The sequence below is a fragment of the Mixophyes fleayi genome, chromosome 2 (assembly GCF_038048845.1).
Source record: "Mixophyes fleayi isolate aMixFle1 chromosome 2, aMixFle1.hap1, whole genome shotgun sequence".
NCBI lineage: Eukaryota > Metazoa > Chordata > Amphibia > Anura > Limnodynastidae > Mixophyes > Mixophyes fleayi.
This window is the reverse complement of record NC_134403.1, coordinates 160371072-160443160: the sequence shown is the minus strand read 5'-3', so window position 1 is coordinate 160443160 and position 72089 is coordinate 160371072. Positions and strand designations below refer to the sequence as shown.

The following is a 72089-nucleotide window of genomic DNA, read 5'->3' as shown; positions in this document are numbered from 1 at the left end:
AGAAAAGACCTAGCTGTTCTCTTTCCCTTTGGTTTTTTTGAAATTTTCGCAACCTCTCCCAAAACTGAAAGGTCCCTGGACTTATTTGTCTTCCTCCCTGGTTTCGTTTTCTGCACTAAGTCTCCCTCCTCCGTCATCATAACCTCACCCTCCTCCATACTCTCCTCCTCACTTGTTGAAAACTGGAACTTGTTGGACAGAACAATCCCTTCCCTTTCTGTTCTACTCTTTTTTTTCTTGGTTTTTTGTTTGACCCACTGATTTGAATCGTCATCTGCGGGTACCAACAACGACACCCCAGGTGGTTCAGAAACAGGGGGTGGGGGAAGTGGGGGGACAGAAATCACACTAACAGGGACAACCAAACTCCTTGCTGTCTCACCCTTCTCAACCCCCTCAGCTATCCTCACCAACTCTTCATCTGTGATAGCAGAATTGTGGGCCGCATGCGGGCATTTACTAAAAGGGTGCCCTATCACCCCACATAGATTGCACCGGATTCGACTGCAAGTTCTAGATTCATGGCCCATATCCCCGCAATGACCACACTTCTGCAAGGGGCAGTTGGCACTGAGGTGGCGGAAATCCCCACACCGGTGACACATCCTCGGCTGACCTGGGTAAAAGCACTGAATTCTGTCCCTCCCCAGGAATGCTGCAGATGGTAAATGCACCAGACCAGCCTCCGTGCACCTGAGATCCACCATGGCAGACCACCCGCCACCCCAGACACCGTGGCTCGGATCAGGGACCTTTGTCAATGGGGATATCAAGTTAGCAAACCTCCTGACCCAAAAGGTCAAATCTGCGGCCGGGATGGACTCATTCCTAACAAGTATATTTATCCTCACCCTCTCTTGACGTGTTATAGGGATTGCTCTGAAATCCCTCCATGGCTCTCCTACCTTGCACCCACCCCACCTGCCCCAAAAAGCCTGTAGCCCTTGGTAAGAGATGAAACTTACATCGTATTCTGCAGTACTAACAGGGTGGATGCAAGCAAAGAGATCCGCTGGAACAAACCCGAAAGAGTCCAAGAATATCTTAAGGAAATCCGCCCTGTTTGGGGGGTCCCTTCCTACATATTTAAACTGAACAACATTACGTCGTTTAAAGGGCTGAGCCCCCATTGGAGCTGATATAACGTTCTGAGCATTCACCCCAGGCCCCGGGCTTGTCCCAGATACTATACCCGCATATGACATTATACCAGGGAGAGGGCCAGATCTTACAACCGGGCTCTGGACAGAAGCATTCCCCTTCACCCTACTATTACCCTCCCCACTGGGATCATTATCACACTGTGATATAGAACGAGTCTTTAGGGGAGCTTTGGCTTGGGGGGCTGATTTATCCAACCTAACATCTCCTTGGGCCAACATGTTGGGCATTCTTTTTGAGACGTCCTCTATCAAAACAGCAGCCCTTTTTGCCCTGTCTGTAATGTGCAGGGGCCCATAGATGGTATCTATAACATGAGCCTGGACTGGGCTGAGCTCTTCCCTTATAGACTTATTCATACTATTATTAGCAGAACCAACAACATTAACATTGACATTAACAGTATTACATACTTGATTAGGTCCATCATTATTATTAACACCACAAACTTTGTCAGCATTATCATTTTTGACTAATGTGCCTCCCAGAGAGGTCTCAAGCACCAGGTCTCCTGTGGGGGCTGGGTCAGTAGCTGCAAATTTATCCACAGACCTCTCAGATCCCTTGCCCACTAGCACTCCAGGGACAGTGACCGAGACTCTCCTGCTCATCGGCTCAAGCTTTGCAGGAATATCTACCCCATATACAACACCAGCAACTATATCACCAGCTACTATATCACCAGCTACTTTATCAGGATTAATGGCATGACCCGTGGACAGACTGCTAGAAACAGCCGGGTCCGCCTGACAGGGAGACACTGCCACCGGGGACGGCGCTGCTCCCATACAACTAGCTGAACCAGACACTATATTTACAGTATCAACATTATCATTTTTACTCACGGAGGGGTCGCTTACAACATCCAGTCTCCGGGCAGGTACATCACTTCCGGTGTCCGCCGGAAGTACCGCTAGCGGCTAGGCACACGAGTCAGCCACCAAGACGGCGGCCTGGACTGAATACCCACCGGGAACACCCTCCGCGTCCACCAGGCCCTTCACAGACCTCTCCCCCTCCATGTCCCGGATCTTATCATATAGGCACAACTCTTCGGTTACCACATCTGATCCGCCCGCCACATTGGGAGGCAGAGGCTCCGAGTTCTCCAGGAGCACAGCGCGCTGGAGCGCTTTAACTTTTGCTAATGATTTTTTCTTTTCTTTCAGGGAGACGATCAGTTCTTCAATTTCCACTGAGATAATCGCCCGGTCCCGGCTGAAAGCACGATTTCTTTTTTTCTTCCTTGCAGCTATCCGCTTCTCAAGGCATGCGACGGCGAGTTCCAGCTCTTTCACCCGCTGCCCGGTCTCTGACTCCTCCGTTTCACTCTCTGTATCCGGGAGACCGACTGACGCCGGATCCACCTCATCTCTGGGCACATTACACCTCCGGATCTCGGCTCCCACGCCCGACTTCTGTTGTATCATCACAGAAGCCGGCTGGATCTCTTCAGGCCCCATATTAGTATTCATATGGGACCCCTCTACCCCGGCCTGCTGCGATGACACAGGCTCCGGGATGACCTTATTAACTGCATGAGGCTGCATATTAGATATCACAGGCAGTCCTTCCACAGCCCCTAGTTGCCTCACTAGAGCTGGGACACAGGCCTCTTTCATATGACCCCCTGTATTATTCTCCATACAGGGAAATGCCGGGCTGACAGTAACAGAAGGCCCTGGGACTCCATCCTCCATATCTGGGGGGGTCACCTCCATAGCTTCAGGGCATCTTTCCACACATGCAGGGTCCAGAACCGTGGCCACGCTGATATAAGGCCGGCAGGAGATGCTAGCTTTCATACTAGACTCAGTAGGCCCAGGAGCCTGGGGGCTCTCCTCCACTCCCCCCCCAGGATCCTCCATCAAGGCTGGGCTAGGCACAGAACTTTACCCTGCAGGCTTCTGGAAGTCAGAGCTAAAACAAAACACCTCCTCTCTCTGTCCTGCTGTTTCCAGTGATGCCCCGCCCCGTGCTCTCTCCTGCTGAGTCCAGTAGTGCTGTGTCCTGTGCTCTGTCCTTCTGAGGTCAGTGGTGCTGCTGGGTCCTGTGCTGTGTCCTGTTCAGTCCAGTGGTGCTGTGTCCTGTGCTCTGTCCTGCTGAGTCCAGTGGTGTTGTGTGTGTCCTTTGCTCTGTTCTGCTAAGGCCATTGTTATTTAAAAATTATTAAAAAGTTATAAAAAAATAAAAAATAAATTATACTAAAATAATTTAAAAAAATTATAAAAAAAAAGTATACAGAAATAATTAAAAAATATATAAAAAAATTATAAAAAAAGTATATAAAATTTTCCACTGCAATATATAAATACGTTCACTGTTACTGCAGTCAAGAAATATTAGTACTGCAATATATAAATACGTTCACTGTTCCTGCAGTCCAGAAATATTAGTACCAGAGATTAAACTACGTTCACTGTTCCTGCAGTCCAGAAATATTAGTACCAGAGATTAAACTACGTTCACTGTTCCTGATTTATTTGTTAAAGTGCGAATATCCTATTTCAACAACATCAGGGTGGGTGGGAGGGCCCAAGGACAATTACATCTTGCACCTCTAGCAAACTCTTGCAAACTGCCATCCTGTCTGCCACTGCAGTGCCACTTCTAGATGGGCCACGTGTTTGTGCCGCCCACTTGTGTCGCTTAGCTTAGACATCCAGCTACCTCGGTGCAGCCTTTTGGACTAAAAAAAATATTGTGAGGTGTGAGGTGTTCAGAATAGACTGGAAATTAGTGGAAATTAATGTTATTCAGGTTAATAATAGTGTAGGAGTGAAAAAAAGAAAAAAAAAATAGATTTTAGGACTTTTTATGCTTTTTTAAAAAAAAAATCAGAACCCAAAACCCAAAATCAGAACCAAAACCTTTCGTGGGGTGTTTTGGCAAAACAAATCAGAACCCAAAACCTCAAGCTATTTAGAACCCAAAACCCAAAACCCAAAACACCAAAAGTGGCCGGTGCACACCCCTAGCCACAAACCAGTGTGAACATAAAGTAACGGTACTAGTTAGAACGAATTGAATAGAATGAGGGTTGGAACTTGATTGAAGTGGCTGATAGCTTTAGCCACTAGTCCTCCCCACTATCAAGACCACTCCTGAGCTGCCTCCTAACATGTTGACTTTTAAAATGTTTTTTACTTCTCTTGTGATGAGTTTGTACCTGAGAGACTAGTAAAGACCTTGAGAGGAAGGGTAAACAATGAGACAGCAACCGAGAAAGTACAAAACACTGTCTCTTGAAAAGTTACACTAACTGTCAGGACGTTAGACCGGGAGAGTAAGTTGTGGAACAGTAATTTCCTAGGCTTAGGTTATTTGACAGACAGGAACCAAGTGTGGCCTACCATCATCACGATCTCAAGGATAGCAGAGACACACTGGTATCCATTCTACCCACTGCAGAGGAGCCAGAGAAGGGTCTGTTCTGGGAGGCCTCGAATGCAGTTAGTAGCAACTGAGCCAAAGACTAAGACAGTTGTTCAGCATGAAGTTGTGTTTTTTCCTGTTCTGTGTTTCTCTCATTTCATTCTCTTCTCAGAACAGTCAATTATTTTAATTGTGGACAGGTGACAGAGACTGGTTCAGGTAATGACATTGAGGAGTTGGGGATGAAGGAGAATTTAGTAGCACAATCGGTCCAGCCAATTACTCTATTCAATTCAGGGGTAAAGGAAAATTTGGAAACCTTGGAGCTTGGAGAAAGTGCGAGGAGCTAATGTCTGAGCAGCATTACGTCCGTAAGTACGTTGACCCCATAGTTGAAGAGAGATACATCCAGCAATGACAGTCCAGTAATATTCGGACTTGAGCAGGCATCCTTCAGAATGATTATCATTCTTGGGTGGGTAAGGTTGTAGACCAAAAAGTGCAGGGTGTGCTCTCACGTGCCTTAGTAATTATATTGAGTAGGACTAGTTCTCTTTCCACTAAATATTCCTGAGGTACCCAAATTATGGGTGGGAGGTCACTAGGGGAAAAGTACGACACCTAGGTCCCTTAGTCTGGAGTCTCCCAATATTTGGCAAGCCGACCACTGTTTCACGTACAAAGAAACTTGAGTATTGGGAGACTGGGAAGAACGAAAAGACAATAGCCCAGCCCACAAGTGTTAATGAAAAGAACTGATGACATTATAAGAGTGTATATACTAACGTGAGCTGAAGGAGATTGTATATGACATTATTGATAGACATAGGATAATGTTATTGATGAACATGTACTATTTAAATGTTGTCTGAGCTAAAAGATATGCTTTGGTCGGATAAACCTGTTAGACATGAAGAACTGTAGTAGAGTATTCTGTATAACTGATACACGTTCTATTTAACCCTGTACCATTCCAAATAATGCATTACATGTTTAATTGCACCCTTGAAAGGCATACAAAAGGTGATCTCCAAGCTCCAGAGGTATACGGTCTATAGTAAAAGAAAAAAAATTGTTTCAAGGATTAAGACTCTCTATTGTGATAACTTGTTTAGATCTACAGACAGCGTGGTCATACATCAAGGGGAACTTACACTACAGAGCAATGAAACGTAGTACTGAGATCCTGCATACAAAATCTTTAAGGTATTAGTTTATTATACTATCAAAGGGTGGAACTGTCAAAGTCGTATAATTGGATGAACGAAAGTATATTGGTTAATATTGTTTTGCCGTGCGATTGCGATCAGTATGCCACGTAACACATCGCGTAGCGCGATCGCACTGTAAAATGCGCACGCAGACACACCCACTCTAACATTTCATTATTTATATATTTCATATTTATATTGATTCCATTCCACAGTGATTTATGAGCAGATAGTATTTAGTTTAATATTAGTTTATATATTATGATTATATGTACACTTTAGTGTTATTTAAGGTCCAGGTTATAGGAAATATGTCATGTCTGGTATCAGGTATTTTAATCCCCTATTCATCAGCAGTTGTCCGGTTCTTTCGCCGAAGAGATCGCACATTGCATACTCTAGTTAGTGATGTTAGAGAATAAATGTTTAAAGAAATACTGACTATAAAATGCTAATAGACTAGTTGTAACTGGATTCTTGGCGGGAAAGTCAGAATACAACCCCTGGAGAGATGACCCCCACCTTTGGATATTTTGTTTTGAACTGGCCTATGACCTGCAGCACTCTGGACCTTCCTCATACCTGGACCAATAGAAGCAAGCCACACCATCTGCATTGTTCTCACTGTAACACTGTGTATATAATAACAGCTCTCACTGGCACTGGCCTCAGTCATTCTCTGACCACAGTATTCTGGAGTGAAGTGCTGTTCGCAAAGAACCAGTGGGAGCACAGCTAGCGCAAGCGAAAGCAGCGGTATGTATTTATCTTTTGGTATTGGCTGTACTGTATTATAATTATGTATTGAACTGCTAAATTTTACATCTGCTAAAATAAATTACTTTGTGCTTTGGAAACACAATACAATCGCTTGGGCAATGCTTATTTGAAAATGATAGAATTACTTTAATAATATGAACACAATCAAATTAATGAACGATCCAGAATAACGCCTACTAATAGAAATCAAGACTTACCTAATTACGATTCCTACATAAATATAGAAATATTAATGAAAACTACATACATAAATATCGACACAAATACATTAAACATCAATCCAAACATTAAATACATTAAAAAAATATCCACCTATGCAAATGGTTGAACACTCTGCTGATACTTATAAAACAAAAAACGCAACCATTACTTACATATATCAATATGTTTTATTTGATGCTCATTTATATTTATTAGTATCAAAACACAATTATCAATGAAACTGTTACGAGCCGCGGCGGCTCTGGGCACCGCCGCGACTCGCTCCCGTCTGCTGCCAGACGTCCCGGCCGTCGTCATGACGACCGGGACGTCATTTCCGCTTTACCCCGACCGTTGCCAAGGCAACGGTCGGAACGCTCCCCTTGTGTAGCGCCGCGTCCCGGCATCCAGGGCAGCCGGGCGCGTGCGCAAACTAAGAAGGAACAGCTGCCCACTTAACTCCTGTGCCTCTGGCACTTCCTATTGGCCAGTACTTGTATTTAAAGCAGGGAGGGGCAATCCTTCCCTGACGGTTATAGTTCCTGCTTCTGCTGACTAGCCTGCTTGTGTTCCTGGTTGCTGTACCTTTTTGGATTGATTCTTTGTTGCTGACCTTTTGCCTGATTCCTGACTCCGTTTGATTGCCTGTGCCCTTTTGACCTCTTTGCCTGGACTTCTACACTGCTGATTTGCCTGTGACCTCTGACTCCGTTCGTGTCCTGGATATTCTGTTTGCTGCCGGCCTCGACCCTTTCCTGACCTCACTCTGCTATTACTCCCATCTGCTATCGCTGGGTTCTCCCCAGTCTGCGCACAATTCACGACCCTCAGCTGTCTGCGGCCAAGTCTGTCCCCACCACTAGGGGCTCCAGCGAAAACCAGACTTCTGAGCAGACTCCGGGTTTTGTGTTGCTGGCTGTGGGGGTTCCTAACAGAAACAGTACATTAAACCCAACAACCCAATAAAATTGACTTGTTAATAAAGTCATAGTTGTTCAAATAAAAGAACAGGTACCGAAACAGGCTTATGCAATTGTCTTATCAATAAATTCATGGTTGTAAAATAAAATAAAAAGTACTTAAACTCCTAATACACTGATGATGTCACAGAAATATGAATATATTAATACTATCCTATCAAATGAAAAAGATTAGAAAAAATTGATACAATTTGCGCCTTGAAACCCTTACTATAAAAATGTTTGGCGCAAATATGCACGCTGCCATTTCTACGATTCTGATGACCTTGCTGCTTGTTATGGTGGATTTGGCTTTGCTGTCCCGGTTACTGCTTCCAGAATTCCTTTACAAGTGGTGCACAGTTTGTATAGCCGTTAATTCACCTCCGAATAGGAGACAGCAAAACTGCTTTTTTAAAAGCACAAATTATATTTTATTCTGTACTTCTCTAATCTCACAGTATGTCTAGGGATCGTAGGAGGTATGTTTCTTAACAGGACAAGGCCGAGGAAGAGCGACGACTTCAAGACTCAAGTGAAGAGGAAGCAGTGGTTCAGAGTACTAAACTCGTTCCAGCTCCATCAACATCTGCCATTCCAGAGGCAGAAGACCAACAGGACATGGGTGACCAGGAATTAAGCGAGGATGATGAAGGTGACGAGAGGCCCAGCACTTAAAATCGTGCCCCACGCTTTAGCGAGGCTGAAAGTAAAGTCTTGGTTTCTCAGGCAACAAAGTGATATTTTCCTTTATTCCCCTAAACCGCCACCCCCAATGTAAATGTTCATATAAACAATCACCTTTAATAGTAATAATTTTTTTGCAAAATTAACACTTGATTTCACCTCAGTATTAATGCTTACAAATGTTTACTTTAATTATAGTTTTCCATCCATGTACACTGTAAAAGCAAATTATATTTCTATATGCCTTGAACCACATTAAAATAATGTTACAATCAGATGCACTCACCTCCAATGTATAGGGTCTATGAGCCACACCTAAATAAGCCTTAAATACTAATGTTTCCCCCCCAATGTATGTTATTACTAATTTAACTGCTACTAAATATTGGCCTTACACATTTTAAATACACAAACCACAAAAAAACCTCCCTTTCAATATTTTTTTCTACATCATGCTGTTAAATTTCACCATGATAAATGATACCAATAGCAAAATTTATTTTGGGGGGGGGGAGTTGACATTTATTAGGATTTTGTATTAAAAATAGCCATTTCAAACAAAAGCTCTTGAGATGACCTACATCATTTGTATCTTTTCTTTTTTAATTAGGGCTGTGCACACTAATTTTATGGCTTTTACACTGTGTCAGGCCATAGCCTTTAGAGGATAACAATAGCAGGACACTAACCGGTATTAGCGCTACTAAACTAATAGGTGCGGAGTCTAACGTACCCCTGGTATTCGCCAGGGACCCCCGCAAGGAGGTTTGGACTTCGCTGCACAGGGTACGCAGGTCGCGGTCCTACTAGCCAGTTGCCGGTGTAGTGTAGAAGGGTCAGACGGTCCGAGTCGAGCCAATCAGGAACAAACAGTACCAGGGAGAATCCGAGAGAGTAGTCGCCAAGCCGAGGTCACAGTACAAATGGGTCACACAGAAGAAGGAATAGTCGCCAAGCCGGGTCACAACAATATAGCAGGAACGCTGGGAGCACAATCAGGAGCAGGAGAACCAGGAACACTAGGATTGAACCTGTTACTCTGGCACCCGAATGGCGTGCCAGAGCCAGGTTTACATAGGGCAGGTTATGGACTGATTGGGAGAGCCAGGAGGCGGGGATCCCGCTGGACAGGTAGCATCCCGTTGCTAGGCAATGGGACGAGGCAGGGCGCATGCGCCCGACAAGCCTCTGAGGCAGAAGCCGCATCGCGTCTGTTGCCTAGCAACAGAGCGCTTGTGGCCAAAAGGAAGGAGGGCGTCCATTCCCCGGCTGAAGGAGGATCAGCGGGGAAGGCGCCTTACACACTGCTTAAAATAGGGCTATTTCTATTTTCTATCTGTAATCTGTTCATTCAGGTGTCAATTCACCCCATGTCTATCTATTATCTATATTATTAAATCTTGACTGTTTGTATACATGTACATTTGTAAAGACAACAACTATCTTTTTAAATGTACTTAAATCCGCGCCCGCTGCCATAAAATATCTTAAGTGTCATCCACAATGTAACACTGAAGGTAAGTGTTGTGTAATAATGTATAATGCTACATTTGAAAAAAGAAAGTTTTAAAAAATAATACTATTTCATATTGGGATTTTTTTATAGGTTTTGCGATTCAAGAACAAGAGGGTATGAAGACCAGCTACCCTGTCAGAAGGAAGATCTGGAGTTCCATCGCCAAAGCTGTGTCAGCGGTCCGTGGCATCCCTCGCAATGAGGAGACTTGTAAGAAGCGGTTATGTGATTGCCGGAAAAGTATCAAGGTTAAGATTGGGAAGACCACCCGACGGCCTGATGGTAAGAAGAGACACAAGGTCGTCTGGAAGAAACGGCAGGAGAAGTTGCGCGATGACCTGAACACATCGGATGAATATGTTTCTCCTGTGAAGACTCCGAAAGGGAGATTGAAGTCACATGGTAAGGTTATAACAATATCATTTAGACTGGTTAATTTAGGCATACTGTTCACCGCACCACGTTCAGCAACCTTTAGCTAACAGTAGTTTTCCAAAAATGTATACATTTATTCTTCTTTAATTTATCACAGTTAAAAAAGGCAAGGCAATCAATTTCAGCAGGAACACGAGGAAAAAAACCACTCATCTCTCAACAGGTAATTGTAGCTTACTTGTAAAGAAACTTTAAGGTGTAAATTAAATACTCCTCAACCTAAAATAAGTTTTAATTTCAGATAAGCAAACTTCAGGGTTAATTGAGTAATCTGTCCATGACTCAGAAAAAAAATGTGAAGTCTTTGGACACGAGGGGCATATTCAATTCCGATCCCGATTCGCGGGATCGCGCCGGAACGGCCGCGAACGTAATCCGCGGTACCGCAATAACGTGGATTTTCGTTCGCATTATTGCGATACCGTATTACCGGCAGTAGTGTGCATTTTCCGCGGTAACGCGCGTTACCGCGGATCGGATCGGAATTGAATATGCCCCGAAGAATCGTCAGCTTCTTCAGTTTCCTCTGTGTCAGGTATTTACATTTAGTACATACTACCATTAAACCTGTAATGTTCTCACATGTCCTGCCACAGAAATATAAATTAATAGTTAACCATTTTTACTCTCTGTTATCAGCTAAGAGAAAAAAAACTGTTTGTAGAGGAACTACCTGAGCATGGAAGTCATGAAGACACTGTGATCGATATGGAGAATGTCCACTGTAGTCCATCCAACAGAAGATTTACGTACAGTGGAAATGGAAGTCCACCAAGCAACAATAGAGGTAGAGGACGCCACTCCACCTGAATCTGAGCAAGCCACAGTTCATTATCAGGACACCATGCAATCTGAAGAGGTGGACCACGCTACAATTGAGGTCACGGACACAACAGAAAAAGCCGCAGAATAGGTGAATACACCTCCATCACATGCTGAAGTCCTAACCTCTCACCTGACCCAACAGACGCAAGGAAGAAGGGCATGACTATGCAAGTTGACAGGACCAAGCCACTCGTTCCTTGGTGAATCGCATGAATTTGGACAATCCGAGACAAATTTTTGCCAATCAGAATCTCTTTGCCCAAACACTTTTGAACCAGGGAATGCGTCAAATGGAACATTCCACAGCACTCAGGAACATCCAAATGTCACAGCATCAAATGTGGGCAACTGTGAATGAAATGTGGATAACACAACAGGCGGCTGCAGCGAGCATTGAAGTTTCCACCAGTTTGCAACTCCTGGTAAATGAAATGCTGAGAAGAAATCTCCAAGAAAGTGCTGCATCGCATTCCCAACCTGCTCGGGTACCAACCTTGTAAACATCTACGCAAATAGATGAAACAGAAAGTGAACAGCAACCAACTTCCACCGAAGAACCGGCTCATCATTGAAGACAGAAGAATCGCTTGCCCTGCGCCACAGCAGCACATGAGGTAATTACAATTGTAATCACCTGATTGTCTTTTCCTAACTCCATCTTGTATTTTCCTTGACGATGGCTTTCTCTTTTTGTTTCTGGCTTATCCCTCCTCTTTTCCTGTTGCAAAAATGCATTCGCTCACAGGCCTTTTATGCCACTCTTTGTAGGTTTCATGTTGTAACAGTGCCAGTCGCCAACCATGTCTCATCGTTGAAGACAGAAGAATCGCCTGCCCTGCGCCACTGCAGCACATCGGGTAATTACAATTGTCAACCAACAAATATCTCTCCTTTGCTCCTTTTTATTAGTTAATTTTTTTCTCTATATATTTCTGTGACTGTTTCCCCCCTATCTGAACTCTCACAGCCTTCTTATCTTTTCTCACTCTTTAATTAACTTTTCGGATGTGTATATATATATTTTTTTTTTATTAGGGTGGGTTGTATAATCTATTGACAGACATTGTAAATTCAACTACATAATGTGTACTCAAGTATTTTGTAAGATAACCTCTTCCACTCAAGATACACAATGAATAAATGTAAATGAAACAGCATTTCTAAATCTAAGTATATAAAAAAAAAATACTTCTAATCATTAGGTCTAGTCCTGTTTTTTATAAAAAACAAATTTGCAGTGGTAATCTTTATAAATGGTCATAGTTAAAATATTATTTATTTTTAAGGGTTGGAAAAAAAGATGTGATGTACAACTTTTTTTTTTTCATTCAACAGATGTTACAAAGTCAGCTTCACTGTGAAAGCAAAACCTTCATTGAATATCTTCATGAAGAAAACACGCAGTAACTGAAATTAAAAGAGAGTGACCTAAATTTGAGAGCATCCTACTAAGCTTTATCAACAATTTGAACACATTCACCCCAAATTTTGGCAAAAAACATTGTACATTATTATTGTCATAAAATAATTTATGTTCATATACTGTATATTCCAAACAGTGGTTTTTCACTATATAGTGTTAATGATTATATTGCTAATAAAAATTTGCTGTTTTTCAAATTACACCGTCTGAATTTATTCTAATTTAATTTTTATATGTAATTAATTAAAATACAAGTGTTGCAAGGGGTCTATGGATACTGTGGTTGCAGTGAATATTAACATCCCTATTACAATATAATGTAAATTTTGGGTTAATTTACTGGTTAACTTGATAAATAGTATAATATACTTTGTACATTTTTAAATAAAAACTTAGAACAACACACAAATATATATTTTAAAGTCAAGAAAAGGACATTATGACATAAGTTGACCAACAATCACTTTATAAATTTAGTCTGAATCACAAAGTTTATAACCTACATAGTAATAAAATGTAAACAGTATAACTCCTATAGTGTGCCCTGCAAGAACAGGCATTACTTGCAAGAATTATATATTTACTAAGAACCTGTATAAAAAAATCATCTAATACCCGCTACATAACATTCATAATAAGATTCATTAACATAACATGGTCAGTAACCAACCAGTGTTATGAATGTGTCTTTTATTTTTGTAAGTTGTAATTAATAATAAATAAAAATACAATGTTAAATTTGCTGTAGAAAGTACATTTATTACATATGGAATAAAGTTGAATTACAAACATGTATGGCATCTCATTCAACAGTATAATTTATTATACTAATTTCCCACATTGTTTGTTAAGAAATTCCTATTGTCTGTGGCTTACAATCTACACGTATTAACAAACTGCAAACCTGTCACCAAATTTAAAAGCTAATAAAGTTCACGCGACCTTGTCAATTGACGGTGTATCTGTTACAAGTGTTAACTAACTTAATAACAAACAGTAAATTACTGCAGAGACACACAGTCTGACATCTACAACTTTGGGCTATAATTCAGACATTCATTCATAGTGTAAATAATTACGTAATGTAGGTAAATAGTCCAACCTCACATCTGCCCCTATAAAAACTTTCCTGACCAGAGTCACACCGCCACTTAATACTACTGAATAAGCTTGCTAATTCGTGTTGTATACCTGGTTTTGCCTGACTCTTTTACAGAGAACGGATTTTGCTATATACCCCTTTGGGATACCTGCTTTCCATTCTGCTGTTATCCACCTTTGTGACAAATCTCTGCAATTTCGAGGAATTTGTTTAGACACGGATTATACTACTATCGAAATTATGGCGATTGCGTCTGTTTCCCTAGTGACATCTCAGAAAAATGAAAATCTACTCAGCGTTGATGGATTTCTTTTCACCAAGAACAAACAGCGTGGAGAAAGGTGTTATTGGCATTGTAACGAGTTTAAGAATGGCAGTTGTCATGCATGGGCCATCACCGTGGAATTTGCAAATAGCTACGAGCTCATCTCACACACTGAACAAAACCACGCAGCGAGGGCAGAAAGAACTGATGTTGACAGAGAGAGACAACACCAGTGAACGGGCACGGAGTACGGTGGAGACCCCAGCACAGATCATTCAAGGTGTGACAGCAGAAATGCCATCAACAAGCACAGTGTACATGCCAAATCGATCTGCTCTCAGGCAGTCAGTGAAGAGGGTGAGACAATCTGACATGCCGGCATAGCCAATGTCTCTAAGCGATATAAATGTCCCCGACAATTTAAAAGAAATCGATGAAAAGCAATTTCTCGGGAAGGACACTACATTTGGCAGTGAACAAATTTTACTGTTTGCAACTCGTGAAAATTTGGAAAAACTACAGGAGGCCGCATATTGGGTGATGGATGGCACCTTCAAAACATGCCCAACATTATTTAGGCAGATATACACCATTCATGCTATGGTAGGTACTAATGAACACACCAGACATTTTGTGCCACTGGTTTATGGATTACTTTCCAGTAAAAGCCAGGAGTGCTATCAAAAGTTTCTAGAAGAACTACAGGATTATGCCATGGAATTTGACATCGAACTGACACCACAATATATCCTCACCAATTTCGAGATAGCTGCAATAAATGCCACTCAGCTAGTATTTGGAACCTGCCAGCATAATTGTTGCTTGTTTCACCTGGGTCAGAGCCTTTACCATAGCATACAGACAGCAGGATTAGCTCAGCTGTATGGCACTGATCTAGCTTTTGCACTCCGCATGAGGCTTTTGCAAGCCCTTGCCTTTTTGCCCCCGAATGAGATCCCAGATGCCTTTGAAGAATTGAAAAGACATTTACCGGAAAATGCAGAACCGTTCGTTAAATATTTTGAAGAAAATTATGTTCTTGGTAGACGACGCAAAAGAACTCGCAGCCAATCTACAACAACAGCACTGCTGTCCCGTCCCCCCGTCCCCCCAGAATGTGGTCAGTGCATGAAAATAACAGGTTGGGCATCCCACAAACAAATAATAAATGGGTAGGTTGGCACCGGCGATGGAACAGCATATTGGGTGCAAAGAAGTTAGGTGTGATCAACCTAATCACCTACTTCATTATAGAACAAAACACCACAAAATGAACAACCAAAATGAACAGGTGATTGATGTTTTTTGCTGAAAATGTTGTTTATCCTGTAGGAAATTGTGTGCCTGAGGTGGTCTTCAAACAAGTCTGGATGTCAAGTTGGCCTCCCAAAAATTGCCCGTAAGTATGCTCTTAGAGCAATGTCTGACCATGAGCAATGTTTTAAATTAACTGTGACCTTTTTCTACCTAGGACATGTTGTATGCTAAGAAGAGGAGGGTGCTGAATAACAATTACCTCAGGCCTTTGAGCATTTCAACAATAGAAAGGATCTATAAAATACTGTGTTTTCAACTAAATTGTGTGTTTTCATTTTTTTGCTTATAGATAAGAAAATACGCAGCAAATAAGCAAGTGTCTTTAAGAGTACATTAAAGGATTAATCAATATGCATGGAGAAGAATATGAACTTAAAATTATTATGGACGACAACCAGGGTGAGTATATGTATTAGATTTGACTGTGAAAATATTATATTTTTTTTCATTAAGTAGGACTGTATTTAATTTTAAACACATTACCATTATTAGGACAAATATTAAATTGGATGAAGATTAGGATTTTGTCTTATAGGATTCAATGTACAATAAAGAAGAATTACATGGTTATTATATTCTCTATTCCATACAGAAAACTATTACAAAGACAAAACGGGGTCCATCACTGCTATCCATGAATATAACTGGCATATTTGCGGAGTGATGGCTTAGGGCCTTCCATTTCCTAATCAAATGTAAGTACTTATCTTGTAAGGGCTATGATATAACATATATATTTTTGTAGTTATGCTTAAAAAGTTTAAATGTTACAGTGATTGAAGTGTTTTAAACAGGAAATTTACATATATTGTTATTTTGTTATACAGTGTCTTATGCTAACAATACCCTTTTTGTTTTTCTAAAAATACAGTGAAAATGAAGAATTGAGAAGAACAGATTTATCTGGCCAATCTGTGGATGTGAATTGTACATTAACAACAATAAACCTACTGTTTTTAATAAAGACAATATTAATAAATAAACAATAAATTACCACATATACAAAAGAATGTGTCTGTGCAATGCTTATGTGAGAAAATGAACTATGTTTTAAATAATAATAATTGACTGTATGTAAAACAGTTAAAAAAAAATAAATGTAAACATAAGAAAAAAATATAATAACATGTACCGTATTTCCCCATGTATAAGACGCACCTTTTCCCCCCAAATTATGGGTCTAAAAAAAGGTGCATCTTGTACACTGCAAGCGCTACTTACCTCAATGAAGAAGTTGGCACCTGGTGTGAGGATGAGAGAGATGAGTCCCCGCTAATCAGCTCCAGCGTGTCCCCGCTAATCAGCTCCAGTCAGCTCCAGTGTGTCCCCGCTAATCAGCTCCAGTCAGCTCCAGCGTGTCCCCGCTAATCAGCTCCAGTCAGCTCCAGCGTGTCCCTGCTAATCAGCTCCAGTCAGCTCCAGCGTGTCCCCGCTAATCAGCTCCAGTCAGTTCCAGTGTGTCCCCGCTAATCAGCTCCAGTGTGTCCCCGCTAATCAGCTCCAGCGTGTCCCCGCTAATCGGCTCCAGCGTGTCCCTGCTAATCAGCTCCAGCGTGTCCCCGCTAATCAGCTCCAGCGTGTCCCCGCTAATCAGCTCCAGCGTGTCCCCGCTAATCAGCTCCAGTCAGCTCCAGCGTGTTCCCGCTAATCAGCTCCAGTCAGTTCCAGCGTGTCCCCGCTAATCAGCTCCAGTCAGTTCCAGCGTGTCCCCGCTAATCAGCTCCAGTCAGTTCCAGCGTGTCCCCGCTAATCAGCTCCAGTCAGTTCCAGCGTGTCCCCGCTATTCAGCTCCAGTCAGTTCCAGCGTGTCCCCGCTAATCAGCTCCAGTCAGCTCCAGCGTGTCCTCGCTAATCAGCTCTAGTCAGTTCCAGCGTGTCCCCGCTACTTGGCAAAAGGACCTTCAGGTCCTTCAGGCGCCTCCCACAGTCTCGGAGCGACAGTTTCGATGACTGTCGATTCCAGCGTGTTTGTCTGACAGTAAGCTGCACAGTGTTGATGCCAATAGAAGTCACGTATGTAAAACATCTTTTTTTCATTTTGGCCCCCAAAATTAAGGTGCGACTTATACATGGGGAAACACGGTATATAACAGTATTGCACAATATGATTAAAAATGGTTGAGAATATAATAATAAAAAATAAATATATTTATTCTTTAAAATATATTCATTACAAGGTATACATCAATGGCATAATGCTTTGTGAGTATAACAGAAAAACCTAGTAGCAAAACGGCTACAGAATACATGACAACATATAGTAATAACAAGCATGGGTCGGGAAAAGTATATCTGTTCATCTAAGTTCAAAGTTATGTTAAACTCTTATGGCCCTAACACCTTTGTCAATAATAAACTGAATATGTTAAAAAGATTCAGAGACTGTAATGTTTGATAAAGATAATATATAATGTAGTAATTGGGTACATATGGAATTACATAACTATTAATGATATCGATTGCACTCTGACCTTTTTCATACATCGTTTTTTGCGTGTGTAAATGGACTTTTTATTTTTAGTAATAGATTATCAATTTGGGTTTGTTTACCAAAATAATGTGTAGGGTTTATATCTCAGTAGTGATTTTTGATGTAGACATTAATGTTCTATCATTAATATAGGATGTAGGAACATATTTAGTAGTAATTTCGGTTTTGTAGTTATTTCATTATTATTTCATTAATTCAGAGTAATTTTTATTTTGGTAGGCATTTATGTAGTGTAGGTAATATTTATTGGTTGTCATTATTTTCAGTGTCATTAATTAGTACCCAACCCGGTGAGGCAGGTGCGAGCAAAGATCATCGCAACTTATTTTGCAGGTGAGTATATTTTTCAGGAACTGTAATTGTTAGTAAATTTTTATTTAATTTTCTATCTTAAACTTTGACTTATAGATTCAATTTACACATCACAACAGAATATGTAGACAAATCAGCTAGCATGATTTCAAAGGTATGTGTATGTGTTTGAGAAGACCCATTTCTGTTTAATTGTAATATGAGTACAATAATCACATTTGTAAAGGTTTTAACATGTAATCATATTAAGAACGAACAACATTGCAATTACCAGTGTCAACAGAAATTGTGTTTTATTTGTTAAGAAAAATAAACTAAACACATATGGCACAGTCTGTGAGTTGTATGCGTTTCATAGCCTCAAATATGTAATTTTATAACAATTTTTAACCAAAAATACTAATTTAATTTATTTTTCCCTGGAGGCTTAGGAGACTTTGGTCGGCTACTGGATGCACGTCTCCCACCCCTGATCTGCCCATTGGACCGCACAGGAGTAGTGGGTAAAGAGGGGCTTGGGGTAGTGTTTACACTACTACCAGCTGAGGCTTTAGCCACTGGTAGTCAAGTCATTAATTGCCCCAAAGTAGCTACTAAATTTGCAGACATTTGTAAAGATGGTGCCCGCGGAGATGCCCGGGCTCGCTGTGCCCCTGGAGGGGCTGAAAAGTCCCCAGATTGCTGAACACTACGAGTGGGTGAAGAGGAAAGAAGAAAGAACTTACTTACCCGTCCAGCGATCCAGCGGTGGTAAGTATTCATTCTTTCTTGCAGGTTCTGGCAGCGGAGGAAGGATGAGCCAATCAGGGCTCATCTTTCCCCGCTGGCCAATCAGCGGCCGGATATGCGAGCCAACAAAAGTTACAAGTTAAACAGATGTATACATTAACACATCCCAAGGTAGCTCATGGTCATGTTATGATATTCCCTTTAAGTTTTTAAAAGGTAATGGTCACACTCTGTAAATGATGTACCCGTGTTAAGTAGTGTGGGGTAATCTAGATCCCAAAAATCTGGATAGTAACTTTTTAGCCAGGGGTATAAATTTGAATATCATGATTTATGCTTTGTAGGTTTTTTACAATGTCTTGAGCCTTTTATCGTCCTATCTTATATATTCTTGAAAATTACACCGCCAGTTCCTGCAGCAGCTCATCGCTCCTCGGCCATCTTCTCCTTGACCCGGCGTTTGATATCACTTATCCTTTTCCAGCAGTTTTCGACCGAAAGCTTTATGTGCCCCACTGCATTAACGGCATCTGTTAAATTTTCCCACATTTGTTTCTTGCGGACAAACGGGATTTTTGCAGAGAGGCTGCCTAAAATTCTCTCATCAAATTTTGCACAAGGGCACAATTTTCTTCTAAACTGAAGCATACCAGGGGCGCACACAGGGGGGGTTTCTGGGTCTCCAGAAACCCCTCCCCTCCGCTAAAGAAGTGCCCCTACATGGCGGCACTGTACTATATAGCAGCCGCGGCGCTGTCAAAGAAGCGTCCGCGGACACTTCTTTGACAGCGCCGCGGCTGCTATATAATACAGTGCTGCCGAAACGGAGCTGCTGCGCATGCGCGGGTGCTTAAAAATCCTGCGTGCGCCCCTGCATACATTACGCCCAGACTCAGTTTTACCAGTAGAAGGGCCTGGCTGTTCCTCCTGACCTCCTAGCTCCTCTCTCTCCTCCTTCCCACTCTCCCTACCCTCCTCACCTCTCCTTTCGCTCACCATGCTCACACACAGGGGGAACCAAAAACAATAACAAAAGTTACAAGTTAAACAGAAGGGAAAGACAACACAACAAAGAAATACCCACACTAAGAAAACACAGAGAAAATTGCAAAAGCACTGAAAAAATAAACTCAGCAAACAACAAAAAAAAAAGACAATAAGACAAACAAGGGCAGACAATGAATCAGAAAAAAAATAAAATAAATTTAACCAACATATCTCTCTCTCTCTCTCTCTCTCTCTCTCATTGCAGGTTATCACCCGAAATTGAAAAAATCAGACCTTGATACATTTACCCACTAGAGGTCTAAAGGACTAGTTTGTTTCTGCCTGCTGCGTATTAGCCTAGCGTGGAAGGCGAGATTAATCAGATACCAAGTCTCAGCACAATTGATGGATCAGTAACAGTACAAACAATCAAGCAATTGCTTACGTTGAAAAGTGTTTTGCTTGTGGATGTGACAATGATCCACTGGTGTAAGGATGATCTGGGCCAGTGCTCTGGCCTTGTGCACAAATTATTACAGTTCTATTTTTTAAAGGACAAAAACACCCTGTACATTGAGGGGTCACTACCGGCAATAGCAATGCTATAGTGCCATGCAATAACACTGATATAACAGGAAGGTCACAAAGCATTAGCAAACTTCAATACATAACAGCCCACTTCTGCTGTTACCTGAATTTTTATTCCTCTTTTATGGTCAAATGAGAAACAGTATATTCATACTTTGTTCTGTGCAAGTCTTTACTACTTTCATGTTTATTTTAAGAATATATTACAAGTCATACTTGCAATTTTAAATTGTTTTGATTAGTATTAACCACATAGAAACAGAATGTACTTGTTTATCTGTTATGCTAATATACTACAATGAATAATGCAAATGTAGTCAACTCATATTTTCAAGTGTATGAATCCTGTTTACTCCTGTTATTAAATCCAGTAACATAAATCTGTATTCAAGAATGGGTAAAATGTGTCGCTGAAAAATAAAACCTGACTATTCCAGAGGGCCAAAGTTGCGGTGACATTTCACACTGAAGAGGCTGTTTGTAGAGGTGCAAAGCTCCAGCAATACAACCTTTAAGTTCCAATTTGGAGCTTCTTAATATAGAGCTGGGATGAGGGCAGTGTCAATTCACTCTGCTGTGTGGGATGGTTTGGTGTATATTAAGGGAAAAGTCCATGAGGAACAAAAATGATAGGGGGAATTCTGGGCAGAACAAAAATGATAGGGGGATTTCCGGGCAGCACAAAAATGATAGGGGGATTTCTGGGCAGAACAAAAATGATAGGGGAAATTCCAGGCAGAACACTTAACGGCAAATTCTGACAGAGTAACACAACCAAATGCATACTGTACACAGAACAATTTTTAAAATGGCACTCATCTCTGCTGATTATTATTTTGATGTTGTCAACTGTGACTTTCCCTATGTAGATGTAAATTGTCCTTCATTGCACTTTATATTCCAGGGGCAAACGCAGGATTTCTAGAGGGGAGTCTCCACACCACGCCACCAGTGGGCGTGACCAGCATGCATGGGGCGTAGCTATAATTTTAGACAGTGCTTGGCTGTTCTCCAACTCTTCCAATCCCCATAATATACATGGGCGATGCTGCATGCACTACTGTTAGGTGCACACAGCTCTCCCTTTTCAAACAGAGCTGTGTGAAGCAGGAGCAGGGTCCAGTCACCTCAATTATACAGTGCCCCAGGCTTGGAGGGGGGTTTCCAGGTACTAGGAAGCCCCTCCCCTTGGTTTGCCTATGTATTCCCGTTTCAGCTCTGTCATGTCACATAGCTATGTCAGTAGCGGATTAATTAGATTTGGGGCCCATGCTTGTATGTACCCAAATGTAAGTCTCAAATGCATAGGTGTTTTTTTAATTCACCAACGCTTCATAAGTTCAAGGCTCATTGTTTTTATATATATATATATATATATATATATATATATATATATATATATATATATATATTGCAAAAAGAGACCTTTGCACTCCTGAAACATTAAAGAACACATCTGCAGAATTCAAGTGTACAGCATTTTCTTTCCTACATGTATGTAGTATGTTGTACTATTTGCTCTGCTATTGCACTACTGTACAGTGAAGATGGCCTCATGGTTAGCATGGCAAATTGTGTTTCTGAAGTAGTACTTATTTTTATTATAAAAATAAAATAAATACTAATTATTTTACATTTAGTATCGTACCTTGTCTGTGAGGTTCAAGGCTTTAATGTTGGCTTAGCTGATAAAAACAGTGGACTAAAATTGAAAAGGAAAAAGAAATAAAGAAAATGTAAATCAAATAAAAAAATATATGTGTTATGCTGGGCTGGCTGCTGTCTGTACCCTGGCCTTGCTGGTCTGTTTTGCAGCAGGCAAAATAAATTTAAATGGAGTGTTGTTTTTTCAATTTACTTTGAATGTAAATGCGTTAGTATGTCTAATGTTTCTTCCTTGTGTTCTTGTATAACAGGCCTAAGGCTGACTTTCTATTGAACTCCAGCCAAGGAAATGCAACATTAGGCTTTAACCTATGACAGCTCTTCATTAATTAGCAGCATTACCTAAAGTGAGAGCACAGACAGGAGGCAGCACTATGGTCATAGGAGTAACTGGCTATATTGCAGCATTATGGGGAGTATTATGAGGCTATATAAAGACACTATATTATTCTGGGTATATATGGTTGGGTTTGGACGTGGGTATGTGCTGTATGAGCTGAACATTATATGGATAATCATATTTGATGTGCAAAGTACTTTTACAATACTGTGAACCTTTAACTTTGATATTTTGCCATACTATGCTATGTTGTGCTCTAAGCACAGAGTCCCTTTAATGGCAAAGCAAGAATATCTATTTTTCCATACCATTCCTAAAAAGGGTATGTTTTCACTGTACCGTGCATCATGATACTCACAGCCAGAGCTGGATTAAGGCTTTGGGGGCCCTCTGGCAGGCCTTAAGACAGGTGGCCCCTAATGTCTAAAATTAAGGGCATAGTATAATCATTCACAAGAAAGATAGAGGAAAACTATTACTGTTACCCTTATAGCTCTCTCATTGCCCCCTCCATGTCTCTATAATTGCTCCTCCATGTCTCTCTTATTGCCCCCTCCATGTCTATCTCATTACTACCCCCTCCATATAACTCTCATTGCAACCACCTATTATGTCTCTCTCATTTCAGCCCCTTCCCTATAGCTCTAAATGCAGCCCCCTCTCTACAGCTCTTATTCATACTTACCCACTCCCCTGGAATTTCCATTAGACTCCTGAATTCTGGGTAGGTCTCCCAGACTCCTGAGAGAGCAGGCCATTCTCCCACATCCTGTATACATCCCAGCGAAGTGGGTGGGATGGAGGCCTCCATGATGTAATACATCACTGATCTAATCATTTTGTCCCTGCCTCCATATGCAAAATTATGCAATCACAGCACTTCATTAATGGACGGGACCAAAATGAAGCGATATATGCGAGCCCCCTCCCACCCACCTCAGTACTTGCAATTCACCTCCCCTCTAGGACATCTGTGAGAAAAGAGAAGTTGGCAAGAATGCTCTTACTGTTGCACCATCCTTATAGCTCAGGGGTCAGGGAACTTTTTTAGCTTTTACCCCCAAATATATTTAGATACGCCAAGGTTACCCCCTTGATTTGAAAGGAAGGAAATCATATATTAATAATTACTGGAATTCAACATTTTTTTGAATCTATTCAAAATTTCTTTGAAAGCTTCAACTTCAAAACTTTAGATTTTGGAGAAATGATGTTGCTTCATTTTTGATACGAGAGCATCAATATTGGGGCATTTTGATGTCATAGCAATTTGGATACAGTCTTCAGTGTCCAATCGATTTCTCTGCTTTGTTTTTATGTTCGTTAGAGTGGAAAATCCTTGTTCGCAAAGGTAGGTTGTTGCAAAAGGCAGCAACTTTTTGACTGCCTCCTCATGTGCAATTTTGAATGCCTTTGCAGCTGTTGACATCCGAAAATATGACAGATCTGCTTTGTTTTCAAATGCAATACATGCTTCATTATTGCATCAAAGCTCAAGAAGTGCCTCTGCCAACCCTTGATGCTCTTATGGTACAACAGCAATTTCACATTTAATGGGGTCTACAATCCAACTGACAGCATGTGAATCGGCAGCATTACCCAAAATAATTTCATTTTTACCTCATTTGGGGTAATTTACCCCTGTTCCCTGACCACTGTTATAGCTCTTATTGCAATACCATCCCTATAGCTCTTTCTGCAGCCCCCTCCCTATAGCTCTTATTGCAGTAACATCCCTATAGCTCTTACTGCAGCCCCCTCCCTATAGCTCTTACTGCAGTCCCCGCCCTTTAGCTCTTACTGCAGCCCTCTTCTTATACCTCTTACTGCAGTCCCCTCACTAATGCTCTTACTGCAGTCCCCTCACTAAAGCTCTTACTGCAGCCCCCTCCCTATAGCTCTTACTGCAGCCCCCTCCCTATAGCTCTTACTGCAGCCCCCTCCCTATAGCTCTTACTGCAGTCCCCTCACTAATGCTCTTACTGCAGTCCTCTCACTAAAGCTCTTACTGCAGCCCCTCCCTATAGCTTTTACTGCAGCCCCCAACCTATAGCTCTTACTGCAGCCCCCTCCCTATAGCTCTTACTGCAGCCCCCTCCCTATAGCTCTTATTGCAGCCCCCTCCCTATAGCTCTTATTGCAGTAACATCCCTATAGCTCTTACTGCAGCCCCACTCTGTATAGCTCTTACTGCAGCCCCCTCCCTATAGCTGTTACTGCAGTCCCCTCCCTATAGCTCCTACTGCAGCTCCCTCCCTATAGCTCTTACTACAGACCCCTCCCTATATCTCGTAGCACAGCCCCTCCCTATAGCTCTTATTGCAGTAACATCTCTATAGCTCTTATTGCAGTAACATCCCTATAGCTCTTACTGCAGCCCCCTCCCTATAGCTCTTACTGTAGCCACTCCCTATAGCTTACTGCAGCCTCCTCCATATAGCTCTTATTGCAGCCCCCTCCCTATAGCTCTTATTGCAGCCTCCTCCCTATAGCTCTTACTGCAGCCCCCTCTTTACAGCTCTTACTGCAGTCCCTCACTAATGCTCTTACTGCAGCCCCCTCACTATAGCTCTTACTGCAGCCCTCTCACTATAGCTCTTACTGCATTACCTTCCGTATAGTATGTTACTTACCTTTACTTGTGACCACCAATGATGTTCTGTCCAACCCGAGCACCATAATGTGGGGCTGCCTCCTCAGAACACTCAGACAGTGCTACAAGGAGTCTGTACAGTTAGTTTAGCTTCATGAATTTAAAAATACATCATACTAATAACCTTCTCCGGCAGCCGGGGGACCCATGAGAGAGGGGGGCTCGGAGCACATGCCCCCTGTTCCCCCTCCCCTTAATCTGGCTCTACTCACAGCTCACTAAGGACATCATTTTATAATCATAGTGTACTCATGAAGTGTCCACTTTTACATTATAATAACTATTACCTTATTTTACCAGATCATGCATGACAAACATATATATATTTTCTTCACTTTTCATCCTGTGCTAGCACTACATCAACATCATCAACATTTACTTATATAGTGCCAGCAAATTCCGTAGCGCTTTACAATTGGGATACGGTATATTACTTTCCTTTAGCATGATGAGCTAGTTTAACCCATTATTATTCACGCTTTAAAACATTTTTATGTTAGTAGATCTGAATTCAACAAATAATAATATCATCTGTTAGAATAGTTATGGGACCTCCATAGCAAAATGTCAATTTATAGAGTACATTACATATTAATTTCTATGAAGCAGGAGTGTTATGTGATTTATAGATCAAAATACTCAGTATTTATAGGGAGCATAGGTTGGGAATTCAGCCAGAGGTTTTGGCAGTGAATTAAGCTTGCTGAATAAATATATGTCACGATAATATCTATGCCCTATCTTGGGCTGTTAATCACTGATAAATCCCTGTGTTCATCCGGCAAGTTTAATATAGCGCTTAAAGCTCTGGGCGAGAAGTTTTCAACCATCTATGTAACATATATTGGTAAAAGTTGTTAAAGTAAATCTCATAAATCCCTGCAGTAAATTATCAGATAGAAAGAACAGCAGTGCCTAACAAAAACTTTGCGGGAACCATAGCAACATTTTAAAAAGGACCCCGCTCTGCACATGTACACTATAAGCCAGAGCATACTTTAAACACAAAAAACATTTTGGGCTTGATTCATTAAGGAACGCAAATGCCGATACGAGCCGTATTTTGTGTAAAATTGCTCTGCGCATGCCCTGAAACAGACTATACATCAGTGAACGCAACAAAATCCAATTAATCTTCGAAGCATAAGGGACACTTACAACAGCCTACAGCACAGCCGAAGTACAGTAAAGGTGTTCCCAAGCAGATACAGGAAATTCAAGCTCAGGCGAATGCAGAAGTACGCTCCTTTTCAGATGTAAAGTTTGCACCTGCTACAGGTGTAAGTGACGGACATTAAGCATGACTAAGCATGGCATACATACACACACACACCTGGCACCACTCATCTCATCACATAACATTATAACATCATGGCAGGTGGACCCCATTGTGTCACTTAGATTCTGAATAGAAAGTACAAGAAAAGAAATTTCTGACTGCTTACTGAACAGAGGTAGGTGAAGCATGAGCGTCTTAGTAGAGACAAAACTATTCTTTGCAAACCATGGCATATGTTAGTATGTGAAAATGCTTTCAATTGCCAGAAATTTTTTTTCAATGTGAGACATATACAAAATACACCCATTGAATTCTCATCTTGTATTATTTCAAATGTTTAGACATAGTTGCATACATTATGAAATGTGGTTTTGTGTTTTAAAATGTTAGCACTATTGGCTATGTAATACAGTTTGCATATAGTTGCATACATTTTTTTGGGGGGGGAAACACAAAAAATGATAAGTTTGTTCTATTTGTATGACCCAAACTATGTTAGCTGGAATCATGTTTTGTCTATAATGCTTAGACCCCAAAATCTACAATGCATAAGGAAAGTTTTTCACAATATTGCCATCCATGGGTGCAAGAAGCCATGGTTACTGGCCAGGAGAAAGAGGACGTTGATCCTGGGCATTCAGATACACACAAGGTTATTTGGTGTTCAAGGCATACAAGTTACTTTTTATGTAAGTACCTTTTGGGTTAACTTAAAATGGAATGTTTACAATAAATGTACAAAGAAACAAGGAGAGTACTTTTTTGTTCAAAACATTTTAGTTCTCAAAAAATGCAAATTTGCGACACAAAAAAACCCACAAGTGAAACACACAAAAATCATTTCGTTTTCCCCCTCACTTGCCCCCTAGCCCAATATTTCCTGTGAAGTATAGCTCCTCCAGTTTTATATAGTGACTGTAAAGGAGCCCTCTCCTGTCAATGGTTGTATTTGAACGCCCAGGTGTTGGAATGCCCCTAATTGCCTGGTTACAGGCCACCATTGTGATTGAATGACATATGGTCATTCAATTCTCCAGTGACAGGTAATAGGAAATCATCAATTTTAGATATAATATAGAAGGGATCTGTTAAACTCAGTATACACTCAGTCTAGATTTGGCAGATCTAGCAAGGCGCGGAGTCTAACAGCCCCCTGGTTTTCACCAAGAACCACCGCAAGGTGGGATGGACTTAGCTGCTAGGGAACTGCAGGCCGCAGCCCTTGGTTTGGCCCCTAGACATGAGCGAATAGGTGAAGCTGACAATACAAAGGAGTGGAAGTAGATACCTTGATGGTGCTGTGGTATTCACTGGAGGATAGTTGCGGACAATGTGGACTGAGCAGGCTGAGAGCTGGAATATGACCCGTGTAGGTGTACTGGATAGATGACAGCGGCACTCTGGAGTGGACAGTGAGTAGTCTGGTATACAGGCTGGTTTGATACACAGGTCAGATGACAGCGATACTTGGGAGTAGTTAGGAGCGTGGTCTGGTATGCAAGCCGGTTCGGTACACAGGTCAGATGAAAGCGGTACTCGGGAGTAGTTAGGAGCTTGGTCTGGTATACAAGCCGGTTTGGTACACAGGTCAGATGGCAGCGGTACTCAGGATTAGACAGGAGAGTGGTCTGGTATACAAGCCAGTTCTGTACACCGGTCAGATGGCAGCGGTAATCAGGATTAGACAGGAGAGTGGTCTGTATACAAGCCGAGTCGGTACACAATGCAGATGGCCGCGGTACACTGGATTAAGCAGGAGAGTGGTCTGGTATACAAGCCGGTTTGGTACACAGGTCAGATGAAAGCGGTACTCGGGAGTAGTTAGGAGCGTGGTCTGGTATACAAGCCGGTTTGGTACACAGGTTAGATGGCAGCGGTACTCAGGATTAGACAGGAGAGTGGTCTGTATACAAGCCGAGTCGGTACACAATGCAGATGGCCGCGGTACACTGGATTAAGCAGGGGAGTGGTCTGGTATACAAGCCAGTTTGGTACACAGGTCAGGTGGCAGAGATACTCCGGATAGACAGCAGAGACCACACAGGTGCAGTAATTCAGGAAACCGAAGCAATGACACCAGAACAGAGATCCACAGAGGGCTCAGGAACACAAGGACTTAGTTAGGAGGATTAACCTGTTGATCTGACACAGGAATGATGTCAGATCCTCCCTTTATTTCAGATTATCCGCCACAAGATCACATGATGTTTTCCAACAGAGAGTCACATGAGCTCCTCACCGCGAACCCGAAATAGCAGCTGACAGGCGCTGGAATGAGGACAGGTAAGTGCTTTTACAGGATCTCACTCATGGCCTGAGAGCCAATCAGTGAGGAGAATGTTGAAAAGTCTCATTCCCTTGCAAACATGATTATTTTATTATACTAAAGTTTTCCTAAACCTCTTGTTAGGAACTCCCAAGTCAGTACAGTGAAACTCGGGAACTACTCAGAAGGCCAGGTGTTCGCTGGAGCCCCTAGTGGTGGGGACAGACTGGGCTGCAGGCCGACCGAGGGTCGAGTAACGTATACTGACTTAAAGGAGTTCCCAGGAGTGGAGTGATTGGTGGACTGTAGTATAAGAAGAATCCTAGGTCAAAAGGTCACAGGCACAGATGCAATATCCAAGGGCAAGCGAAGGGTCAAACTCACAGGCAGAGAAGCAAAATCCAAATTCCAGGCAAAAGGTCAAGATCAGAAGAGAAGGGTCACAGGTCCAAAAACAAGCAGGGGTCAAAACACGGGTAGTCAAATCCAAGGTAGCAGGAACCAAAATGGATAGCACAAGCAGGCAGCAGAACTGAGGACAGAACGCTATAACCGGCAATGAGGCTCAGTCCTCATTGCCTTAAATAGTTCAAGCAGCCAATCCGAGAGGAGCCCACACAGGAGAAGCCTAATAGATAGAAGTGCTGGTGGCCAATCGTAATGCAGTGCTCAGCTGCATACTAATAACTGACTCCTCTACAAGCTGCCTCCTAGGCACCTGGACAGCCATGATTGGCTCTCACCTAACTAGCCCTGTGCGCACGCGCCCGCCTATTAACCAGCTGCCCGGGCGCGGCGTCAGGGAATCTGTAGCGTCCCGGTTGTTGCCCAGGCAACCGGGACGTGGAAACCGGAAGTGACGTCCCGGTTACCGTAGCAACGGCCAGGACGTCACTGGAGGATTCTGGAGAGTCGCGGCGGTGCCTGCGGCCGCCGCGATCTCTAACACCTCTTAGGTCAAGTCCATATTCAAGTGATGTAGAGGTGTATATATTTGGCCAATGATGGAGTAATGCTCCATGTGTGGTCATTGAATTAACATTGAAACCTAAGATTATAGTTACATATCCATGTATGTAGGAAAGAGAGAGAAAACTTCATAAAACAGTAATGTGTCATATTTCAGAGAACGCCTATGGCACCTTAATCAGGGGCCCAAAGAGGAGAAGGCCACTTCCACACCCCACTAACTAATCCCTTTCCCCACTCCCCAATCAATACCTACCCCACACCCTGACCAATCCCTTTCCACATCCCTGGAGGAAGGGGACCGCTATTTAATGTGGAGAATGTAAGAATATTGATTTTATAATCTCCTCACTGTCTGTCAGGTGCTTGTGAGGGCATTTAGGAGCACACTGTCCATCCTCTCTCATCTCCCCTCTTACTGACTGACAGGTGTGGCCTCATCATCATGTTCCAACAGTGACAGTGAGGGGGAGCAGTGTGATGGAAAGACACGTTAAGGCTGTCTATTCAGATTACTTGTCATTTCCATTTGGACCAATAAAGGAAAGAATATTCCCATTGCTTTTAACAAATGTATAATACATAGACAAGGACTCAAATCATCACAAAAAATAGTCTGTCAGCTTGTGTCAAGTTTTTTTTCCCGAAATGTAACACCTGTATACCTCCCTTCTAGAAATCCTGTGTTTGCCCCTGGGCAGAAGGATTCTGGACAGTGTTCTGCATCAAACATCACTGCATCTGTACTGCTGGAGGAGGTAAGGCATATCTTTTTTTTTCCTTTTACAAAAGTCAAGTGTGTGAGGGTCTGGGATGTGGATTTTTGGGGTATGAGGGGTGAGTGTGTGTTTGCGGGGGGCGGTAGTTTGTAAATTTGCCTAGGGCGGCAAGAAATCTTGCACCAGCCCTGTGCATGTGCCTACAAAATGTATTCCTCTGGCTAGTACTGTGCCCAGAAAAAGATGAACCATACAGAGAATTTCTCCTAATGTAGCACTTCTGAACTCTGCAGAGCTAGAAAAACATGGGAACAAACTCCACTCATAAAGCGAATAGAATTACACGCCTGTGCGTTCCTCTGTCAATTGGTAATACAGATGCATTTAGTGCAAAAAGGTACATCTGCATGTGGTCCCATGGAGGACAAAATAAAAACTATGTGTGTTTGATTATACGTCACGTGAGTTAGTCTCGTATACATCAAGGAACGTATTGCCTGCGTATGCTCAACCATCAATACAGACATGCGTATGACCGATGTACAAGCATTTTTATTTTTTTTTTAAAAACGCACATTGCATTCATTTTGCATTAATTAATAAATCAGGCCCTGAGTCTTTCGCATGAAGATGAGGAGACGACCCCCTCAGCTGGAGGGTCTCAGTAGCAATCACACCCTGCTAATACAGTAATTCAACCCGTGACTGACAACCAGAAAACATAGTTTTGCAGAGCAGTGCGAAAATGAGATTTCATTTACACCCAGCAAAAATAACTTTGTTTCTGCACTTGCTCTGAGCCAGCGGAGATCAGGGGGTAAATGTGTCAAGCTGAGAGTTTTCCAGCAGGTTTGAAAAACCAATCAGATTCTAGCTATTATTTATTTAGTACTTTCTACAAAATGATAGCTAGAATCTGATTGGTTGCTATAGGCAACATCTCTACTTTTCAAACCCGTCGGAAAACTCTCAGCTTGATACATTAACCCCCAGGTCTTGTCTTGCACTTTCAATGGGATACAATTTGTACATTCCAGTTGCACTTCTGCAGAGAGTGCATTTCTAGGTGCACTTTGCCCCAAAGTTAAACAAAGCTTAGCAAAGTGCCTTATGTAATAAAGATGCTTACCGTTCCAATGTCCCTTCACTATCCTGATTGTAGAAGCCACATATGATGCTAAACTGAGCAGTATTTTAACAGAAAAAAAAATAATTTAAACAAATGTAACAAATAGGAAGTTGGTCTTTTAATGACATTAAATGTTCCATCTGGAAATGCAATGGTAGGGACAGATGAAACTGTGTTGGCGCTTATTGGCAGATGCCTATTAGCTTATAACATGTGCCGGCAGAATGTAAGTAAGTAGGTTAATCCACACGTTGCAATCTTAACCAGAATATTGGCTTTATTAAACATGGGATACAGGTATCTATATATTGCAGGCAGTCTTGCAGAAAACAGGATATGTATATAGATAAAGAGCTATGTACTGGACGCCTGTACTTCTATTATCCATATGCAGCAAGCAAAGAAGGGTGTACTTGTACAGTAGCTTTTTTTGTGCAGATCGCATTGTGGAAGCACAATACAAAACTAGATGGGCCAGACAGCACTGCACATTCAGTCCCAGTAATGGAGACAACACATAACGCCCACATCAGTTCTAAAAGAGCTATTGTGAAGAGTTGAAGCACCACTAAAGGGGTATGGTCAAATGCTAGCCACTAGAAGGAGCATGGTCAGGCCATGCAGTACATGGCTAAAGCTGTACTATAGTATAAAGAGAAAAAGTATACCATGCAAATAAGGCCAATTTCACTTGTAAGATATAAAAGAAGTACAGTAATGAAATGTGTATTGTTGCTGTCACGAGCCGGGCGGGACTCACAGCCCCCGCGGCTCGCTTCTGGCCCCCTCTGGCGTCCCGGCCGTCACCTTGACGACCGGGGCGTCACTTCCGGATCCTGGTCGACCATTGCCAAGGCAACGATCGGAAGCTCTGTGCCCTGCGCTGCGTCCCGGCAACGGAGGAAGCCGGGCGCGCATGCGCAGAAGGTAAAACTTCCTGTGGCTTGATTTAACAAGCCTGTCGGCTGATTAATGCCTGATACATTAATCAGGCAGGGGGCTGTGTGTGATTCAGAGCTAGGCTCTGATTGGTGGCCACTAGTATTTAAGGCAGTGAGGTCTGCAGCCTCACTGCCGGTTATAGCTTCTGTGCTCCAGTCTGCTGACCTGCTAGTTTCTGTTCCTGTATTCTGATACCACTACTGACTCCCCGTGTATGACCCTTGGCTTTGAATTGGACTTCGCTCGTGTTTCCTGTGACCCTGATCTCTGGCCTGCTTACCGGTTCTGCTATTTGCCTGTGACCCCTGACCTCGGCTTGTTTACCGATACTGTTGTCTGCTGCCGGCCCTTGACCTCTGCGTGGACCTGACTCTTCTTGCCTGGGTTCTTCCCAGCCGGTACACACTTCACGACCCTCTGTCAGTCTGCGGCCCAGTCTGTCCCCACCATCAGGGGCTCCAGTGAACACCTGATTGGCAGAGTAGATTCCGGGTTGTGTTGTGCCGGCTGGAGGGGTTCCTAACAGTTGCCCTGTTATCCCATGGTCCAGTTCAACACTGTTTGTCACCACCACACTATTGCATGACATCCTTTAATTCCTTACTAGCACCTGGCATCCCTATATGTTTAAATTTATGTATGAACCAACATGTGTGTATGGTAAAGTTATAGACCCATAATAATTTCTGGCACTCAACATATTAAAACACTCTGCCCGCAAATAACTCACTGGCCCCTTATATGCTTTCATCCTAACAACAACAGAAAATGAACCCATGTACATCCATATTAATGTCTGGCTCCTCATAGCAATGCCTTGTAGATCCTGTAACCGCATATTAATCCCTTATAGTTTTTGCACCCATATTAATACTTGACCCCACTGTCCCTCACCCATTGGTGCTCATTTTTCCTGTATCACTGTTAGGAACCCCTCCAGCCGGCACAACACAACCCGGAGTCTACTCTGCCAGTCAGGTGTTCACTGGAGCCCCTGATGGTGGGGACAAACTGGGCTGCAGACTGACAGAGGGTCGTGAAGTGTGTACCGGCTGGGGAGAACCCAGGCAAGCGGAATTAAGTCCAATCAGAGGTCAAGGGCCGGCAGCAGGTAGCAATTCCAATAAACAAGCCGAGGTCAAGGGTCACGAGCAGACAGGGAGGTCGGTAAACAAGCCAGAGGTCAGGGTCACGAGAAACACATGCAGGGTCCAAATCCAGGCAAGGGGTCATACACAGGGAATCAGTCAAACAGGTTTTCACCAATACAATGCAGGAGCAGGAGCAGGTTAGGCTAACAGGTAACTGGACGCTATAACCGGCAGGGAGGCTAAGCCCTCCCTGCTTTATATACAGACTTTGGCCAATCAGGGCTTAGCCCTGAAATGCATCCCAGGTGTGCTACCAAACTTAATTAGCCCACAGGCTATCCTAGCGCATGCGCCCGTCTGCCTCACTTGCCGGGACGCATCGCTTGCTACACTCGGCGTCCGGCCGTTGCCATGGCTCTGTCTCCTCTGAGTGTTGGGCCCAGTCTTTTGCACCATTCCACCCATATTATAATCTATCAATGTGGGTCCCACAGTGAATGAGGCCCATTGAGGGTCTTCCCAAGTGTCTTGGTGGGTCAGTCCGACACTGCATGTCCCTAACATTATTGCAGCTTATTCCTCCTTATTATGACACATACTGTATATACTCTGTATATGTCTAGGCCTCCATATAACTAGTACTGAGAAGATTCATGTACCCCAACATAAGCATAAACTTAGAATTTTGTCCCTCATCGTCCTCATACAATCCCCACAGTGTCACTCACAGATATAGTAGAAATTTACTCTCTACTGCCCTCTTGCCTCATTGTACGTCCCTTCTTCCCCATAATAAATAGGTAGATAATCTGTCAAGCAAAAAGGAAGAGGATGATAATATTATTATTAATAATAATAATAATAATAATAATAATAATAATAATAATAGATTGCCTTTACATTTTTTTCTTTAATTGTACAGAAGACGGCAGTCAAGTCATAGAGATAAATCAATTTCCTGCTGACCCCTGGTCCCCACAATCAGACATCATATTAGCAAAGAGAACTCCACGCTCACAGCGTGCCCCAGCAGTTGTGGAACTACAAGACCCAGCATATCAGGCAATCTGGGTCTTATAGTTCCACAACAACTAGAAGGCTACAGGTTATATAATACTGATTTGCTTAATCTGACTACACTAAATTGCTCCCCCATTAAGTGTTATTAATAATACTCTACCTACCTATACTCACAGGCAACTCTCTCTGTTCATCATGCAGTGATGGGGTTGGTTGCATTCAGAAACCAATGTCAATGCCTGCTCAGTGAGCACCCTGTGAGTCATTCAGCCGCATACTGCATAGACCATGAATGTGCTACATTGTATAGCCACCAACACTGGGTGCACTCAATTCACCCTTTATGAGCTGAGCATTTTGCAGCTGGACATACCTCCAGGGGCGGATTGGGAAATTAAAGTGGCCCTGGAAAAAATTCTGGAAGTTGCCTCGTGTGGGCGGGACCAAATCAACTGTAGGCGGAGGCAACTAAAAAGTAGGCGGGATTAGCAGACTTATCCGTAGCCACATAGGTGGTAGGCGAGACTACTGCAACACAAGATGGTAGGCAAACTCATATTGATGCAAGGCTGACTAACACACACGCAAAAAAACGGCTATAAAGTATTGTGCTCTACCGAAAGTATTTAATGACTGTAGAGAACTGAAAACTGGGCTGTGACCACATTTTGTAAACAAAAAGACATTTGATCCACTGCACCCACTAAACACATTATTAATGCTATTCTAGTTACTTCAAGCTGTATAGGGAATGTTAGTTCCACATATAGCAATACATGTTAAACTGACGCCAAAGTCTTTCTCTTTAAAGCCAGTCCTACACTAAATATAAAAATGAATTCAGAGTGCATCCTTGTGACCGCCATCCAATACAGAGGGCATCCTTATAACCGCCACCCAATACAGAGAGCATACTTGTGACCGCCATCCAATACAAAGGGCTAGATTTACTAACAGACGTGCATCGCGGCGGTTTTCCAGCGGGTTTGCATTGCAAACAGCTGGATTTACGAATGGGCGCATTTCATCTTCAATTTGAAGCCGGCGGCTTTGAATAGAACATGGCGCTTTTGCTTTAAATGACGGCGCTTTTGTGTAATATGGTTTTTTTGAAAACTACACCTGTCTCCTGGCCTGTTACTATTGGCTATTTTCAAAGTCAGGAGATTTGACATCACAAGCCCTATATAAACCACTGGCCTGACACTTTTTTCTCTGATAGGGTTTTGAGGAGGTTTGTGAGGATAGTGCTTTGTGAGAGTTGGAGTTTGGTGGATTGGTGGAGCGATATCTGATTGAAGTGTGAGTAGTCCTGTGGTTATTTCTGTTTTGTACATTTATTTTCTCATTTATTTTCTGTCTTGTATTTTTTGTATTTGACTTGTCCTTTGTCTGTGTTACTTGTGTGTGACTGTGTTGAGAGTGTGTCTGTAGTTAGTCTAGTTTGTCCTTTGTGTTTGTCAGTCCTTCAGTGTTTTGTGTTTTTCTGTGTGAAAATGTCCAGAGATAGGAGGGGAGAACAGGCTGAGGAGAGGGAGATGGAGGTTGAGGGGTCAGAGGAGGGAGAGGGAGAGTTTGAGGAGACAGGACAGGGCAGGAAGACAAAGACAGGGAGGAATGTGCGTTTCTCACATGATGAGAATTGTGTGCTGGCGCACAATATCATTCCCTGCTATGAGGTCATCCTAGGCAACCTGGCAGCCCGGACTCCTCTAAGGCAGTGTCACCAATTGTGGGGGCATGTCTGTGATGCCGTGAACGCGGTGGGCCCACTGAAGCAGACAGTGGCACACTGCCGCAAGCGCTTCTCGGACATTAAGAGGAGGCTGGAGGAAAAAATGGCCCAGGAAAGGAGGTCTACAAGGCGCACGGGTGGTGGCCCCCCACTTCGTGTAGAGTACACCAGTTACGAGTAGGAGCTGCGCCAGATAATGCCGGCTGAGATTGTAGAGGGCATAAATGTGCAGGACACCGATTTGCCCTCTTTTGGCCAAGTAGTTGGTGAGTTATTTGGTTTATTTACCCTAACAGTATTTTAAATGCTTTTTTTTTTTTTTAAAATGCTTTTTTCTTTTTAACATTTTTTTTTTTTTCTGTTTAAAAATTTTTTTAGATTATAAAAGTATATTTTTTACTCTATTAGTTTGTAAAGGACTTTTTTTTGAAAAAAAAAACTGGTTTTTTTTTCGCAAACACATATTTTAAAAAAACTGTATATTTTTAAAATGTTTTTTGCTGCAAATACATTGTATGCTTTTTCTATTACATCCAGAATCGCCAGGACCGCGGTTCAGTCCCAGTCCGAGACCTACACCTCCACCTTCAGCGAGAGATTCGGGCACAGACGAGCAAGCAGGTGCGTGATTTATGTTTAGGAGAGAAATAATGGAGTTAATTGATTTTCTGTGCAAATGTTGCTGTCAATGGAATTTTTTTTATTTTTTTTTATGGTTTTCAATGTGAACTTAGGGCTACATTTACTAAACTGAGATGTTGCCTATAGCAACCAATCAGATTATACCTTTACTTTATTTATTGCATTCCACAAAATGACAGCTAAAATCTGATTGGTTGCTATAGGCAACATGTCCACTTTTTAAAGCACGCAGTTTAGTCAAAATACCCCAGCATGTACTACACAGAGGGAGTACTAAAATAGTATTAGTTTACCCCAAAGCACGGTCTAGCAGCATTTGGATGACTAAATTTTCATATTTGTAGGTTAAAAATACTTTGCTTATTTAGCCCCCTCAATCATACATAGTCCAAATGATAATGGGTATTAAAAGGATAATAAGTGCATCCTTAAGCAGGTAGCATAGGACAAGAAATCAGGAATGCAAACATTGTGAAAGAATCTGTAGTTGCTAAAGATTATTCTTTCCTATCCAGTGTTCAGAATGCAATATACAAACATATTATATCCTATAGACTTACCGTCATTTTTCATACACAGGGCCCTCTTCATACCAGGCACCTCAGGCGGAGTCCCTGTAAATGTCCACTGAGCCAGATGAGCAAACCATAATCACCCTGGAAACAGTGGATGCCCCTGTGTCTGGCCTCCAGGATGTTGCACCTGGCCCTGCTGAAGCCCCAGCACACCACCAACCTGCACCTCAAAGTATGGACCCAGACAGAGAAATGGCGCTGTCTATTGGGGCATTCCAGCAGCAGCAAACAATGTTCATGGAGAGCCAAACTCGCCACATGTCCCAAATTGCGGGGCATTTGAGGCGGTTACACCGCACAAATAGCCAGATACCTGCTGCAATCAACCGTCTGGCTAATGCATGGGAACAAACCAATGTGTAGATGGCCCAAATGACTGGGGCTGTGGAGGCATTACATTCCTCCGTTCGCGAGGGGAATGCGAACGTGACCCGGCTGGCAGGCCAACTACAGCAGGAACTCATTGCCCACTTGCCGGCACCTTTTTCAACCGCCACCACCAGTACCGCTAGTACGCCAAGCAGATCGGTACAGAGTACTCCTCCAAGGAGAGGTGCTCGCACCAGGGGTGGGCGAGGGAGAGGAGAGAGTGGCCCAAAACATAGCGATATGCCAGCAAAAAGGCATCGCTAGCGCTAAAACATTATTATCACCTAATGTTTTGTTCAGTTTGTGTAAGTATTATACTTTATTATTTATTGTGTTGTAATGCAATAAATGCAGTTAAATTTCTATGGTGTCAGTGTTTCTTTTCTACTAATTAAACAAGAGTATACTGATGTTTAAAAAAACTATACACTCAAATCACTTACACATTGACCTCTGACTGTCACTTTCCAGGGATGTTCATATTTACCACATGAGGAGCACACAATATCCTCTTTTTAAAGGTTCCAATGTAGAAAACAATTGAAATAAAAAAAAACATTGCACTTACATCAAACACATTTTAGAGCAATAAATGTTTTTCCTACTATGCACTTACATGTGAAGTAGTTTGTAATGAGACAGACTCTAATCTGCCTTCCGCCCTCTGTGCTCTGCACATCACCAGATGTGACACGGACCCCTTCTTCTTCACTGTCTACTGCAATAATCGGTGGGGTAAGTTGATGTAATGCTAGATTATGTATCAAACAGCCAGCCAGGATAATATCAGACCCCTTTTCAGGTGCATACATAGCCACCCAACCAGATTATTCTAGTAACCTGAACCTAGTTTACCAAAGTACAAAGGTACGCTATAACACACCTCTACTAGTGGGTATGTGCCTCATTGAATTTGTGCTGTGCAGATGTGTGAGGATGCAGCAGAGGAGTCATCAGCCAGAAACCCATTCTTTTTTTAGTAAATTTAGAATTGATTTTACACTCTGTTAAGGGATTTGTTGCAATATTAAAATAAAAACCAACAAATGTGGAAATCAGTAAATAAATTGGTGGGAAAACACAAGTGAAAAAGAAACCAAAAAAACACTGCAATTACAAGACACTGGCCTTTTAACATATTCAATCCCAAAGGAACAAACTTTGTACATGAAATAGGCCTTTCCCTTCTGTTCTGATTGACCAAATACCTGAAACAGCACACTGTTTGAACAATCTCGCCGATCACAAGCAGCGCTTTCATTTTGGTCTTTTGAATTGCGGTTTTCCGGCGGCTTTATAAACCCCCTAATAGTAAATCCGACTGTTTGTATGTTGAACATTGCTGAAACCGTCATGGCGCTTTATACATAGGCGGGTTGGAAAACATCATTTCTGGCCGTTTAGACGGCGGGTTTAGCCTTAGTAAATCCGGCGATGGCTAAACCACCGCCAAACCCGCCGGAAGTCGGCGGGTTTACAAACACGCCTGTTAGTAAATCTAGCCCAAAGAGTAAAATGTGAATTTTATTGATGCAAGCAAACTGTATAGTTAATGTGTGACAATGTGATTTATCAGATGATATTCAGAGTATAACTTTGATCACAGCAGGATTATATTATATGGAATTTATTTTGCTTTTACATGCATAATTTATTTCTACAGTTTGGAGTTTGTTCGCACTGGTGTATTTTGGTCATTTTCATACCTCTTAACACTTCAAATGGCCAAAGAGAAATGTATAAGATTTGTTATGTAGCTATTCTTTCTTCAAATGTTCAAACATCAGAGCAGACTTCAAAATACAAACACAGTTAACTGTCAGTGGCACCCACGTTTAACGTCAAGGAAAAAGTGGGGAAATTTGTTTTAAGTTAAAGAACTACTGATCCTTATGCTAATACATACAGGCCATTCACACATGCATACTAGCAAAACAGATAAACTGGCATGTATCCATGCTGCTTCTTTTCTGTGTGCTGTCCGTTTTGCTCCAATGTATGTGTTAACATCATACATGTATATTCAGTGCCATCAGGGGCGTACAGCCGGTACAGTTGTGGGGGGCCTGGACAGACCCCTCTGTTTGGGCCCCTACTCTGTCCACCCAACGCCTATCCTTCCTCGATGATGCGGCTCCCAGTCACCGATAAGCTAAGTGCATGTGGCGCGGCGACGTTATCACTGTGCGTCGCGCTCCCATTTACTGTGATATGGGAGGGGGTGAGTGGAGCATTTACTGTGATATCGGAGAGAAGGGGGAGCGGAGCATGTAATGTGATGGGGGGGTAGAGCATGTAAGGTGATAAAGGAGATATTTACTGTGATAAGGGAGGGGGCAGTGGAGGGCTGGCAAATTTTATCCTGGGGAGCAAGACTCGACTCAACTGCCTATTAGGAACATTTTAAAGGGTACAAATTCAGGTGGCCCAGCCCATGATAGCCCACAATGGGACCTACCCGGGGGGCAGATGCCCCAGCCCTGCCTGCCCTTGGACGGATGAGCATGTACTGTGCAGAGGGAGGGGGGCAGGGATGAGGGGACTCTGTTAGATTCATTAGTTCTGGGCCCCAGTTTCTGATTGCAGCCCTGCAAATACTAGTATAAGGACAGTGATCCTAGGCTCTGTGTGTGTTCTGTGGGGAACCTGGAAAAAGGGTGATTCCCCAGCCTCACTGAGTGTCAAACATCACTGGAAACTTATTTTACATTTAATCTGTCCGCATAGTATATTTTTTATTTAATTTTCTAGGAGGTGCACCTATATATATTTAGTAATTCATACACAAAAAAGGAAGAAACAGCAGTATATTTTGTGCAGCACTCTGGGATGTGTAATACTATAAAATAAAATAATTCTTTATTATGAGCTAATTTAAAATTAAGTATCCTCCATGCTTTTGTGAAACAATGTGAAAATCGTGTAGAATAAAATTGCAGTATTAACTGCAATGCCTGTATTAACCTTACATGCTTAATAAAGAGTCCAATGTTCATATATTAGCTTTAAAGCTCCATAAGTTAATATAACTACTCGTGGAGCCTTGAAGCTAAAATATAAGTATTGGAGACCTTATTAAGAATATTTAAAGTCAATACCGGCATTGTAGTTAATACTGCAATTTTATTTTAATTAACCCATTAATGTCAGACCCATTTCTCCTACCAGTCTTCCACATTGCACTGAACCACAGCTGAGATCTGTGGATCTGGATTCCCTGTAGCACAGGAGACATCCGTGTGGGTGTCACTGTCCCAGCCACAGCCTCCGCAGCCCCCGCTCAGCAATAGGCAGCCTCAGAATTGACTGCAAGGACCTCTTCACTGCCAGGACCTCCCCCTTCATGTTGGGCTGGTCTGGCATAGATAAAAATTCTAACACCCGTCGCCCCCTGCTGGTTGTAAAAAAAACAAAAAAAAAACGGAATGAAGAAAGCTGGACTGCCTCCAGGTGGCCTCTAGACCACCGGCCTACCGGGAAAGTTCCCAGTAGACTCTATGACCAATTCGCCCCTGCATACCTCCCACCTGCCCCTGCAATCTAGATAAAGTTCTGTCAGTGGAATCTTAAACTCAGTTGGTTCTTGTGTGTATCCTTGAAGGTTGGGACCCTATTTGGAAAAGAGATAGATACTATTCACTGCCTGGAAAGCTGAGCAATAAATAAACATACTGTAGTTCTCCCTCCCCCAGTCAGTCCCAGCATTAAATCAAAGGCAAGCACATTTAATAGCTATGTCTCCTGCCCTCCAAAAAGCTCAGAAATTATATCAATAGCATTCACATTTAATAAATAGGCTTATTAACTACCAACCAGCTCAGACATCAAATGAATACAACATTAAATTTAGAAAATATATATATATAGAATGTAAACAGTGGTCGAAATGGGAATGTATACAGTGGTATGCCATACCCACACTTCTCCTACTGTCTTCATTGTAAAACTATAAAATTCCATTAACTTACATTCCCATTACATTTTCCATAACGCCACTTCTAAATTTCTATACCACCAATTTCCACTTGGGACCACTGATTAAAAGTACACTAAACCTTGCAACTAGATCAAGGGAAAGTTTTGCAATACCTCTACTATAGTAATAAGAAAAACAGTGCTTGGGTCTAGAGCATTATTTATAAATATTAGAGATGCTCACTGACTCTGTGAAATGGTTTTGGTTTTGGATCTGGATTAGCTTTGTGTTTTGGTTTTGGCAAAACCACCCTCGTGTGTTTTGGTTTTGGATCTGTATTTTTTTTTTAAACAAAAAATTTGCTAAAATCACATAATTTTGCTTTTTTTTTGATCCCACATTATTAATAACCTCAATAACACTAATTTGAAGTCATTTGCAGTCAATTTTGACCACCTCACAGGTCACAATATTATTTTCATACACTTTTGGTAGAGATGGTCACTGACCCCCGTGTTTTGGTTTTGGATTCGGTTTTGGATCTGGATTACCGTCGTGTTTTGGTTTTGGTTTTGGTTTTGCAAAACCGCCATTGCGTGTTTTGGTTTTGGTTTTGGTTTTGTTTGGTTTTGTTTTGCTATTTTTTGGGAAAATCCATGTTTTTGGGCCTAAATTAACCCAATTTAGTGCTCCAACTGTTTTAGAGACAAGTAATCTAATTGTTGAGGTAATAAATCATCCAAAAAAACAGTTTAATTCTTCGTTGGTAGGCCTATTCTACACACAAAACAGATTGTCTTCCTCTCCATCTATGCATATTGGCAATGCAGCCATCGTCTTTGAATGTATATTACACCCTACACTTATAGTTAAATATGTAAAGAAATGGAAAAAGCCAGTTTGGTTTCTGTCTCTCAAGGCCCCCCTCCACTTGTATAAAATACCAAAAAATTCAGCCATTATAGACTGTACAATATTAATTGACATGGAGAAAGCCAGTTTGGTTTCTGTCTCTCTAGGCCCCCTCCACTTGTATAAAATACTAAAAAATTCAGCCATTATAGACTGTACAATATTAAATGACATGGAGAAAGACAGTTTGGGGTCACTCTGTCTCTCTAGGCCCCCCTCCACTTGTATAAAATACCAAAAAATTCAGCCATTATAGACTGTACAATATTAATTGACATGGAAAAAGCCAGTTTGGTTTCTGTCTCTCTAGGCCCCCCTCCACTTGTATAAAATACCCAAAAATTCAGCCATTATAGACTGTACAATATTATGAAAAATGGACAAAGCCAGTTTAGGGTCACTCTGTCTATGACACCCTACCCTTAAGGATAAATTGCCCTAACAGCAGCCTTTCAAGATGGTATGTGATATGGAAATGCCACAAGTCCCTTTCCTCTTTGGGGGTAGATTGCACCCTACACTTACATAGAAAGTTTTAAAAAGATGTTATCGGCATCATCTTCAGCTTAATCCTCACCCTCATCAGTGTGTACGTCATCATCACAGACTATCAATTCATCGCCGCTTGAATCCGCCATTAGAGAACAGTCAGTGCTTGGATGTCTTGGATGGTGAAGGCCTTCCTCGTGGAAGATGTAGTTCATTTTTATAAACATCATTTTCTCCACATTTTTGGGAAGTAACCTTCTACGGCGATCACTGACTAAGTTCCCTGCGGTGCTGAACACTCGTTCAGAGTACACACTGGAGGGTGGGCAGCTTAGATATTGCAAAGCAAGTTTGTACATGGGTTTCCAAATGGCCTGCTTTTCTTCCCAGTAAGGAAAGGGACTGTCTGACATTTCCATATCAACTACCTCTTGAAAGTAATCCTCCACCATCCTTTGCATGTTTATACTCATATTGGATGGAGTTATGGGCAAAGTGACACATTTTTTTGAAAAATCCTTCAAACCAGCCCAGATGTTAAATTGTTCTCGTCTGCCCCCTGTGTCTTCCCTGCTTCTTTTTTGGAAATTTAATTTTTTACGAGCAACAGCTTGAGAAAGTGAAGGAGGACACGTCCTCAAGCCGAGGCCCAGTTCAGCGGCCAACTTGCTGAGCAATAGCTCCTTGCAAAAGTTCACATCTTGCTCATTTACAAGTAAAGACTCAATGTAGGTTTTAAACCTTGGATCAAGCACAGTGGCCAAAACGTACTGATCCGAGTTCAAGATCTTAATAACTCGAGGATCATTGTGAAGCGAATTAAGTACTTGATCGACAAGGCCAACATACTTTGCTGAATTGCTTGCTTTCAGCTCCTCCTTCATTTTCTCAAGCTGCTTTTCCAATAGTCTAATTAAAGGAATGACTTGGCTCAAACTAGCAGAGTCTGCACTGACCTCACATGTCACAACTTCAAATGGTTTCAGCACCTTGCACAGCACTGAAAGGATTCCCCACTGTGCAAGAGTGAAATACATCCCCCCTCCTTTCCCAATGTCATGACTTGTGCAATATGCTTGGATGGCTTTGCGCTGTTCCTCCATCCTCTGAAGCATGTACAGGGTGGAATTCCACCGAGTTACCACCTCTTGCTTAAGTTGGTGGCAGGGCAAGTTAAACTGCTCTTGGAGCTGCTGTAATCTCCTACATGCTGTGGCTGAATGCCTGAAATGGCCTGAAATTTTACGGGCCACCGAAAGCATCTCCTGCACCTCACGGTTATTTCGTAGGAAGCTCTGCACCACCAAGTTGATGGTGTGAGCAAAACAGGGAATATGTTGGAAATCACCCAGCTGTAATGCTCGCACTATATTGTTGGCGTTATCTGAAATGACATACCCTGGGGAGAGTCCGAGTGGTATAAGCCATGCATCAATCACATCTCTCAGTTTGCGTAACAAATTGTCAGCCGTATGCCTGTTAGTGAAGCCGGTGATACAAAGAGTGGCCTGCCTGTGACAAATGTTACGTAGTGGTGTACATGCTGCTGCTGTTCCTGCTGGTGAAGGTGAATGACCAACCCAGTGGGCTGTCACAGTCATATAGTCTTTGGTTTGGCCACTTCCACTTGTCCACATATCTGTGGTTAAGTGAACAGTGGGCAGAATGGCATTTTTCAGCGCAATCTCTACATTTTTACACACTTTTTGGTATAGTTGTGGAATAGCTTTACGGGAGAAATGGTGTCGCGATGGAATTCTGTAACGCGGACACAAAACCTCAATTAACTGTGAAAAACCAGCTGCGTTTATTGTGGAGATTGGACGCAGATCTAACACTAACATTGCAGCCATGGCGTCTGTGATTCGCTTGGCGACTGGGTGACTGCTGTCATATTTGCTTCCCCTCGCAAATGATTGTTTCACAGTTAATTGCTGAAATGTAGGACTGCTCATTTTATTAACCTGCCTCTGGGATGACGATTCACCCCCAGCAGCAGCAACAGCAGCAGCAGGACTAACGCTTTCTTCAGAGGAATCAATAATAGTGCCGGAGTCATCCAGCCTTAAGTGGGATGCCGGGCTAACTCCGAGCGCTACTGAGGATATTGATGAGGATGGTGTGGTGGGTGTATTTTGTAGCCGTCGGTATGTCGGTGAGCGGAGGGTCTTAGCTGATGAGGGAGTGCTTGTATTCTTTTGGGAAGAACTTTCAGCTTTTCCCAACACTTTGCCATGAACTCTCGTTAAATGGCGTAACATAGACGAGGTTCCAAGATGGTTAAGGTCCCTCCCTCGACTGACTGTGGCTTCACATACACTACAAATGGCTATACAATTGTTGTCTGGATTTGGGTAGAAATAATTCCACACATAAGAAGTGGATTTTTTTGTTTTATGCCCAGGCATGACAATGGCCTTTTTCTTGTCACGTGCCAGAACTGCTGCCACTGGTGCAGGACTTACACAAACAACCTCATCCTCATCAACATCCTCATTAGCGCCCTCGTCGCCTACACAAATCTCCCCCTCATCCTCTTCTAATTCCAAAGTGGCATCCTCAATTTGGGTATCACCGGCTACACTCGGGCTATTAAGGCACACATCAGCAGAATGCTCACGATTAGACATCCCACTGTTGGATGGACTCTCCACAGGGATTGTTGTCATTTGTGAATCAGAGCAAATATTCTCCTGTAATGCCTCACTGTTATCTTGCAGCTCGGCTTTGACACGTAACAGTAGTTGTGCACCAATTGTAGGCTGGGTAACTTTTTGGGATCTGCCACTAATAGCCAAAGGTGAAGGCCTCATTCTCTCTTTGCCACTGCGTGTGTAGAATGGCATGCTTGCAATTTTTTTTTTATCGTCACTTAACTTTTGCTCAGTTACACTTCTTTTTCGCTTCAATACAGTAAAAAAATTTTTGGTTTTTGTTTTTTGCACTAATTTGAAAACACTCTGTTGTTTGACATCGCCTTGGCCAGATGACGTACTGGGAACACTAACATCAGGACTGGTGACAGAACCTGGTTGCTCATTCAGATCATATGTGGACTGCTTTGAATCCATTCTGAGCGCAAACCACTGGGGAGTGCTAAAAATTATTTAGTAGATTCTGCTGACAGTTTTGACTTTTGACAGCCAGAAATATTAATGCACAATTAGGGAGGACACCCCAAAAGCACTGAGGAGTGCTAAAAATTATTTAGTAGATTCTGCTGACAGTTATGACTTTTGACAGCCAGAAATATTAATGCACAATTAGGGAGGACACCCCAAAAGCACTGAGGAGTGCTAAAAATTATTTAGTAGATACTGCTGACAGAAATGACTTTTGACAGCCAGAAATATTAATGCACAATTAGGGAGGACACCCCAAAAGCACTGAGGAGTGCTACAAATTATTTAGTAGATACTGCTGACAGAAATGACTTTTGACAGCCAGAAATATTAATGCACAATTAGGGAGGACACCCCAAAAGCACTGAGGAGTGCTACAAATTATTTAGTAGATACTGCTGACAGATATGACTTTTGACAGCCAGAAATATTAATGCACAATTAGGGAGGACACCCCAAAAGCACTGAGGAGTGCTACAAATTATTTAGTAGATACTGCTGACAGATATGACTTTTGACAGCCAGAAATATTAATGCACAATTAGGGAGGACACCCCAAAAGCACTGAGGAGTGCTAAAAATTATTTAGTAGATACTGCTGACAGAAATGACTTTTGACAGCCAGAAATATTAATGCACAATTAGGGAGGACACCCCAAAAGCACTGAGGAGTGCTACAAATTATTTAGTAGATACTGCTGACAGATATGACTTTTGACAGCCAGAAATATTAATGCACAATTAGGGAGGACACCCCAAAAGCACTGAGGAGTGCTACAAATTATTTAGTAGATACTGCTGACAGATATGACTTTTGACAGCCAGAAATATTAATGCACAATTAGGGAGGACACCCCAAAAGCACTGAGGAGTGCTAAAAATAATTTAGTAGATACTGCTGACAGATATGACTTTTGACAGCCAGAAATATTTATGCACAATTATGGGGGACACCCCAAAAGCGCTGGGGAGTGCCAAATATGAAGAAAAAATAATAAACCTCTATCCTCCTCTCTGCACTAGCGATTTTGGTTAGAGCAATTGCAAGAACAATATTGTATTCTCTGTCCCTGCTCTAATTAGCCTATGACTACACCCTGCTCTCTCCCTCTGTCAAATGGCGATGGATTGCTGTGGAGGTATGTATTTATAAAGTTGAAGTATCGCGAGAACCGAGCCCCGAGATCCAACGACGTCACAATGACGTTCGGCCTCGATTTGGATTCGGAATGGGCGGGAGAGTACCGAGCTGCTCAGCTCGGTACTCGGATACCCAAAGTTCGGGTGGGTTCGGTTCTCGGAGAACCGGACCCGCCCATCTCTAACTCTTGGACACATACTGCAGCGATCTGGCTAGATGGTACGCGACAGAGCAATGACTCAAACACATGGCAATTCCTACCACATCTAGGACACATTGGCACACAGCAGTGGCAGAAAAGAAAAGTGGTGCAAGATGGAATGGTCCTTGGATCATTAAACCAGTTATGGTTCATTTGATCGCTCCACCTGTTTCTTGGATAAATGAGGTCATTCTACAACTAATACATGGCAACGAGCGCTGAAGCCCCCGGGATGCGTGCTTTTATCAGACACACACCAATCCAGGGTGCCAGACAATGCACTAAAAAGAGCCATTGTAATTCCCAGCAAAAAACAGTTGATCAGTGAGCTTTGACTCAGCCCCAATTCCCACAAAACTATAATCTAGTTAGGTACCTTTGATGTAAAGTGCAGATTACAAACACTTGATGAAACAGCAGCAAAATGGAAGGTAATACATATACACGTCTATTTAGACATACATGCTTACATTACTTCTGCAAGCAACATTGTTCTTTGTTAATAAAACAGTTGCCTTTATACTGTTCAAAATTTTTTTTAAATAATCCTCACCATTCTTTGGATGTTGATAGTAGGATCAGGTGGAGTTACAGCACAGGTGTCACTAATTCTGGTCAATACTTTTACAGTAGACAAATGTTGTGCTGAGTCATCTGCATCATCAATGGGTGTTTAAGATTTTTGCTAAGCACACAACAATATATAGCACATGTAGGTAACATTGGCACACAGCGGTAGCTGAAAGGAAAAATGGTGCAAGATGGATGCTGCTGTTCCAGCTGGTGAAGTGAATTACCAACCCAGTGGGCTGTCACAGTCATATGATCTTTGGTGTGCCCAGTTCCACCTGTCCACATATCTGTGGTTAAGTGTACAGTGGGTAGAATGCCATTTTGCAGCCCGATAATAAAATTTCTACGAACCTTCTGGTAGAGGTGAGAAATAGCTTTTCTACTGAAATGGTGTTGTGATGGAATTTGGTAACGGGGACACAAGACCGCAAGTACCTGCCTAAAACCAGCTGCCTTAATAGTGGATATTGGACGCAGATCTAATACTAGCATAGTCGTCATGGCCTCTGTGACCCGCTTTTCGACTGGGTGACAGCTTTCATACTTGCTTTTTCTTGCAAAGAATTGTTTAACAGTTAATTGTTGTAAACTACTAGAAGTCTTCTTCTTCGTCTTATTCTGGGATGAAGATTCACCCCCAGCAGCATTAACAGCATCAGCAGTGGGACTAACGTTCAAGAATTCTTCTGAGGAATCCAGGATAGTGGAGGAGTCATCTAGCCTTAGCAACTTGGATGCAGGACTAACTCTGATTGCTACTCAGGATATTGATGAGGACGGTGTTGTGGGTGTAGATTGCAGGTGTCGGGATGTAGGTGAGAGAAGGGTCCTAGCTGATGCTGGACTGCTTGTTGTTATTTTGTGGGAATAAGTTTTGGATTTTCCCAAAAACTTCCCATGAACTCTCTTCAAATGACGTAACTGTTATGCTGTCTAGTCAGATAATGAACCTGCAGAACTGATAGGCGGAGGTCTTCACCTATAGCAGCCGCCTTTCCCGTAGAGCTAGACGTGCTCACAGGTACTTGGATGCCCCTAGGACTTAACTCCAATGTAGTGTAGCTTCGTTATACTAAACAGCAGCGCAGGCCTGGAGACAGCAGAGATGGTGATGGATGGTCAGACGAAAGCCAAGGTCAGGGGTCACTTACAGGGTAGAATAGTCAGAAAACACGCCAAAGGTTAGGGTCACAGGCAGAACAGCAGAATCCAAAGTACAGGCCAAAAGGTCAGGGTCACAGGCAAGCAGGCAAGGTCAAGTAAACAGGCAGAAGGTCACAACAGGTATCCAGCAATCAGAGTATCCAGAGCAGGTTAGCAATAGTACACAACTCTATATGTACTAATCAACAAATTAATTAATATTATTACCAGTACTCATTCACCGACCACCACCACCGGCTCCCAAAACACCTGTGGGACAGGTTTTTTGCCACACCATTCTGACACCACACAAAGATTCCACTTAGTTCTCCATGGCAATGAAATACTAAGTGTAACACATACTATATTTGGGGCTTTCACTGTTTCACTGTTTCACACATTTTAGGTGCCGTTACCTGACGGTGGACACAGATAACTGCACCACAGATAAAATGAGACTGTGTTACAAAGTGCAGAAGAACTCTTAAGGCAGTCACTGCAAGAGCAAAACAAGCTGATGTGACAGTTTCCAACAGAATATTTTTAATTTCCTAAAAATATTGGTAGTAAAGAATATGGAAATATTATCGTTTTAGATCAATAAGCTTATCTCTCTGTATATTTTCATACACAATAGGGGCTGCCATGTTGATCTTCTCAATCTAGCCAGCATGAATACAGCCACAGAATACAATGGATACATTTTCCAAGTGGCAACATTTCTTTAAAAATGCTGTTTGCCTTTAACAAATATTAACGTCTGAATTAGGCAAACCTTCGACATAGGTTTAGCCTTATTTTTTTGCAATAAGAAGAGCTCAACAAAACATCAACTCATTTTAATCTGACTAATGTTTTACTTTAATTTGGGTGAATTCCCACCAAAACTGAACTGGGATTCTTTACAGGTAACATCAATGCTGAATATTACTTGCTCGGGTCCCAGAATTCCAAACGATCTGACAGATCAACCGACAGCTGCCACGGGTCCACAATGATCTCCTTGTTATTGACAGCCAAGAAAGTGATATATTGTTTGGACCAGAACACTTCTAGATTTCATCAAACGATGTAATAATAAAAACTGAAGTAGTAGTTCAGGAATTCCAATTCGTAGGAAGAACTTGTAACACCTTTATCATGCAGGTCTCCATGAGCCTCATTTGCGTGAACACATCCTTGCCAGCGTTTTCACCCCCACCCCCAGTTTTGCCTTTCCATTCATAAGGAGGCACAAGTGCGAAAATCTGTATTGGCGCATGAGCGTCCGTTCTCTTTGTGGCCATGCACAGTGCGAAATTACACTATTTATGCTATGCAAACTGGCATAGGTTTACGTTTGCAACAGTCCCATAATGTGTAAAGGAACAAGGGACTGCGTGCATCACGGATCTTGATTTTTAAATTCATTACAGTGCTCTGTTGGAAGAACACAAACTTATCCCCATTTCTGTAGACTACATATTGCATGCGTTTCTAAATTTGCTTATTGGAAAATTTATTATGTCTACATTTAAAATGACATTTTTATGACATTACATAGTTGCCAACAATCACTCATATGGGATCAATTACAGTAAATAAATCCCGAAGTTTAAGTCAACTGCAGCAATACAATCACGGTTATGCTGGAAAGGTAAACTCAAAAAATGAATAGAAAATTGGAGGACTAAACAGTCACAGCCATGACATTCTATATCATAACTGTGTGAAATCAGTGCAGATATTTGAAGCTTTATTGTCATTTGCAAATTAAAGCCACATGGTTTTAGAATTTTTTTTGCAAAAGTGCTGAAAGTTTTGTTCTTTTATTATGTAATGGGTGAGGTTACAACAAGTGTTACAGAAATATCTATTCACATTACATGCATTATATTGTCCATCTTTACTTAGGATTCCTTTATAATCTGTTTTCTTGCTACATATACACCTCATTTTGGAAGTAGAAACTATTTTATGAGCCAAAAACACCTGTTGGCTTGAATGCCAAATAGCATTCCCTTCTCACCAATAAACACCACATGTCCAGATGAAAAATTCTTGGTCTGTGCAAAAACAATCAGTTTTTGTGTAAATTACAGCCTACTGTCTTACAATATTCCATTGCCAGAAAACATTGGGTTCAGGCTGTCATCCACATTAGGTAACTAAGTGTACTTTTTGCACAGAATGTAACTTGCTAATGAACATCATTTGTACAGTAATTTATTTCCCTGCAAGCTGTGTGTGTTTAAAAGGAGCATATTGCGGTCAGCTCTAGATAAATGTAATTTTTTTTATATATTTTTTTTTAAGCGAAGTACACAAGTTAGATGATTTATGAATCAAAATCTTTCATGCTTTTGTAGCACAAGCTTCTACTTTAGTAAAACAAACAGGAAAGGTCAAGAAAAGAGCCAGGTATTATTCTTGCTCCTATTTACAACAAAGATACACGTGAATAATGAATCAAATACAGTACTAATCCACATTCCGTGTTGCATTCCATATTAGTGTAGGTTCAACACATTTTTAATTTATCAGTTAAACTCAAATCTTTCCAAGTATTTTACAGTGTATTTTGATGCTATGTAACAGATGCAACATACTACATAAAAAAAACAGCCTGTATTGTATTGAAAATGATATCCTGGAGTGGGATTACCAGATCATCAAGTATAATACATATTAAATATTTGTACAACATGTCTATATTGTACCTGGTTCTGTTGCCAAAAGTCACAGACAGAGGTAGGCAAATTTTCTGCAGTTCGGTTTGCGGAATGATTTCCAATAATGTGTAATTAGTATTATTTATGGAATTAGGATGGTGTCGTATAGATGCTTTCTGCACAACGCTCCAGGAACTCAATGTTTCTACTCTCCCTGTGCCTGTAAGTGTATATGCTGGATTCCTGTCACTCTACTACAGATGCACTCTATGAACAATGTCTATTGTTTTCATAGTGATCCTGCCCAGATGCTGAAAACTCAGTTATTGAAATTAAGAAGCCCTTACCAGGATGTTAATGCTTTCTGTCTCGTTAACACTAGGAGGTAGTGGCGCGACCATAGAGGGTATTGTGGCTACGTAGCTTGGAGATGAGTGAGGTGTCTTGCACATGTATAGTGGTTGGTAAGTAATGGTAGTGGCTTACCTAAACAACATAAGTAACACTCAAGCATTATTTAAGGTTTAAGGAAGATTACTTAGGATATCTTACTTTCAAAGAGCATACAGAAAGCCTTCAATAAATCGAACTGCAGGAAATTTATCTCAAGTACAAAAAGTTATTTAAAAAATAAATGTGTCCAATTTATTTTCTTTTAGAAATTTGTTTTAAAGTAACACCTTGGGGTAAATGTATTAAAGTCCGGTTTTTTCAACTCGCCGGAAATCGGTGAGTTGACAGCTAAAATTTAAAGCGGCGCTGCCTTGTAAAGGGAAACTTGCCTTTACAAGGCAGCGCCGTTTTAAATTTTAGCTGTCAACTCGCCGATTTCCGGCGAGTTGAAAAAAATGGAATTTAATACATTTACTCCCTTGTTTTGTATTACTTATATTTTTAGCACAACCTTTGCAAAATTATTCACTAGTTATGAATCAGTGAAATGCTGAGAATCTCACACTTTTATGTGTATGCAGAATGCTTCTGAACTAATTCAAGTAGCGCCAAGTAACATGTGTAGTTCATATGTGTTTGTTTACCTGACAACCTTAGGTAATTATAAAGTATTACCTTTAAGATATTTACCTTTTCTTCTTCTTCCTGCAATGTCAACTTCAATTCCAAATTTCCATGTATGACATCTATTGAAGCCGTTGAAGCTATAAATTGGTAGTATATTCACTTATAAATAATATTTATAATATATCAATTGCACTGATCAATGTGGACAGCACTGTACATGACCAAGATCATAGAGGTCTACAGTTCTGGTCTAATTGTCTATTTTAATTTTTCACACTTGGTATTACTTGTAACAAATTAAAATAGACAATTAGACCAGAATTATAGACCTCTAAGAAGTAAGGAAGATTTTTAAAACTGTTGATATTCATCTCTTCCTGCTATTGGTACTGTAATTTTGTCCATTTCTCTGGCAGAATATGTATTGGCTTAACTACATTGTACACCTCTTTCTCTTGGAGCACTAATTTGCTCATTCGGCCTTCAGTACCTCCTCTACACTGATGATACCCAAATCTATATCTCTTCCCCTGACCTCTCCCCTTCTGTCCTATCTTGTGTAACCAACTGTCTTTCTGCCAACTGCACGTGGATGTCCCAACGCCACCTAAAGCTCAACATATCCAAAACAGAGTTTATTATCTTCCCTTTTGCAGAATCACCACCTTTCCCTTAAATCGCCCTCACTGTCAATAATACCACATTGCCACAAAAAGTATAAAAACATTGCCAGAATGTGCCCTTTTATTTTTACTCAACATGCTACCAAAACTCTTATCCATTCTCTCATTATCTCCCATCTTGACTACTGCAACCTCATGCTATCTAGCATTCCAGACACCCATATATAGACACTTTAATCCATCCTAAATGCTGCTGAAAGACTGATCTTCCTCTGTCACCGCTCCACATCCGCTTCACCACTTTGCAAATCCCTACACTGGCTCCCTGTATCCTCCACAATCCAATTCAAAGTACTCACCCTTAGCTACAAAGCCCTCAACAACACCACCCCTTCATACATCTAAAATCTCATATCAAAATACTCTTAGATCTACCTCTGACCTGTACCTTGTCTCGTCTCTGGTAGCCACCTCTCACTCGTGTCTACAAGACTTCTACTGTGCTGCTCCTCATTTATGGAATTCCCTAACGCGCCCAATCAGGCTTTCCCATAGCCTTCAAATCTTTACACATTCTCTAAAAACTCATCTCTTTTTTTAAAGCTTACCTTATCTCTGATAATATTCACACTAATACAACCACGTAGCTGTCCTAATCTCCACTCTAAACCACACTCGCTCCTCTTGTTTCAGCTGTGCCCTTTTCCACATAGAATGTAAGCTCATAATAAGCAGGGTCCTCTATACCCTTTGTTTTCATATCTGTATTTATTTTGTCTGCCTTGTATGTTCTTGTTTTATATATGTACCTGTTTGATGTATGTACTGTTTTCCCTACTGTACGATGCTGCGGAACACTGTGGCGCCTTACAAATATACGATAATAATAATAATAATAATAATAATGCTTGATTGCACTTGACAGCAAAGGATCATCGGACTGTTTTACTTCACAACAACAGTCATACAGGGAGCCTGGATGGTGATACTGGGGGGCCTAGTTGGCGATACAGGGAGCATGGATGTTGCAAAAGGCATCCCATTAAAAGTAATAGTCACAGCATGATAACTCTGAGAATGTCAGGCTAAAAAGGCACCTTGGATACCCACTAAACTGAAACGACTGCCCTAAGTGAAGAAGCAGTGTAAATAAAGAGTTTATTTTGCAATATAGAGATGGTCTGGCATCCAACTTATTGAGACATTGGATTGCACTGCACCACCAAGTTATTTCAACTGTGTCCCAACATCTTCAGAGAGACTTTATAAAAATAACCTGCATGTGCTGGGACCCTCTGCTGATCTAAATCCATACCCAGGAGCTAGCCAGGGCTAGAGAAGGAGGTGCACTGACTAACCTATACTCTACACACAATGACAGGGGGTTATATACAAAAATTCATGAACATGGATTAAAATGATTCTGACTCTGGTATAGAAGACAACGAGTCAAACAAAATTTGTCTTTCTCACTCTTGCCAACTTCTTAACTCCTAAACTTTTTTTTCTGTCACAAAGCATAAAACACTATGCTAGACAACAATGCTTATGGACTGTTATGTTAAGATCACTATAAATATTTGATAAGCAAAAAAAAATGTAACAAAATCCACAGCTATAGAAAACCTATTTGGAAACTTTAGTAGCAGGATAAAGCAAGAGAATAAGGACAACAAATAGTATTATCTACTATAATGGTAGAAGAGCAAAGCACAGTGCAAAGAGGTGTCAAGAACGGCATGTTGAAGAGGCCAAGTGCCTCATACGTCAGATATGTTTGTGTGCTATGCTTTGTATACATCTCATGTATAGTAGGAGATATTATGCGGAGTTGTATGTAGACTGGCTTTTTAGTCATTCCTTTCCCTCAGTTTGGTTATGTGACAAATGCCTCCCCATGAATTGCCCCCAACAGCTGTATGTGACTAACGAGTAAGAAATGAGAATGTTTTCAATGGATTGTATTCATACAGACATCGCCTGTATGTCAGTGTTAAGATTACAAAAATCCTGACCTTTCAAATGTGATTATATTTCCATTCAGGGGTTGGAAAAAGCTGCTAATATAACTGAAGATGGAAGCATTCCTTTTCTCATAGCTTGTAATAACCCATCATCGAGAGAACTCTCTCTGAAGAAAAGCTCTAATACAGCCTTGTAGGAGTACTAAAGTGTATAAAAATGTCACTCATCTGAACTGATACACATTATAGCGTATGCTATGCCAGGTATTACCTAACATCCTAATGTGCCGTGTTTCAGAAATCAATATGAATTTCCCCAAATAAGCCACCTGCTCACACATGTCCGAGTTTTCACCGGGCTGCAGAGCCGGATTTAGACCTCATAGGGCCCTAGGCAGGATACTGTTTTTGGGCCCCCTCCCTGAAACAATCCATAGCACTATATTTTTGCAGCCTACCATATACCCCTATAGTTACGTAGAAGTGAAAGCATGTGCCGCCGCATGCCTACCATATACCCCTATAGTTTAGTAGATATGAAAGCATGTGCCGCCGCGCTTTGGCGGCACGCCGCCAAAGAAGGTGAGGGTGTGGCTTGCATCTTTGGGGGCGTACCTAACATGTGAAAAGAGCAAGGCCATCCTGCTGCAGAAAAAGGCACCCCTAAATTATTACCAAGCAGTCACGTTTTTTTAAGTAGTTGGGTCAAAACAACTTAATAAATATTGAAGTCAGGGCAGAAATACTTAAGTTGTTTGCAAAAATAATACGCATAAATCCAAGTATGTGCTCTTGTCACTTTTGTCCCTCTATCATCACACTGTGCCCCTTCATTGGCACTTTTGCCCCTTCACAATATCACATGTGCCCTTTCACCATCACCTCTGTGCCCATCACCATCACCACCTCTGTGCCTCTTCACCATCACCACCTCTGTGCCCTTTACCATCACCACTTCTGTGCCAATCACCATCACCACCTCTGTGCCTCTTCACCATCACCACCTCTGTGCCCTTCACCATCACCACTTCTGTGCCAATCACCATCACCACTTCTGTGCCATTCACCATCTCTGTGCCCTTCACCATCACCACCTCTGTGTCCATCACCACCTCTGTGCCCATCACCATCACCTCTTCTGTGCCCCTTCACCATCACCACCTCTGTCCCTCCGTTGTTTTACTTACCTTTCTATTGCCGTTCTTCTCCGGCGCGCTGCTCCTCCTCGGTCAGTCCAGATTTAAAAAAAACTTGCGGCACACCGGGGGGGCTTGGGTGCCGCGAGTCGGGGGAGGGGCCGAATTTTTTATTTTATTTTTTCAAAAATTGCTCCTGTCCCCCCCAGCTGTGCCCCCCAAGAGCCGCTAGGCCCTAGGCAGGTGCCTAGGTTGCCTAGCGGTAAATCCGGCCCTGCCAGGCTGTGCCCTTTTTCCTACTAAAAATGTTAAACTCACGTTTCTTAATTTCTCAAAATGTAGTGACCTGTTGTACAAATCCCAACAGCTGTTTTATCTTATCTGGCACAGATAAAAAGGTCTGGGGGAAATGTTATGGTCTAAGTAAACTTTGTGTCACATAGGTTTTTGGTCGCTAATGCATAGATTTTTTTTTTAGACATCATGTGGATTATCTGGATCTCTTTCATGATATTTCTATAGATTGTAAGCTTGCGAGCAGGGTTCTCTTACCTCTCTGTCAGTATTTCTTACCCAGTATTGTTTTATCAATGTTTGTTCCCAATTGTTAAGCGCTACGGAATTTGCTGGCGCTATATAAATAAATGTTGATGATGATGATATTTGGAGACTGTGCAAGGTTAACATAGTGGCAGATACACAATTTATATACTGTCACGGTCACTAGGAGTCTCGACCCAGAATCTACCAATAGATGACTTTACCCACCAGAGGCTCAGAGTCTAACACAGCGGCTGGTCTTTTCCAGGAACTCCCGCAAGGAAGTATGGGTTTTAGCGGCTTCCACTGTGCAGGTCGCGGCCCTCTGATGAGTAAGGTAGAGTTGACGGATAACAGCTATAGAAGATGGCTAGATAGTAGAGAAGGCTCAGAAGTAACAGAGCGTCTCGGGAGAGAAGAGGCCGTGCTGTGGTCAGCGGAGGATGGAAGTAGAACGAGAATGCTTCTGAAGGAGGCAGGTATAGTAGCAGGTCACAAAGGAACAAACTGGGGTTGAGTGATATAAGTATTGCCACCAATGTGGAGACGAGGTCTGTCCAGCCTGCAGGTACCATACAAGTCTGCGGCTGACAAGTATTACTGCTAACGCGGAGATGAGGTTTGTCCAGTCTGCAGGTACGATGCAAGGTAGCGTGGAGCTGTCTGCGGCTGACAGGTATTACCACTAAGGTGGAGGTGAGGCTTGTCCAGTCTGCAGGTACGATACAAGGTAGCGTGGAGATGTCTGCGGCTGACAGGTATTAGATCCAAGAGGTGTGAACTCCTTGGTTGCCTCAGCAGAATGAGAACCAAGAACAGGCAAGGAAGGAAGGTCAGGGGAAGCCTTAAATAGGAAGAGACAATTGGAGTACCAATGAGGGAGAGGGAAAGGTTTCAACAGTCCTTTCGGTCTGCACATGCACAGAAGCATGGCTAAGTATGTGGACAACCAAGGCATCGCAGGGGCGCCGGCAGAGTAGTGAGTGGGCTGACTCTTGACCCAGAGGAATCAGAGGACCGGTGAGTGACATATACATGTTATCATAATCATTATCTTTAACAGAATGGTTGTGTAGCATTTGCTCAGTTTGTTAGACCATTGCCACCAAGGGCCAGAGCTGTTGTAAGTGCATTTGATCTGGGCACTAAAGAGGAGTGCACAAAATTAGATTTCCTATTAATGGCACCTGAAAAGAAAATTTAAAGAGCTTCTATCTCATCTCCTTGGAGTTGTGAAATGGTAATCCTAAAATAATTTGATAAAAAAAAAAATATTAAAAACAGAAATAAACTCAGCCATATCCTAGTATTCTAAGGGTTTACTAGCATGAGTATTCAGAGAGAACTCTGTCACCTTGCACTCCTAATTGAATGTAAAACAAGAAAACCATTCTGCAAATACTGCAGCCAAATGTGTCTACATGGGAGACAGTGTAATTCCTTGAATGTTTTTTTGGAACATGAAGTGAGAACATTCTCTCAAAGGGCTTGTCCAAATGAGCACTTGATCTTAACCCTTACATAGCCCTAACACTTGTCTAACCCCAAAATTTGAATCTTCCCTAGCCTCCATACTTTATACCTACAATTGGCCTAAATCCTTATCTAAGCCGAAGCACTAATCACAAATGTATATCAATTGTGCTAAGCTTGTGTAAAAAAACATAAGTTCAAACTGAAAACGTATGCGATAATGCATATTACTTATATAAGTTTCATATGCGGTTCAGTTGATATGCGCTGAGTGTGTTCCATGTATTTGCAAATGCATCTGGAACACAAGAAGCAAAGAGCTTTTCAAAATAAATTATTCTAAATTACAAATAAATAAAATATCTCCCAAAATCCTTATTCACCAGTTTATTAAGGAAATATTATTATACTTTGCAACTAAAGCTAAAATCTTGTAATCCAAAGGGGAAAATTTTCTTCTTGTAATTCAAAAATAAAAAGCTTCATATTAGTAATTCAATAGGACAATTTTCATGTAATTCTTTGGTAAAAAGTTCCATTTCTGTAATCCAAGTAGAGCATTTTATTCTTGCAATCCAAAGTGAAATGTTCCATATTTAAAATCCAAAGGGAAAATCTTACAATATATTGGAAAATCTTCTTTTATTTTAATCCACAGGAAGATCTTCCTCTTAATAGTATCAATATCCATTCAGCCAATCACAAGCAGTCTTTAACGCTTTGATCCCACATCAATAGGCATTAATTGAATCTCTATTGATGTGGGAAAAAAACAATTACCATTGCTGTGTAGCTCCATTCATATCAATGGCTCTTTCATTTATATAGTTCATTAATTTAAATGAGGTTTCAAAATATAGTGCGCAACCCCATAGAAAGGAATGGGCCATAGCCATGAATGCACCTTCAATAAGAATTATAATTATTATCTTTTATTTATATGGTGTCACAAAGAATCTGCGTCAACAAAAGAGCAAGTGACAAAACAATTCATGTCATACAGGGAATAACAAAAACAAACTGATGTAAATTATCAACCAGGTTTAGAGCAGGTAAGGAGGTATAATTGAAGGCCAGGACACTAACTAGAGAGGGGAAAAGGGGGGGAATCTGAAGAAAGCTGAACCTGTGCCCAGGAGTATGGGAGCAGCTAACAGGATCAAAGCATACAAGGAGTGAAGGCAAGGGAGAAGATGAGACCAAGTGCAGAGGGCTGAGGTCTAGTGATGAGGGAGGTTTTCCTACCTCAGGGAGCATTTGAAACTATGCAGGCTGGGAGAAAGGGGGGGAATAGGGGCAGCACGGGAGAAATCTTGAATGTGGATGTAAGACGGGGTAACCAGATGGGAGGTGAGACGGCATTTGTTAGCTGATCAATGGGGGTGAGAGGGAGTGTGAATGAAGATGATTTGAAGCTGTAAGAAGCAGTGGAATTGAGGGTGTGGAGTTTGAAGAGGATTCTATATCTGATGGGGGGGCAGTGCAGTGCTTGACAGATGGGGAGGCAGATGTAATCTGGCGAGAGAGGCAGATTAGCCTCACTGCAGCATTGAGTATGGACTGAAGAGGACTGAGACAAGTGCAGGAATGGGCAGTAAGGAGGAGGTTGCAGTAATCAAGGCGGGAAATAATCAGGGATTTTACAGGTTCTAGACAGACAATAGTTGTAAATGAAAACAGAGTGTCTTTATTTAGAACACCGATCACTTACGTTATAACCAAATGCAGTTAAAGGTAATACAGCTATCACAAGTCCATAGGTACAATAGGCAATGTTGGTAAGATATGTTTGCAGACAGGAACAAAAGTACTTGATAATTTTGGTTATATATATTGCAGACAGGAACAAAAGTACTTGATAATGCTGTTACCAGGATAAGCAGATCAGCTGGAGACCAGGCACAATAGGTGAAGTACAGGCACCAGAAGAATGAATTACCAGGTTAGCCAGGTGGCACGAGACACTGGATGATCCACGGGAGAATCAGGCAAAAGAAGGGTCAGGTGTAACAGATACTGGATTACTATTACTAATCTTGATTAGCGCTGGCTTACCTGAGGTGCAGAGTCTAATGATCTCCCCGGTGTTCAACAAGAACCGCCGCAAGGCGGGGTGGGCTTCGCTGCCAGGAGTCGCAGGTCGCGGTCCTCAAGTTCGCCCCAAGATGTAGTGCAGCGGAGTGGAGCGGAAGATGCAGAGTCAATCAAGCCAGGTCGGTACACAGGAATGGAGGCAGGCAGAATCAGGAGGCAACTCAGAGTTAATCAAGCCGGGATCGGTACACGGGTCATAAGAGTAGAGGGATAGTTAGCAAGCCGGGTCGGTACACAGTGGTTGGAGAGCCAGGATAGTCTAACAAGCAGAGATCAGAACACAGGAAGACACAGGAGACTGGAAGATTCAGCAATCCACGAAGCACAGGAGCCAGGAACAGGTAAGTGGTAACTTGTTGCTCTGACAAGGCTGCAGTGTCCAGGTGAGCTTAATATAGTCTGTGGATAGTAAAAGCCGCCTCCCAGCCACGATCATGTGACCACCCAAACCAGGAAGTGCTGCTGTACACAGAGACAGAAAAATGAGCAGCATGAAAGCAAGTAAGTTTGTGACATTAGGCAAGCCAGGGGTCAGAAGCTGGAGGATCCACAATATACCAGGGAGTAAGCAGGAGCAAGATCCAATGAAGTCAGGGTCTGGGTGCCATATCGAAACAGGAGTATCACAGAATCCAGCAGCAGCAAAGACAAACGAACTGGCACTGGCCTGTTGAAAAAGGCAGTCTTTAAAAGGCCATCCACAGGTGATCACAATTCTGATCAGATGATGAGGGTTCAACCCCTTGCAGGCAAGGATAAACTCTACAGGTATAACGGCAGCATATCTGGTAGCACAGAGGTACTGCAGGCCTAATTCAAAATAAGGACAGAGTCCTAACAAATGCGTGGATGAAAGTTTTGGTGGCATTGATGTAGAGGAAGGATCTGATATGAGCTATATTGTGGAGGTGAAAGGGGTATGATAATGTGAGGGGTTGGATGTAGAGGGAGAGGGCGCAAAGAAGAGGGAGGAGTCTAGGATGACATCCAGGCATTGAAGTTGACGAAGAGAGGAGATGTTGGTATTACCAATAGTGATGGAGAGGGGTGGGGAGACACTTGCAGGACTACAAGTTCAGGTTTGGCCATTTTCAATTTAAGAAACTGATGGAACACCAAGGAGGAGAGGCAGCAGGACACCTTAGAGAGCATGGAAGGAGAGAGGCCAGAAGAGAAGAGGTAGATTTGGGTGTCATTGGCATATAAGTGATTCTGGAGGCTAAAGTAACTGATAAGTTCACACAGTGAAGAGGTGTACAAAGAAAGGAGCAGAGGGCTGAGGATGGAGCCCTGAGGGACTGGATCGGGAACTGCGAAGGATGGGGTGGAGGAGCCCAAGGTGGAAACAGAAAGAGGGGTTAGAGGGTTAGAGAGATAGGAGATGAACCATGAGAGGACAGTGTCAGTAAGGTCAATGGTGCAAAGAGTGTGCAGCAGGAGAGGGTTATTAACTGTGCCAAAGGGTGCAGACAGATCCAGGAGGGAGTAGTGCCTTTGCATTTGTCAAAAAGAAGATCATTAGTGACCTTTGACAGAGCAGTTTCTGTGGAGTATAGGTGGTGGAATCCAGATTGGAGAGGATCGAGGAGGTAGTTGTTGGAAAGATAGTTAAAGAGACAGTTGTAGGCAAGCTGTTCAAGCAGCTTACAAGTTAAAGGGAGGACAGAGATGGTAGTTAGGGAGGTGGGGGTCAAGATTTGTCCTTTTAAGGATAGGCAAAACAAGCACATTTTTAAAGAAAGAGAGGAAGATGCCAGTGGAGGGGGATAAGTTGAAAAAGTAGGCATGGCGAGAGCAGGCAGTATGCAAAAGCTACCTAAGGAGGCGTGAAGGAATATGATCAAAAGGGCAGGTTCATGAAGTAGAGGAAGTGGGGTGGAAGGAGCACAAATGATGATGGCTGGAGAGTGGGGGCTATCAGCGGCGCACGGAGGATTGTCGGGGGGGGTTTCCCCCCGCCGACCCAAAAAAAAACAAAAACAAAAAAAACCCTAGAGAGAGCTGCTGCGCTTGCGCAGCAGCTCCGTTTCGCCAGCGCTGTCCTATACAACAGCCGCTGCGCTGTCTAAGAAGCGTCTGCGGCGGTGCTGTATACAATACAGCACCGCCGCGGACGCTTCTTTGACAGTGCCGCGGCTGCTGCATAGGACAGTGGCCACTTAGTTAGCGCAGGGGGGGGGTTCTAGAGACTCAGAAACCCCCCCTGCGTGCGCCACTGGCTATGAGAGTAGTTGGAGGAGGAGATTTTGTTTCTGATGGAATCAATTTTCTTGGCAAAAGAAGGTGGTAATTTCTGTTGCAGTAATGAAGGGTAGAAGGGGAGAAGAGGGAGGGGAAACTAATGAGTTGAAATTATCAAAGAGGCAACGGGGGTTGGATGACTGAGATGAGATGAGAGACTTGACAGATTGTTTGGCTAAGGAGAGGGAGAAGCTGTAGGAGGAGAGGATGAACTTAAAGTTCATCCTCTATGAATGAGAAAATGTTAGGTCAATGCTAGTAAAATTGTGTTAAACCATAGTGGGTATGAACAAAATATGCTTCCATAGAGAAAAGTGGACTTCTTCAAACCGTGGGATATGCTTTAAATGCACTGAAATTGATCAAGCAGCTCCTCAAAAATGTGAAATGCTAATGTATGCAAATGCAAATATGGGTGTGGGGACATAGAATAAAATTGGTTTTATTTTTATATTTGCATGCTTTGCACAAGTCAGGTGCAGTGTTTAAATGGCGATGGGTAATATCCCTAAAACATTCTACTGTTGTTTTTGATGAGGTGACATATAGTGTGGCATTATAATAGAGGAAGTTTAGTTTAAAAGTCACTAGAGACATAGAGGAACAATTGCCTGACCTGTGCATTTTTTGACATCCATTGCAAGTTAAAATTGAAAATGAATGTGACATAATATTCAACCAAGTGTAATACATATTTTATTATATGTTCTGAAGAGATCATATGAGAAAATTCTCAAAAGGAGGTACTTATCTCCCAGATCTTTCACCTATAGTATTTCTAGAGGGAACATGTAAAATACTTACATATCCTCCTAGCATTGTCCATCAGCATATATAAACCTGCCTTCACTCAGATAACCATTATAGATTTAGCTTCTTGACCTAGGTATTATTGTCTATCGAATTACTCTTGATAATTTTATGTGGACATCATGCTTTGCTTTCTTCTCTGACCATAGTTAAACCTCATATTTTTTTGTGCTTGCTGAGAAATTGTTCTTCAAACATTATTCCAATCTCTTAAATGTTATGCAGGTGATAAAAGAAGGTGTCCTGCCATTCAGTGCCATCTTAGAAGGCTTATAAAACTATATTTAAATTATTGCATTTTTTCATGTTGCCAATTCCCCAAAATAAACACTGAATTAAATTTAGACACATATGTGTACCAGAGACATATAATGTTGCCCTTTCACTTGTTATTATACTTAGCTCTGTGGATAAAAGAGCGGTTTACTAAAGGTGTAGGCTTGTTCGACACACACAACAGCATAGTTTTTTCTTTTTCATCCGTTATAATTTATTAATTATATATTATATATTATTAATTTTATTAAACAACATGGGCATGCTTGTCAATCCTAACTAGCTATCACACTCATTACTGAGCTGAAGCCACTTATAAGGCATTTATTAATAAGATGCCGTTGCAGAACTACCATTAGTGCAGCAGGTGTGGTGCACAGGGTCCCATGGAGATAATGGGGCCTGCTGCACAAAGAACTACCTGCATCGGGGCGCACAGCTCTCTAGTTCTGCCTCTGATAAGATGCCATATATTTGCACTGTAAAATAAGTTTTTGAACCCATATCAGCTTAAATCAACTGGATATAATATTGCACACCTAAAAACTGTATTAACATTAATTTCTGGAAAATAAAATTCATTACAATTTACCTTTGTACATTAAATATTATAAGCAAAACAGGAGGTACTGTATTCAGCATTCAAAGCTGATTTCCATGTATAATTCTACTAGTAATACCCGAAAATCTTGGCAACCAGCCAATTCAGAGCATTGTGTACCACTCCAATGAGAGCTAGATGAGGGCACTTGTCACACAAATATAATGACCAAGACAGAATATTTAATCCCTGTTTTGCACATAATTTACTACTTACTGTCTGTTTCAGGCATCTTCACAACCACACAAATACTGACTGAACTGTAGGCACACTAACAATGCCTTCCACTGTTTCAATACTGGGTGCACAAATCGCACGCCCTGACCACCCAGGTTAGGAATAGGGGATCTTTGGTGGGTTAAGCCATTCTTAGGAACTATTAAATAGATATGGCAAAGCTGGGCTGGAATGTGTGAGATAAGGATTAATCTGTGTCAGAAGTTCACGGGGAGCCAGGAGTCAGGTGAGTATAGAGACAGTGGGGAATGCAGTGGTAGCAAGTCTGAGGTGTTCACATAACCGTTTGACTGCAGGGTTCTCTATCATATAATTAAGAGCTATTACCAACTTGATGAAAACATATACTTAGCGTATAATATTAATAATCCACTCAGAACAGATCATTACTAGCTACTGTGCTTGTGTGCATATTTTTCAGATCAATCTATTGTACATTTTGCTAAAATAGTATTATGTTTTTTTATGAGTAGGATGAGTTTTAACATGCATTTATTTTATAATTTTTTTCCCCATTTTTAAAATCTTTTTTAATGCATTTTTGCACATAAACCACATTACTTCAAGGTAAAAAAAAATATTAGAACCCCATATAATGCATTTTGATATACCTATCTATAGAAACAATGTTAAAAAATGGGTAAAACCTGGAAAAGAGACAGACGTAGGCAGAGTGATGGTTTCCTTACTAGGTATACACTAAGCTGCAGGTTTGAAAAAGTGGGGATGTTGCCTATAGCAGCCAATCAGATTCTAGCTTTCATTTATTTAGTGCTTTCTACAAAATGACAGCTAGAATCTGATTGGTTACTATAGGCAACATCCCCACTTTTTCAAACCCGCAGCTTAGTAAATCTAGCCCCTAGTGTAGTAGAACATTGTAAACATGAGGGTCTTTAGGGGCACTCCTTGCTATACAGAGAGGAACATCGCTATTTTCATTCTTCAAAAGGACTTGAATTTTGCCTTCGGGTCTTGTCCAAAATAGCAAAAGGCTTCACATAGACAAATGTGACCTATGCAGTAACGTCCATCCTGGTGTTTACTCATTCTCCTGATTTATTTCAATCATAGATGATGCTAAACTGAGCAGTGTTTTAGGAGAAAAAAAGGAAAAATATCTTAAGAGTCTATGCAATGCTTCAGTGTACTCTTAGTTTGCTGATGATATCTCCTGAGAGCGAAGAGCAGCTGTGCACCTTGCTGTACGCTTGTCCGATCATTCAGATGCACCAGTGCAAAAATAAGGCATTCTCTGGTGTGCATCTAGTGAACTTCATAAATTATCTCCAGTATGTTAACAAACAGTAAATTATTTTAGGTATGCGAGGGTGCACAGTTGCCAGGTGATTTATTGTATTGCCTGCAGCAATGTGAATGATTTGTTAACCAATTTGCAGTGGTCAAAGTAGAAATTTAGAAGTGTCGGTATGAAAAATGTAATGGGAATGTAAGTGAATGGAATTTGATAGAGTTACAATGAAGGCAGTAGGAGAAGTGGGGATATGGCATACCACTGTATACACCCCCACTCCATCCACTGCCAATAAGTAAATTAGCATGAGTGACATGGAAACGATGCAGCAGCATGTTTATTGAATATATTGTAAGTGTAATCTAGTACTACATGTTTCTGGTGGAACTTTATTTATGTTTTACTTTAAACGTGTATAAATATGACAACTTAATAGAAAACTCTGTCAATTTTGCTGTCAATCTTCTTGCATGCATTGTGATGTTGCTTATGAAGAGGAGAAGTTCTTTAATTCTTAGCCACTGCTTTTTTGCTAAGGATGTTTTTTAAAAAAATAATGCTGTTGTACTCCACTTGCAGAATACATGAGGAAAAGGCAGACAGATTTCTGATATCAGTAGTGACATGTAATTTATCTATATCACCTGTCATCTACCACCTAACTTTGGGATTTTAGTGTTTCTTGGGGCATTTTTGCTAAAAGTTGCCAAGATATCAAGCCAGTGGCGGAACTACCATTTGCTGCAGCAGGTGCGGTGCACCGGGGCCCATGGAGATAATGGGGCCCGCTGCACGTGTAACTAGCGAGCTATGGGCCACGGTTCCCTCCTCCCCGCCTCCCTGCACTGGGGCCCACAACTTGCTAGTTCCTTCTCTATCAAGCATACATGAACCCATTGAAAATCATCTACGTGTACAACCAATGAAGATTGCAGAAGATCACTGGTCCTCCACAGTAAAGCAGTTTAGTCCATAACTGACAGTTTACGCATACCTCCATTGTTTAACAGCACATGTGAAGAGAATTACCAAGTGTAAAACATGCATAATGCTGTGTAAGTGTTCATTTTGAGGGGCTGGACTAAATAATTGATGAGAATTACTGGACTACAAGGTAACTATGGGAAAGAAACTACCCTGATCACAGTTCATACATAAGCCCAAAGCAAAAAAGAAAAAAAAAAGAAAAGAACAAAATCCTGCATCAAGAAAGGACTTCAACGTTTATTGGTCAACTTGACCTTGTTTGTACCCATTGACCCCGCTGTATACCTAGACTAGTAGTGGGGATGCAGTGTAGACAGTCCAAGGCCATTTTTTGGGAACTCAGACCATGCCACTTTTACTCTCAGAAACCCACTTCTTTTTGTGGAACAGATTGTGGAATCTATACACACAGCTAAAACAGGCTATCAAATGTCTTTGCAAACGTGTAAAATGGAGATGTATGTACCATATTTGTGGGTTTGCAGGTGCTGCACATGGTATAAACAGTAAAAATATCACATCAAAGTCTAAGCTGCCTCTCCTTCAGGACTGCTCCTGTTCTTATGACTAAACTATTATTACTATTAAACTATTCTTACTTTAAACTTTTAGCTTCTTCTTTTAAACTGCTGTTTGTTTTAGACTTGCATTTATCTTAACTTAATAATGAGTGAGAGGTGGCATCAAGACTTAATTACATGTGTCACTTTTTGTGTTTTTAGAATGTTATTACATTGGTCAAAGGGCACCTAAAAATGTGATTTTCTGTCATAATGCAACTCCAAGTTGCAAAATATGTCCTATTAAATGTATGGGGTGAGGGCTGTGTCTGAGCAGGTGGATAAAACTGCCACTTTTTGCAGGGAAAAAATACTAATCCTGGAAATCAGGTAACACCCTCTAAAAGCCATCTCCACCTCTTGATTCTCATTTAAATAATCTCATTGGGCGAAACCAAATCTCCTTCTTCCACTTCAGTGTAAAATTAGACATTTGTGCACCTAATTCATACCACACCCCAATTTTACCAACTTTTCCCATCAGGAAGAGTAACTCTTCCCATAGACACTGCCATTATGGTTTGCATATCTTTGCAAATACCGTTTTTCTCCATGTATAATACGCACCTTTTCCCCCCAATTTTTGGGTCTAAAAACTGGGTGTGTCTTATACAGTGGTAGCAGCGCTTACTCTGTCAGATGCTTCCTCTGTCCGGTAAAATCTTCTTTCTTCTGTCCATTCTGATCCTGATGCTGGAAAGTCGCTTACCGTCCTCTTCGCGATGACCGGACATGGTGCGTGAACCTCAGTTGGAACGCACACTTCCGGTTTCTGCATTTGGTGTTTTGTCCAATCTGGACTTTGTCTAAGTCCTGATTGGACATCCAGTCATCGCGAAGAGGGCAGTAAGCAACTTTCCAGCATCAGGATCAGAATGGACAGAAGAAAGAAGACTTTACTGGACAGAGGAAGCATCTGACAGGGTAAGGCAGAATTAGCAATAGGGTTAGAACTCCGTCTCTCCTCTCTGTAGTACCTGTTGCACAATTACTCTGTAAAAAAAAAAGGAGGATAATGTTTTTTACAGTCACCAATTACTCTGCAAAAGACTATGGGGCATATTCAATTGTTCCCGTTTTCCACGGCGTAAAAATTATTACCGTTATTACACGACCCGTTATCCCTGAGCCGCGAGCTGAAATCCAGCGTGAAAGGTACCATAATAACTGTATTTACGCGCACCGCGTTACTTTGGCCAGTAACGCCAACAATTGAATATGCGCCTATAAACATTATTCTCAATTTTTTCACATAATTTATACAGGTGCATCTTATACATGGGAGCGTCTTATACATGGGGAAATACGGTAACTGTCAATTTGGCACAGAAAAAATTGCATCGTTGTAAATGATTTATTTTAATACATATAATATAATATACCATTAAAACTATCATGCTATGCGGTAATGAACAATGCTGGATACATAAGTTCTTATAAAGATAGGTTTCTATAGATATGCAATTTACAGATTTTCAGTAGCTATATAAGCTACTATATTGACTACAAGTACCTTCAAATATCATATTTAATATTTGCATTTCCTAATTTCAGTATCTATTTTATCGCAGCTGTCGTTTAATAATACAAACAAGGTGCATGAGCCCGATTTAAAATGATTGAAATAGCCACTGCTGTTTCTTATGCAGCCTTCCTTCTTACACTGTTTAATAGAATCCAGAGTATGATTACATAAGCCATCTGATATTATTACACTTATGCAAATCAAATCGAACATTTTTAGAGACAGGGGATGTCGTCATGTCCCCGCCTACCTAAACTTAGCTCTGTCAAAGTTACAGCCCCTGTAACTGGAAGTAGAGAAGTTTAAACTCTAGCTACCTTGCTGTGTGTAGCATACCAGCATCTGTCACTGAGCTGGAGCGTTGCAATCATGATTTCAAGGTTCTTTTTCCTGCTTCTCTGTGGAATTATTTCTGCACACCTTGGAGATGCACAGAAGTTGCCAAAAGGCAAGTAAAGAGAAAAAAATATTTTTTTTGCATTTCTTGTAATATGGGTATACTTTCAAAATGATGTTGTGTATTCAGTCTTAGTAGTGCATTGTAAGGATAACACCTAATGCAGGGTATCCTTGTGTATGCACATAGGCATTTTAAATACTGTAAACGCTGTTCATGTTTTCTATACATGTAGCTGGAAATTATGTCATTATGTTTCTAATGTTCTATACTTCATTATTATTACTATGTGTAGCAATTTGGTTGTGTTGGTTGCATGTGCTTATTTGCATTACTTATACCTTGCCTGCGTTAGTGTGGCAGAAAGTTTGCAAAACAGAGACACTCCCCCTGTGCCTGGGCGGATCGTTCAGCTGCAATTAGCTTTTGGCATGGTACAGTTATGCAGCTACAACTGGAATGTCAAAATATTCCGGACTTAAAAATTGGTTAAATTGGTTAATTAGATGGCACATGTTTCCACTTGCATCGGATTTTCAATCCTATCGAGGAAATGTTCCCAAATTGTGTAATGGTGTGTAGGTAGCACTGGAAAATCTCTCCAGTCCTTAGGTTAGTGTTCTCATTTTCAGGAAGGACGCTGGCACCAGGAATAGTAAAGGTTTGTCATTTTTGATTGTTTTCCAGGCTAGAGCAAATAGGGATACATTATTAAAGCTGTACTGTATCCCAATACTTTATAGCAATAGGTTTTCAGACTTTGAAAACATGGAATTGGGATGAAGTAACAGAGTAAACTTTGTTGTTTTAATGTTAGATTTATACAACCAGCATTGAAAGATAATCAATGTTACAACAATTAATGTTTTTTTAAGCATACAGCTACAACCACCACAATACTGTTAAGGGTAAATTATATTGTGAAAATACAACCGTCTTGATGGTTTTCTAATGTGCATATCTGTCCCCAACTTGAGCATCTGTGTGTACCTTCTCCCTATCCAGTCAGGGATGGGAAGAAAGCCAAATCTAATTTTACAAGTGAAGGTAAAATGGAATCCTCTAAGTTGTTGAAAGATTGTTGTCTTAGGAAATCTGGTGAAACAACAGAGGGGACCGATTTATTGTATTTATGGCAAACCATCAACTTGTTTTGCATTAGTAAAACTTAGAGGGTTCCTTGTGAGGAAACAATTGGCAAAACTAAAGGTCTCATTTTCTCAAATCACTACAATCTCCAAAGCACACAGATTTCCTTTTCTTTTTCTCCCCTTTTTTTTGTAATACTTGTCAATTAAAACAGATCCCCTGTAAAACACATATGCAACTTTGCATCTATTGAGTATTTAATGAGTGACATTTAAACCAGCTTCACAGATCTCCTCTGTTTCCAATGTCTGCTTCATTTCTTTTTCTATCTAATCTGATTTGGCTTTGAAACACAGATCCATGAAGCTAAGATAAAATGTACACCTTTAGTAAATCCCTCCTGTAGATTGAATGCATGTTTGATTCCATTCAGCATTCACTGGTATAAATTAATTTACTTAGAAATTCAGCCAAATGTTGCTCAATGAACTTTACCTTATTATTGTGAAAGTCCATAACACAGCCATAGTACCCAATAATTCACTTTCCAGTTATCCGTACTGTATGTTACAACATATATATTTGTTTTACATCACATCCTTTGCCTATTTATATACATCTCTTAAAAATAAAATACACAAGAACACGCCCTCAACTCCCCTGCCCCCCTTGCCTCATGCTAGTCCTTTGGTGGAGGTCCCTACTCTGGGATTCTTGCTATTTGCTCAAGTCAGGAGGTTCCCAGTGTTTACTATTACTGGAGAACTCTGCTGGCCAGCTTCCATAATCATTTCTGAGTGCTGGGGAATCCAATGCAGGTTTAGAAAGTGATAGACGGTTGCTAATTGAATGGTCATGGTACTCATCCATTCAACCAGTCAGCTGTCATTTATAGTCAAGTGTCAGGTCATTTAATCCTTCTGCGCTTAGAGATGATTATGGAGACTAGACAGCAGAGGTACCTATGCATTATAATGCTGAATTGACAAATATGGAAGGGATAGCTGCCAAAAAATGCTGTCAAGAGATCACCTATAATCACTTTTTGCAAAAACATTGAGCACTACCAACAAACACCAGGGTTACCAACTCAGCCATGTAATAGTAGATTGATACGCATTAGATATGTTGCATGGCAGTACTGCAATTAGTTCAAATGCAGCATGTGCACGTTATACTGTACATGGCTTGTTTTGAATGGTTGTCCTTTAAAACTTATCAATGTAATTATTAAGGATGATTCAATATTATGAAAGAACCTACTGTCCTAACAGTTATACCAAAAGAAAATACAATTATCAAGCTAAAACTAAACCACAGTTATTTAAGCTAACTTGAGGTGAATTTGAGCAGA

The 72089-nt window shown here is 41.6% G+C and overlaps 1 protein-coding gene and 1 long non-coding RNA gene across 31 annotated transcripts in view; both read left to right on the top strand.

Annotated features, from left to right (window-relative positions):
- Positions 1-28443: 28443 nt before the first annotated feature.
- LOC142140238 (uncharacterized) lies at positions 28444-56026 on the top strand. The gene is made up of 3 exons (XR_012688350.1): positions 28444-28584; positions 30213-30294; positions 55595-56026. It is a non-coding gene; the product is annotated as an uncharacterized LOC142140238 (long non-coding RNA).
- Positions 56027-69536: 13510 nt separating this feature from the next.
- The window catches only part of ABI3BP (ABI family member 3 binding protein), a 310231-nt gene continuing 307678 nt past the window's right edge, over positions 69537-72089 (top strand). For 18 of the 30 annotated variants that reach the window (XM_075194860.1, XM_075194867.1, XM_075194850.1 and 15 more), the window contains exon 1: positions 69541-69697. In XM_075194860.1, coding sequence (XP_075050961.1) covers positions 69619-69697 — 79 coding nt within the window. In that variant the 5' untranslated portion in view covers positions 69541-69618. Of the gene's footprint in view, positions 69698-72089 lie in introns of all 30 variants that reach the window. The other 12 variants (XM_075194872.1, XM_075194877.1, XM_075194873.1 and 9 more) reach the window with 3 other exon arrangements.